Source organism: Pseudopipra pipra, chromosome 5, assembly GCF_036250125.1.
Source record: "Pseudopipra pipra isolate bDixPip1 chromosome 5, bDixPip1.hap1, whole genome shotgun sequence".
Taxonomy (NCBI): Eukaryota; Metazoa; Chordata; class Aves; order Passeriformes; family Pipridae; genus Pseudopipra; species Pseudopipra pipra.
Window position 1 is genome coordinate 29800595 of NC_087553.1, and position 62238 is coordinate 29862832.

Sequence of the window (62238 nt, forward strand, 5' to 3'; positions counted from 1 at the left end):
CACCTGAAAGGGCCCTCAATGGAAAATAAATAACAAACTAAAAATAAGCACCTCTAAAGCTAAAGCATGTAGGTAATTGTTTAGCGGAATTGCTGCCCTGCAGTTATGTGGCTCGGCAGAGACTGCTTAGATCCAGCCCTCATCTTCCCACTGAAGTGTGATGCTCCACTGGGATATCACCTCTGTTCCTTGCACAGAACTGAGTGGGCCACGCCCAATTAGTGGAGAAGAAGTGAATGCACTGGCAGGTGCACATGTGACGCCACCTAAAATAGTCAGGCATGTCTGAGGGACTACGTTGGCCCCAAGGGCCCCCTGTTAAACTGTAACAGGAGTTCTGCATACCTACACGGATGGCAATAGAAAAAATGGTGATCTTTGAACAAGCCTCTAGTTAAAAAGTAAGTTTGATCTTTTGAATTTTTGAGATTTTTTTATGACAGAAGTCTAAACCAGATGGTTCTGACTGGGTGCTAGGTGAGGTATTCCCCTTGTGATCTGCTTCTAAAATTAGCTTCATACATTGACTTGAAAATGTTACTCCCAGCTCATCCTTACCCTTGGCAGAAGGCTTGTGAGAAGAGATTCAGAGAGGATCCTCTCTCTTCACACGATTCAGGGGCCAGGATTTCACTCTGACAGATAAGGCTGAAAGGCTTCTGCTGCATCTCCCCAAGAACAGCATCACACCCTCTGCCAACGCAGGTCTTTCCTTCAGGTTACCTACTCAGCATCTCTGAGGAGGCAGAGGCCATCCTCCCAGGCCTTCCATCCCTACTAATTTCCTTGAAACTTACTGACATGTATATTCAGGGAACATCATCACTCTTTAAAGACTTAAGTGTAATTGAGAAATGCAGACACTAGACAGGTGATCTCCACATTTCTGGGCCTTTCCATCTACCTGGCTACCTACAACCATATTGCAGGAATCATAGAATCATAGAATACTTGGGTTGGAAGGGATGAATATCATCTAGTTTCAACCCCCCTGCTGTGGGCAGGGACACCTTCCACAAGCCCAGATTGTTCAAAGCCCCATCCAACCTGGCCTTGAACACTTCCAGGGATGGGGCTTCTACAACTTCTCTGGGCCACTCTTTTCCAGTGCCTCACCACCCTCACAGTGAAGGGTGATAATGAACTATTGAATGACAGCTGTAAACATCTCTTGCTCTTCTTTAACTAGTAGTACAGTATGAACCCAAAAGCTTATGATTCTGAGGAAAGTTTGGGGAGAGGAGAACACTCGCCTCCTCGTAACTATGGGATTTTTCTACTCTCACCTCAAGAGGCAACACTGACAGACAAAGAAAATAAAACTGTGCTGAAACACCTCTGCGCACTTCCTACCCTCTGCTGGACTCCCACCAGCCCTGCAAAGCAGCAGACAGCAACACCTGCCCTGGGAAGATGCCCTCAGTTTGTGGCCAAGCACAGGTCCACAGGGGGTATTCACCAAGCCACTGGCTTGGGTGCATTCACAGCTGCATGTTTGAGCAGGTCCCAGGGGGCCACCAAGAGCCAGGAAGGAGGTGTCACAAGGATATGAACTGCCCATGGCCAGAGTTGCAGACTGTGTAGCCTCCAACAAATAAAACAAATTCATCTAGGGAGAGCAGAGCTGCTAGGCGGGAAAGTGCAACTCAGTTATCTGGCTTGTGAGGACTGAGGCATGCAAGACAGGCAGCCCCTCAAAGGAGTGGGCTTATGCTACCAAGCTTTTAAATGTTTGGATATCAAGTTGACTTTTGGATGTCCTACATGAGGTTATCTGGAAATCGTCTCTCCAGTTTTCTATGGAATTAATCTGTTTCAGCAATATCAGGCCTCCTACCTCTGACAATGCTATATGTCCTTACCACATACTCTTTCTCTCTCCTATCCCTGCAATTGCATACCCACCGTGTAGCCTTTCCCCTCTCATTTCTCCTCACTGGCCACTGCTCTTCCATTTTCCAACTCAACCCCAAGCCTGGTTACACTCTTCCTCTCCAACTAATGATACCATTGTTCATCTCAATATTTTGTTCTGCAGTTTTTCAGTCCAGATCATCTCCTTTCCTCCCGCCTCAGGAATTTCTCCCGAGCCATCCTCTGCCCCCATCATCCCTTTCATCTCCTTTCAAGAAAATTACTTCTCCTGCTCATGGACCTCAACCTGCCCTATGCTCCTGATGCCAAATGGGTTGACACACTAGTGTGAGCTCTTGCTCAGGTCCACCCAGACTTATTATCCTACAGCAGACTTACCACTTGGCAGTGTTGACATAGGAGGAACTACAAGTTATGAATTAAAATGGAGATTAATTCCCCACCTGTGGCTTGCCCTTTTCCTTTCCCAGCCCTGCATAATGTGACTGCTGCAACCTGTCTGTAACACCACAAACCCCTGTATGATTCAGTGGCAACACATCACTGTTTTGAAAGATGCAAGACAGAAACTCTTCAGAACACCCTTTTCCTCCATGGCCACCACTGTCAGGAGGGTCAGAAATGTGGGAGCAGCCTTCCCTGTAACAGGCAGGCTTCAGGACAAGCCCCTGAGTAGCTCACAAGCAGCCATGAGGGCTCAACAAGTGCCTGGAGGCTAGAAGTCCCTGTCTAGACGCTCTCACCTGGAGGGCAGAGAAAATGACAGCGGCAACATGAGCAAAATGCTTCTCTGTGGTATGTAACTCAGCACTGAAAAATTAGAAAGATGACAACGATCAGCCTACCTGTACCTTTTAAGGTAAAAACATAGAGATAACACTGCTGTGTGAGTCAGATGTTTGACTGCTATCAGTAGATTATGGACTAATTACCTTTCAGGGAGCATTTTGGTGATGATATAACTGCAGCAGCACTTTTGAAATGCATTAGAGAAGGCAGCATGGCAGTCTTAAGACACTGTCATGCTGCTTTTTAAAACAGAATTGTTCTTAAGTTGTCCAAGTTCAAAGTGCAGAGAAAGACATAAGCAACATTTTGCAGCGCTTGCAACACGCCTCCCAGGTTAGATTCAGGTAAGTAAAAAATGTGACTACTCAGAAGAGCTCCACCCTAATGGCCCTCTGCTGAGACCTAAAAATGGTATGGTGGCAAAAAGAAGATGCAGCTGCATCCTCTCCTATTTTCAGTGCTTAAAACTGCCGTGTGCTATGATGACCAGTGCTATTGAACCCATTGGACCACATGGGGCTTTTTGGCCCTAAAATGTGTGAACTAAGCCACAGATTTCCAGTTCCCAGGAAAGAAGGGAAAACCTCTTATGGTGACATGGCTCCATCGGTGAGTTACCAGAAAAGAACCAATAAAACAAGAAATGTCTTCAAAGTTGTGAGCGATCCAGGGTTAGCTGCCGTCACTTAAGTCGCTCCTTTAAAACCGAGCCGGGACGGAGGAAGGCTGCGTTTCACAGTTTCACTTCAGCCTCTCCGCCCCGACAGCACGCCCGGGTTCGGGAGCCAGCGCCTGCGGGCGTTGGCGCAGGACAGCCCCCTCCCCGGGGCGCGGATCTCTGTCTCTCCGGGGACCAGCCCGCCCGCCTCAAGCCGCCGCGACAGAGCCTCCGGGGCTGCGGGAACGGGGTGTGCGTGGTGTGTGTGCGGGGGGTGCCCTCCGCTGCAGTACCGCGCCTGGCCGCGCACCGGCAACAGGCCCCGCGGCGGGGCGGCCCCGGCGGGCGGGGCGGGAGGGCAGAGCGGCGCGGGGCGGGGCGCGGCGCGGGCGCTGCGCGGCGGGCGGCGGGCGGCGCGGGGCGGTGCGGTGCGCGGCGGGCGGCGGGGCCGCGCGGGGCGCTGATGCCGCGCGGGGCCGGTCGCGCCGCGGGGCGGCGGGGCGCGCAGGGCGGGCGGCCGCGGGGCGCTCGGCCATGGGGCGCGGGATGTGGCTGCCGCTGCCGTCGCTGCTCCTGCTGCTGCTGCTGCTGCTGCGGGGCGCCGCCGCCGCTGCAGGTGGGTCGCGACCGGCCGCGCTCGGCGTTCTCCGTCCTCCGCGGGCGTGCGAGGCAGATACGGGCCGTGTGTGCGTATGTGTGTGCGCGCTGTGCGCGCCCGTGTGCGCGGGTGGACACGGGCGTGCGCACGGCTGTGTTCGCCCGTGTCCGTGCACACGCACACACGCGCGCACATACGCAGGTGTGCGCGCACAGGCTGTGCGCGCCCGCGTCCGCACATGCGGTGCGTCTCGGTGCGCCGCGTGCGCGGGTGTGTGTGGAAGGGCAGGGGCCGGGATGCGCATCCCACCCGCATCCCGCGCCGCAGACAAAGAGCGGTCCGGCCGCGGCGCATCGCGCTGTGCGGGGCCGCCCCTGCTCGAGGAGCCTCCGCGGGGCGGCGAGGCCGGGTGGGCTGGGGACGAGGCCTGAGTTCAGGGGATGCCGCGGGAGGGGGGCCCGTCTGCGGAGCGATGCGGGTGGCAGCGGCGGAGCGCTGCGGGTTCCGCAGGCGCTTTGGGCGGCGGTGCCCCGAGCCGTCGGGGTGCGGAGGGCGGCGGGCAGGGCGGGGAGGGTTTTCAAAGCCTCTTCCCGTAGCGTAAACACTTCGCGTTCAGAGCTGCCCGCAGCGGGGTCCCGCCGCCCCGCAGCAGACACTCGGGCATAAACAGTTTGCATAACGCTTCCTCGGCCGGTTACAAGCTGAGTGCCAGTTTCCTTCTTTAAAAAGAAGAAAAAACCCAGATGGGAAACAAACATTTAATCAGGCACAAGATATAAACGAAACATCACAAGCCATGTGTTGCTAAAATGCTTAAGCAGGAAGCATATGATTTTCCATGGATGTTTTACAGGTGAGTCATGGTATTCACTGCATGCTCTTACTCATTAGTGAAGATCCCAGTCCGATGGCATGTACAGTACATAGAATTGGATGATTTAGGTGGGCAGATGCATTAAGTGCAAGTAGGGAAAAGCACCTTTCCCAGCACTGCGGCAGAGTAGGGTTCCAGCATGGAACTCTCAATGCTCTGGATTTATCCTTTTACTGAGTTCCTGTGGCAGCCAGCGTTACACTAGAAAGCTGTCACTTTTCATAACATGCCGTGCTCTGCATCGGTCATGCAATTCTTTTCTAATTCAAGTGAAAACAAACACGCTTTCAAAGGGGGTTTCCTCTCCTCCCTTTCATCCCCTGGGACCCACGTCTATGTGCCAGCAGCATTTCTCAAATCCTGCTGAAGCCAAGGTCCCTTGCCCCAAATTTGACCCTGCGTGAGGAAGGGACCTTCTATGCCTGGCCTAAGGACAACTGCAGTCAGTGACCATGCATGACCAGGGCTGTAGCACAGCCGGAGCTTGGAGCAGTTAAATACTCTCAGCTCCCAGGGTCTCAGGTGGGATTTGGTAGCCAACTCCTCCTGGCCGGGCTCAGGCAGAGCCTTGTCCCTGCCCTGGGGACAGCTACGCCAGCCCTGCCAGGAACAGCAGTCACGGAAACGTCCCATTGACCAGGTCCTCCTCCACTGCATCCCCAGGGGCAGCAGTCAGTGTGCAGAAAACAATAATCTCTACCTGTCCCATGGTACTGACTGAGAGCCCTGCTCTCTTTCTGCCGCTTCCCAAATCTCTTTGCAATCTCACAACTGAGGGAACCACAGTAAATGTTCATCTATTTGTTTAGCGGCTAACTGCACTGTGTTACACGTAGCCAAAGAATCCAGGAAAGCAGCCAAAGACATAAATTAGGCCAACTACTGGCTAGCCTAACTGATAATATGATAATAGCACTTACTTACCTATCCCTCAGGAATGCTACATAGGTTAGTTAATGTTTATACAACACTTTGAAAAGGATGTTCGGGAGATGTAAGTGATGTTACATTAACCTTGCAGTTCTGTTTGTTTACTTTTCTAGAGGAAATATGTTCTGCACAGTTACGATAGGTCATCTCAGACACAGCTTTACCAGCACACCATAGGAAGCTAACTTGACTGAGCATTTCTTGTCCACTAAAAATTTCCCAAGACTGCTTACCCACTGAAATACAGAGACTGGATTCAGAAGTGTTTTCTACTGGGTTCATAGTGAGCATTCCACGTATGTTCTGAAGAATCGCTATTGAAAACCTGTATAGACCTTTGGTGGTAGATATGTTTTTTATCCAGGGTGTTTCTTGAGGAGCGGTAGAAGTGGAGAATGCTGTCAGTCTTGGAAGGCTTAGCAATGCTAGTGTGTAATATAGATTAATTGCAACTATGACACTGTAGACAAAAGCTGAATTAACCCCAGATAAAGGACTTACTGGATGCTAAACTGAAATGACCCTTGGACATAACAAAAATGCCAAGAAGACATTAATTGGTGCACAAAGCTGACTATGTATGACTGGCCTGGTGATAAAGAAGACATTATGCACCTCAGATGCTTTGGCCTGCACACATCAGAGTCATCAGAGATTTTTTTTTTGTGTCAAACAGTTATAGTTCATCAAATACAGCCTCGACCTACTTGTATCTATTAATAAAGAAGTGGAGAGCCCCTAATCAAACATTCCTGCACCAGGAGGGTTATATTGCCAATGGTTTCACATTAAACCCCATGGTGATTTTATTTTTCTTTGACACTTTAACTGTGGATTTTTAAATCAACAAGGCTTCCAGAAAAACTTGAACAAAAACCGCAGAGCCTCAGCTGCAAGGCAGATTGCCAGCATAATTTCAACCAAAGATTCTTTTTTCTCCCCCTTTACACACATCAGTGACAGCCTTTCCAAAATTGGGCAGTGCTTCAATTAAACACTGACATCGGCAGCAGTTTGGTTCTGTGGGGAGATTTGGGGTAGGGATGGAGTGGTGGGAAAGAGCGTGAAGGCTTGAGGTCATTACTGGCAGGAGATAGTCCTATCTAATCTTGCACCCCCAACACCTCATCTGCTGCATGGTGAGCTGGGTCACATCAGTGCCATCCCCCGTGGCCATCATGGCCATCTCCTGGCCTTGTGGTGGCATGCGGCCTTGGCAGCAGTCCGTCTTTCTTGTGCTTTTCTGCACTTCCCCAGGATCACCTGGATCCCCTTGGAGGCCTTGGGGCATGAGTGGCATGGCCACAATCATTGTCCCCAAAGCCTCAGCCCTGCTCTGGTCCCTTAGGGCAGGAGGGCAAGGTGGAGGCATCTCTCCTGCCTGCTGCCTGCTCTGCATCTCATGGTAGGGATTTTCCCAAGTTCAGGGAAAACCTGAGGGGGTTTGGGTTTTTTTTTTGCTTTCGTAGACACACTGAGTTCCATGGAGGGGAGAGCTGAGCAGCAGTACCACACTCTCCCACAGTCCCACCAGGGCTCAGCAGGTACCAGCATCACATGGTGTTGGCAGGAGCAGTGTCCCTGAAAAGCGTACTGCAGGCATGTCTGCTCTGAAAGGGTGGGGTGCTTCCACCTCAGGAGCCAGCTTCAGCCCCTCACTCTCTTGCAGGTCTGGGCGGTGTGGCAGGAGCGAGCAGCCCCTGTGAAAAGGCCTGCAACCCCCGCATGGGCAACCTGGCGCACGGGCGGGCGCTGCGCACGGAGACGTCCTGCGGGCATGATGCCACCGAGCCCTTCTGCACCTACACCGAGGACACCGAGCGCCGCTGCAAGCGCCCCACCTGCGGCCGGTGCAGCCGAGCCCACGCGGGGCTGGCACACCCCCCCGCCGCCATGGCTGACTCCCCCTTCCGCCTGCCCCGCACCTGGTGGCAGGCAGCCCAGGATGCCCCCAGCGAGACCATCCAGCTGGACCTGGAAGCCACCTTCTACTTCACTCACTTGATTATGGTCTTCAAGTCGCCCAGGCCAGCTGCCATGGTGCTGGAGCGCTCCCAGGACTTTGGTGAGACGTGGAAGCCTTACAAATACTTTGCTGCTAACTGCTCAGCCACCTTCGGGCTGGAGGATGATGTGAGGCAGAGAGGAGCCATTTGCACTTCCAGATATTCGAGTCCCTTCCCCTGCACTGGAGGAGAGGTAAGTCTGCCTGTGTTGGTACAAGAAAGCCCCTGCTCCAGCCTCCTTTCTATCTGCAATCTCTGCACTGGTGTTTATGCTCCATATTTTGTTACACCAGCATCCCTTGTCATCGCATGTATTTCACAAGGTGAATTATCGCAATTCTTTCCTAGGTGATATAGGCACCGCCCTGTCTCTTGCTTTACTGAGCTCATAATCCCCATCTTTTCCAAAAATTCCTCTCCTTTCACCTGGTTAACTCCCACACACAACTGCAACCTAGGCATATGCTGCTGATTCCTTGGGAACACCAAAGGGAACATCATTCTAGATGGCCTTCTCCAGATCTTGCAGTTGTGTGGTTTTGGGGTGATGCAAACCAGTCTGACTTTGACCAAAATGCAACTACGTTAAAATTAAAAGTCACCAGATTGATTTCTAATAGTGACTGCCTTCACTGAGAAGTAGGCTTGTAACCAGTGAAAATAGCTACTGACCACACACTGAAGTATGGTTCCCATAAACCAGGTTAGCCAAATAATTAAGGAACTTATATCTTGTCTGTTTTTTTCCCTGTGTGCACTTACATGAAAAGGACTTGAAAAAAGGAAAAACATCACATTTGCTTAGAAAAAAATAATGTAAAAGATGATTTTCAGTATCAAAAACAGCAGATAGTAACATACATTTTGAAGTGCTACCAATAACACTCTTCCCTTTAGTGCTTAAGCCTGTCCCACCGTGCTGGAGAGCCTCCCCTGGGAACCACGGCCATGGGGCTGCCCTCCTGAGTTCCCATTTGTCTGGACGCATCCCCGGTGACCAGCTCTAGATTTTAGAGGCTGCTCCCTCTAGTGGCCTGATTTAATGAACTTGCTTGCAAGTTTAATCAAACTTAAAATTCTCCTCTGACCTAACAAAAAAGAAAGGAGAAAGTCTGGTTGGTGAGTCAGGGAGTCACTTATATAATTGCAGTTTCTGCTGAGAACTGGTTTTGAGGTGGAAACCTGGTGCTTGAAGACCATTTTAAGAAAAATCATGTATTCAGACCCCTTTGCAATCATTTGGGGTCACCTCTAGCCATGCTCTGGCTAGGAAGCGATTCTGCAGAAATACTGAAAGCTGGTTTTTTTACCAAAGTGCATCTCTTAGCTGGGTCTTGGGAGGCAGACAGTGTCTTGCTCAGGAGAAGCTGCTCCATGCTCTCCTCAGCTCAGAGACAAGGATCTCCAGACCTGTCAGACAGACCCAGGATGATTATTTCATTAGACTTTATATCAGATGGCTGGTGAGAGCAAGTGCTATCTTTCTTCCTTCTGCTGCCACCCTTTGCTTGTGCTCCCAAAAAAGCTACCTAAACTTCCTTTCAGAGTGGATATATAAAGGGGCTTATGAGAAAAGCAAAGAAAGACCTTTAGCCATGGCCTGTTCTGACAGGACAAGAGGCAACAGTTTCAAACTGAAATTTATTTAGATTGGATGTAAGACATTTTTTGGTTATGAGGGTCATGAGGCACTGGTACAGGTTGCCCAGAGAAGCTGTGGATGCCCCATAACTAGAAGTGTCCAAGGTCAGTTTGGATGGGGCTTTGAGCAACCCAGTCTACTGAAATATGTCCCTGACCATGGCAATGGTGTTGGACTAGATGATCTGTAAAGGTCTCTTCCCATCCAAACCATTCTGTGGTTCTAAATCAGGGCTAGCTACAAAGTGCGACCTGCAAAAGATAGTATGTATGTACCCCACTGGGAATTTTTCTGGCCCTCAGCACTTGTGCCAGCCTCTGTGTCACACCACCCTGAATCATAAAGCTATGACAGCCTGTGAGGCAGGGAAGAGACTGTAAACCATAGCTCTTAGGCCAGCCAGTGGGACATGTCTTGGGTGTATAACTTACACACTTCTTGTTCATCTTTTGAAGGGATTGTGACTCAGGGATGAGAAACCCAGGGCATCATACAAGGCAGTATTTGCCTCATTTGTGTTAGGTCCCACGTAGCTAGCACCTGCAGTTTTCGTTGTGGTCACACCAGGATGGGGGCTGTACCCAGAGAGAACCTGTGCAAATCCCAGCCTCAGGCCAGCTCCTCTGTGGGTTGGGGCAATGTGTGAGGACAGTAGAATCAGGGTCTTGTGTGTAGAAAGCAATGCCCATCTCAAGAAGAAAAGTTTGGTAGTGTTTGATCCATCTGCAGTAGCATGCTGCAAAACCAGGCTATGTGCCAAGTTTGCTCCTGTGGAATCTCTTCTTTTGGCATCGCTTTAATCTGTGTTATCGCAAAGAAGCTATAAAAGTCAAGAGCGTTTAATTGGTCCAGTTTTTAAACAAATGTTGCATCCAAGGGGCTGGAGCTTAGAAGATTTTGCTTGTATGGCACACTTCAGTTCTCTGCACTTAAACACCACTTTTTACCTGCAAAGTAATAGCAGCAGCTCTCTGGTGAGCAGATGGCAAGCCTGCATGCTTAGCAAATATCACATTTAATTTATTACAGTGTGCTACATTCCAGCAATTACTTGTAGCTGCCAATAGCAACATGTATCTCACCTAAAGAAACATCCTAGTTTTGTGTTCCCTTTGGAGTTATGTTGTGCTTTACTCCCACTTCTGGTAGTACCTAATTTCAGACATATGGAAACAGTAATTTTCACTTGAAACAGTGGTTTCAAATATGCAATCATCTCAAATGTTCAGGTCTGAAGAGTACTATTCATTGCAACTCATTTACCACAGTTTTCTTTAAAGGACAGATACAAATTCTGTGTGTGCTACTGGATTTCTTTAACTTTTTAGATTTTCTTTAACTGCGATGTAACAACTGTAACCCGTGATCCAAACTGTCACCACTTTCTCACACTTCAAACATTTCAACGCCACATGTGCATTTCTGGGCACAGTGTAAGGGCTTGCAGGATTTTGGAGGAGGCTGGGATCTCTGCATGCAGCTGACGGCTTGCTCAGCCCCTTGGATGAGCAGTTTGCCTCAAGTGAGGCCTCAGGCGGTAGTGACTCACCCCAAATGGCACAGACTTGTGGCTTGTTGGGCTGGTGGTTTCTGGTTTTAGCCCTCTGCAAAGTGCAGGTGGTGCTGATCTGCCTGTGTTTCTGCCTATCATTACAGTGCCTGCAAGCCCCCATTCAAGGCAACAGTGTGCAGAATCCCATACTACTCAGGGGCTTATGGCCTCTTTTTGGTATATCACCTGTCTTAATTTGGGTCAAAGCTGTATCTGCCTAAGTTTTTATTGCAAAGAAAGATCAGATGTTTTGCATTCTGCCTTCATCATTATGAGTCATTCCTTAGATGCCTACTTCAACTTGTATGACAAAAATCCTCCCTCATCAGAGTTTGCCATGATGTTGATCTTGAGAGGATTTATGATAGTGCAGAAAGCAAGCTGCCAAGCTTCCAGGTTCATTTCAAAGATCAAGACCTCGGAAATGCTGAAATGGCTCTGGGAGAGGCCTTTCATCCTTCTTCTGTAGTAGTGCAGGTCTGGGCTTCCCTTTGCAGTGGTGGGACTGGAGTGGTGGAGAGCACTGGGAAAGCGATATGTTTGGAAGGTGGCACCACAGCGGTGGGAACCAGAAGAAGTAATTATGTCCCATGCCACGTGTGGCACTTGGAATGTCTACTGGCTTGGCAGATTTCTGCTCTTCTTTGCTGCCTGTCCCTAATGCTGCAAAACCACCAGACATGGTTCATCTGATCTGGATGCATCTGAGTACTCTACCCTGAAGCAGACAAAAGATGGAGGATCAACAGCCCCGTGGTGGGATTAGGAGGGAAAGGACAGATCTGGACAGAACTGCAGAGGAAAGAGGTTGAAGGCTGCATGGCACATACTGATGTCGAGAACACTGCACTAGTGCCCTGGGTTTGGTCTAGATGGCTTTCTCAGTGGAAATAAGCATGAGTTCACAGGCCAGATGTGCTCAGAGAGTCTGCTGAGCTGATCCCCGTGCTTGAGCAGCCTGGCTGTAGTCTGGCCTCATGCAAAGAAGAACCACTGTTTCAACAACCAGCAAAGCAGGGATTTCTCTGCAAGTATAGAGGAGCCAAACAAACCTACTGAGCCCCTCCTTAGTAGAGAACAGGAAAGGAGGGAGATGGTGGGTGCCCACCTCCTGCCCTGGCATCCCCAGACATTTACTGCATCCTGTTCAGCAGTCCACCTGTGGCTGGCACTGCTTTCAGGAGCTCTCACTGTTCAACATCTAGGGCCAGGCTGTCCCCCACTATGAGGCTCCTCTAGTGTGGGTGAAGGAGAAGCAGGAGGTAGGAGGAAGCCTTGCTACAATCAACTTGGGTTTCCAGCAAGCTTCAAGCGTCTGCCTATTGGAGGGGTTGGATTTGCAACACTGTGAAAGGGACAAGAAACTGCTTCCCTGTCAAGGAATAATTTCAGACCAGCTGCATATGAAGGGGTCATTACAGACTTTCCCTATGCTTAATTTAGTGAATTAATTGTTTCACAGCAGAGCTTGTTTAGCATAGGCAGAAACCACTAAATGCTGGCCTTATATCGTCAGTGTTTTAAGAGAAAGGCTGAGGTCAAGTTTTAGCCTGAATCACACAAATATGCTACTAATCCTGAACATTTTCATTGTTTTTTAGGGTGTAACCCTTCAGCCACATTGTTGCAAGGGCAATCAGAAGGGGATTCACCAGCCAAACTAGTCCGATCCAAGTAAACATGACGCAGAAATAAACTCTTTCAGCTTCATGCTCAGACAGGAATACTAATTTTACTAGTATGCATAAAAGGCTATCTTCCCTCCCATAGTTCAGATCATATTAATACTTCCTTTTTGACACTCTAATTTTAAAATTATCCTCGGCTAGAGATCACTGTTGAGGGCTTATCAACAAGGGGCCTTAACAGATGTTAATTCTTTTACTGTGAGTGAGAGTGACTGTCCACTCTGCAATGCAATTATCTCATTCACTTTACATTCCCATCTGTGGTCAATTCAGATTAGCTCGCCTGAGTGTCCCCATTTAGACAAGCTCCAGAATAAAAGGGCTTACTGAAGCAGAGTCTCCTTGACAAGATTTTAGTAAATTAGTAACTTATTTTAGTGTTCATCTATTCAGAATACTGCTAATAAATCACTTGGAGACCTCAGCTATTGTTGCTGTTTGCTATTAATAGGAGAGACATATTTGCAGCTTGACTATATTCCAGCAACAAATTCTAACGTGTTTTTAACTTGTGAAACATCACATGCCACTGTTTTGCTGTGGGATGTGTGTCTTACTGAGCATTTTATCGATCTCATGCCTTTTGTAGCAGAAAAACCTACATATGTTTTGCCTTGCACTGTTACTGCATGCAGCCTGTCTCTGTTCCTTTAGGATTTGGACACCAGTCCTACTGGTTCTACCTGAAACTTGCTGTGTAGAGCAGAAGTAAATTGTGTCTTTCTACTCACAACTCTGACCTGACAGACAATGAGGAGTTGTAACACTCGCTAACACAAATAGGAGTTAATGATAGTGAATTTTAAGTCCTGATTTTGGGTTGTAGAAATTTCTGCCTGTTTTTTTGTCTTTTAGGCCTGAATAATCTTAGTTTTCAAGCTTATCATTGTTGTCCTTAACTGAAGCTACATTTTCACTGTGCTGAGATCTTCCAAGGATCATGTGGATAGCAAGAGATTTGAGTTCAGTCACTTGCAGGACTTGGGAGTCCACAAAGAACCTGGGCAAATATGCAAGAATAACCTCAAAACAGATATCAACCCATTAGAGGGCTGCAAGCAGCTTTTTTAATTGCCCTGTGCCACTGATGTCTGCACAAAGGCCCAAACTGACAAGAAGGAAAGAAGGATCCTGCCTGGTGTTCAGCAGTGCTCAGGATATGCAAGGACATAGCTAGGGAAGTATGTTTTCAAATCCTATCTCTATACTTGAAGTACACTTTGTAGGAAAAAGACCTCTTTAACAGCGTCTTCCTGATGATCCCGTCTTTGGGAAAACATGAATTGTTCAGAAATGTCACATACAAAGGAGAGTCTGTCCATCTAGGAGTGATTGCAGTGATGGCCAAACCCAGTCCAGCTCTTTGCATTATATCAGTAAATCTAGCAAGATATGGAGACCGTTATTTCATAAGCACAAGATTTCTAGGGGAGTGGTTAATGAGATGAAGTAAATGAAGCTAGGCTGGAGTCAATTAAATTGTGTAGGAGCCTCAAAGCCCCAGGCTGTGGCAGCTGACCATTCAGCATGAGGTGACTGTGATGGCAGGAGCAGCACACCAGCAGGACACCATCTCACCACCGCCCACCTTGCTGATGGCTGGGGTGAAGTGCATATCTTGGCTTGGCCCTCAAGCTTTCTTTCCTGTCTTCCCAAGCACTGTGTGGGGTTACCACTAGCTTGGAAACCCCAATTTTCCAACAGTGGAGGAGAGGAGCTTCTCCTTTCAAATAATGGGGCAGCAAAAAGTGAATTCAGAGGAAAAGGGGAAACCCAAGCTTAGTTTTCACCTGTGCCCTGGAGGACAGGAGATGGGCCATTCTGGACACATGTGAAGAGGAACCTTTGGTCTCTGGCAAATTTTACCATGGAAGATACTTTAGAGTTCAGTCACCGACAAGGCTGAGCAACACAACTGTTGTTTTCTGAGCACCAGCACCTGCCTTTTTAGTTTTCCATATGTGGCATACCAAGCACGATACTGCCAGATCTGTGGACCGGGTTGTGACAAATCCCTCCCCCTCTTCCGCAGGCTGTCCAGGAGGAGTGACATGTCCCGTTACAAGGCCCTCTGGATGCTCAGCATCTCTGGAGGACCAGGGCACATGAAGAGCAAAGTGCTTCTCCAACCTGCCCCATGATCCTCTGCATGATTCCTCCCATTACAGCTAGCCCATAGGACTGTCTCCTTTTTTTCCTGGCTTTCCCTGTGCTTTTGGCACTTGGAGGTTGGCCCTCTGCTTGGCCAGCTCTTGAAGTGCAGCTGCCTCTGGGATGGAGCATAGCCAGTGTTTAACAGTGCATATCAGCAGTCCCCCATTTAGAACAGCGAGTTTTTAACTACTTCTGGATCAACCTCCAATTATGGCTAAAACAAATTATTCTTTGGAGAGAACTTGACCAGTCTATGAAAGGGGGTACATTGTAGGCTGCCAACAGCGGGAGGGAATGGGTCCCGGGGCTCCAGGAGACCCTTTCCAAACTTCTTATGTAGGACGTGAAGAGCACTGTACCCACATGAAACAAGAGGAGTTTGGGTAGGCAGAATTTAATTCTCTAAATTGGCATCTGGCCTTGTTAGCAGGACTATTGCTTCCCTTGAGAAAAGTGCCACAGGATTTTAACGGTGCCGGCGGAGCCTCTCTTCAGACACTGCACCCCACGGCTTCATTTCACAGTTCATTTTTGGCATGAAGAGAAGACTAGCTCACTTATTCAGCTCCCAGTTCTCTGGCTGGAAAGTAGGGCTGCCATGTTTCTCTTCAGGGTTCCTGGATGCAACTGGTTACATGGGAAGTGTGTAACCTAAACCAATGTATTGACATGTCTGAGAAGTTTTGGTTCAAAAGCTCATTTGAGATTAATCACCATGCAACAGTGGGTGTCAGTGTGAGATATCCAGTCTAACACTGGATATCCTGCATGAGTGGTGAAATCCTCAGATTCTTTCTGAGCAACATTTCCAGGAAGAAAATAAGTTAATGTCCAAAAGCAAACTTACTAAACACATATGCTATGAGCCTTTTATTACCACTCTGTCTGCAGCATCCCTCATTCCAGTGATCAAAACCTATAGCTACAGGTTGAAAGAGGGGTGCTGTTTCTTGTGACATTTTTGGCAGTGTGTATTTACATATAATTCAGACAGGTGTTCTTTTTCCTAAAATTAAGTGTAGCTCATGGTAACTGGGTGGTTTAAACAGCCAGTCCTATAGACACAAAGCCTTTTCATTATAAACAAGAGCGGCTGAAAAATATTCATGAAATTGTGCTACTCTTAGGCTGAAAGAAATCCCCTTGATCCTTAGTACCGTTGCAGTTACTGAAACACTAACCTGCTGCCTTCCAGGCTTTTGCAGTGATGTGTTGTGCTCAGAAGCTTTTAAAGGGGTTATTTTGCAGCTCTGGGGAGTGAGCCAGCTTTTCCTACAGCCCTGCCAATAAAGAAGCAAGTCCAGTTCTTTGTCTGGCTCTTTGGAGGTAGCTCCAGGTTTTCTTGGTCTTCCATATGCACAACAGGTACTACCGGCAGGCCAAGGCTCAGAACATAAATCTTTGTGGGGATAGGGAAAGGAGGGGAATTGCTGGAGGGAAGAGTATTTAAATACCATCTTTCTTGCTGATGGGTCAAAGGACTTCTTCATATTATCCACTGAAGTGTGCTGGTTCATTTTCCTATGCAGGATAGTGCAGCCTTGGAAACGGTGATTCTGAAGATGAGAAGAAAGCAGTAATTGTTTTCCTTGATAGTGTATAGCCAATGATATGCATCTGGAGGGTTTTGTGAGCCAAGAAACTGAGTGTTCCTATCTGTTTGAGTGAAAGTAGTGATTAGGCGAAATAAAGCCATGGTGGAATAAATTGTCAATTTTTAGAGAAGCACTGTTAACCAAAGAGATTTTTTCTGATATGAACATTACTTTTGTGGTCATCATGTGTGTGAAGACAGGAATGACCTAGGAGTCTTTCATTTTCATCTGATGGAATTGTGTAGTGGGATGCTGAAGAGAAGCTGAGAAGATGGCTCTCATCTGATTGATTATTACCAGAGATTTCAAGGATCCTGGCAAAATCCCAAGGCTCTTGCCTAGTTTCCCTTGTGCTTTTTCCAGCCCCTCACTGGCCAGCTGCTGCATGGGAGTAGGAGCTCTTCCCATACTGCTTTTCGCTTTTAAGAATGGCAGAAGAATGCCCTGAGTTTCCCAAAAGATAAAAGTTGCCTTGGTATAAATTAATTTGCAAGGGCCAATTATTTGAAATAGCTGGATTTTCCTCCTGAAGTCTTTGTAAGATTGCATAACTTTTGGATGGTGAGACAAGAGATTATTTGCCTTGGTTTACATGCTGTAAGAGACTGCAGAAGGGCCATAGGCATGGGCCAAATGCTGTCTTTTATCAAACTACATGAAACAACTCTGTTAAGGTTGCTGCAGGAGTGCCATTTCTCCAGTGTCTCAAGGAGCTCAGGGGCTGCAGTGAGTTTCTGTCATCATTTCTTGGGGATGTTGTTTGAGTGCTTAACACTGTGGCCTAGAAGACAGGCTCTGCTGCTCACTGCGATCTTGTCTCTGATGGTCTCCTCTCCGCAGCAGCAAGGCAGATTTTCCAATTTCTGTTGCTGTTTCCTCTGACTCAGGTGATGCTGAAATGTGCACTATGGGAGTGGTCGGACCACTCCACAAAAAAAGACAGGCTCTTCTTCCCTGAAGTCCACTTGGTCTGACAGGCAGAAAAACAAAGAAATGTATTAGAGGAACTGGTGGATAATACCTGCCCAGCTTATGCTGATAAACTTCCCACACCACGTGAATAATTTACAGCATCTGCAAAAAATTCTTTTTTTAGCCTACAGTCATTGCAGTGAACATAGCACATAGATGTATGTGGGCTTCTCTCCTACAGACTTGTTGCTTGGAGTGGTAATACATGAAATAAGTCTGTTTCGTTAGTAGAAGGTACCATTATTGTGGCTATGCAACCTTCATCACAGGGAGCAGTAGCCCACCAGGCTTGATTTTGTGAAGGAATGAGATTGTTTTCACATTATCTTTTCTTGTGTTCCTGTCAAATGCATTAAAAGGAATAAAAGTACCAGAAAAAATCAAATAAAGCAGTACTGAATTTATCAAATGCCATGAGCCAATTAGATGAATCACTGATATGGATAGGGCATTATTGTAGGGTACTTAATGACACATTTTCTTGCATCCAGGTCAGACAATACAGGATGGAGTTCATCAGTTTCTTTTGGAAAGAAATCACAGATCATTTCATGTGATGTTACCACCTTGGTTTTCACTTACAACCAAATGAAAATGTGGTCATGTTTTTAATATTTGTTTATTGCTTTTATTTCTACCATATTCCTGTTTATTGGCTTTTTCCCATGTGTATATGCTTCTTGAGTCTCCCATCCACTCATTATGTGTAATTTATTAATATTATTTATTAATATTTATTAATTTATTAATGTAAATTATTGACATTGTTATTTCCTGATGCCTTCCTGGCTGAGGCTAGGCTCCCAGTTGGAGGTTGGATGTGGCACCTCTGGCCAGGTGCAGGGACCCAGGAAACAGGCACATGCATGGCAGCTGCCAGTCCCTGTCCACAGCCTCTGTGACTGTGCCTAGTTCTGAAGGCCTGCGAGGAAGAAGCTTTTTGTGGATCGTGCGTGTCTCTTCAATGTCGTGGGCATTTGTGTCCCAAAGAGCCCCATTCTATCACTGTGGACACTTGAGTCTTGACAAAGGTCTGGGCCCTTGCAGCTGCATCCGGTGGAGGCTGCAGCAGTCTGAGATGGGCCCATGACTCATCGAAAAACCTTTGCTCCTGGCAAATCCTTCATTGGTTTTGTTGACTTCCTCAGGCAGCTTTGGCTTCAGAGCCTATTTTGCTCCTATTTTGCTGTCAGAATCATTCATTAGCATTTTCCTTCCCACTGTGGAGATATATATAAAGATGTTCTTTCATTGCCTCTTGCGTGTAAACATAGTAGGGTACTTTTTGCAAAGGGACTTTATGTATTTATATGTCAGGGTCATTGTGGTGCATGCAGTTACTTGAGTGCACCATGTTCATGGCTGATGCTTTATTTATATACAGGGCTACATTGTTGCATCTGCAGAATGGTAAGGAGCTCAGGCTTCTTCTGCCACTCAAACTTGTGAAGTAATCAACAGAGCAAGAGTTGCTCATGACAGCCCATAAGGAAATTTAAACTCTGTGGAAACTAATAGAGGGTATCTCTGTAATGATGTGCCCAGACTCCAGACAGCTGGCTGAAGAGCAGAATATTTTTACTCCATGGCGTTTGCGAGGCACTGTAGGACAGCGTATCCACTCCTGCTCCCCTGTGAGTGAAGTGGGCTTCCCCTGGGAGTGGAATGGCCCCCACCTGCTGCCACCAGGCATTATACCAAGAGGGTCAGGTGAACCCAACCCTCTTGAGGTATAGCAGTGGATTGCAGACTACAGTTCCTGTTTGGCTGTGTAGAAAGACCACCACCACACCAAAAAAAATCCCTGTGCAACTTGTAAATCACTCCTCTATTGATGTTGCTTCATGCAGACATTGCATTTATAGGACATGGGATCCAACAGCATAATTCTGTGTGATGTTGGAGGAACATTACCCCAAATACTAGAAAATTTCTTTTATAAAGACAGTGGTTCTTTTTGTTTGCCTCCTGGTTTGTGACATTTGTGCTCAGATGTGAGATATTGCCAGATGCTTAATTTTAAATGGAAGCTGAGATAAAGATTCAATTCCTGGTACTGCATTTAAGAAGAATCCCAAATATCGTAAGATTTATGGTGAGCTAGCAACACTGTAAATTAAAATAACTTTCTGATAGGATATAATGTGGCATGTAAAGTATAGAAATGCTGTGGGGTTTCAATGTATTACTTCTGACTTGTTTTTAAAAATATAAATTTTTTTCAATTAGTATGTACATTTCAGAGCTGCTGATATAAAGATCCAGGCTTCCCAGCTTTTGCTATCATATGTGGTGCTGACTACCATGTAAGTCACATTGCCTACCTAATGTTGTAGTGATGGGTTTTGACATTTTGTTGGTAAGCCTCATAGACAGAGACAGATTTGAGTGGAAAGGTCTGGTCACCATGGGGTGCTTCCTGTTGAGGCTTGCTTCATGCAGATGGCTGGATTCTGATGCCATTGCACCACCACCAAAGGGTTGTGTTCCCCTGTGCGTGGCAGAGCTATGTCCTGGCAAAGGCCTTGCTCTGTGAAAACAAGCAATAACTTCTCCAGGGGACAAGAGGGAACTAAAAAGTAGACATGACATGTCTGCACACCAGCCAAGACCACAACTGTGGTGACAGAGCCACTGAGGAGTTGAGCCTGGCACACCTGTGTGGTGTTAGCAGGATAAACCAGCAGGGCTTTGGAAAGCTGTTGAAAAGAGGAAATTATGGCTGTGTCTGAGACACCTCATCATGAGTGTCCCAGAGCAGCTGGTGAGCACTGGCCCAACAGAATCATAGATGGGCAGTGGGACCAAAGTCCTACCCAGTAGCACCACAAAGATGCATCATCAGATGCACATACATGTTGACACAGTGTTCTTTTCAAATCGTTCCTACACACTTCCCCTGCACTCTTAAAACTAAACAGTATTTTGGTTGACCTCTGACTGTGGTAGCTAGAAGAACCAGAGGTGTGAAAACCCAGTCAGGTCTGCTGTGCAAACCATGGTTCATTCACAGAGAGGATACCACATCCCTGTGCCTATCCTGTTCTTGGGACAATTGCACAGAAAAGCCCAAGAAGAGGTAAAAGCAGGAAATTTGGCACTGCCCATGTGTGTACCTGGGGCTGGGGTGCTGGGCAGCATAGGGGTGCAAACCCATAACAGCTGTATGAGGGCAGTGTAGCCCCAGCAGTGTGCTGACTCCTGAGATGGGCTAGGCAAAATTAGTGATGTTAATGACTGAATAGGGAAATCCTGCTGGGAAACATGTCCTTGACCTTATTATGCAGTGTCTGGGGGCTTGTAGAATTCCAGCTTAATCTGCTGGGTCAGAGCAGAGCACTGCTATTTGTATGGTGTCCTACATGTTATAATGACCAGTTTGTATTTTATTAAAGCAGAGCTTCTAGTGTCTGGGATGGAGGGATGAGGATGTTTTACTGTCTTGGCAGCAGTGACGCTAGACTTACCCCATTAGGTTACACTGCTGCAGGGTGTAGTGTGGCTCTGAAGCCAGGGTCGGGGCTGCTGGGCACAGCTGGAGCAATACAGGACAGCCACAGGGAAGTGGCTGAGAGCCCACAGCCCTTGGGAATTACAGATAGGGCTCATGTTTAGCATCACTGTTTTCGCGTAGCCATAAAAAGAAATGTTTGTAGCATTTAGGGATCTGAGCTGGAATACTGGCTCCATTGAAATCAGCAGCAAAACTCCCCCTGAATTCCACACAGACAAGATTTAACTCTCTCAGTGCAGAGGCACTCGGGGTTATTGATTTCCGTGCTGCGATTGTCTTTGCTAGAACCACAAGCATCAGTCACATTAAACAGGGATAGATAAACAAGGAAAACCAAAAACATGAGAGGAAAGTCTGCAGCTCCATCTAGCATAAATTGTTCTTATTTGTGTATTTCCTTCCCTGCTTTCATCTGAACAAGGACAAACAAAGAACTCTCTGAGATGCAATTTATGTAATAGCAAGAAACCCAAAATGCTAGTTTTTACTGAAAATCCTTGACCTATCATTTTCTATCATCTTCACTAAACGGAAATCAATGTCACCAGTTTGGATGTATCCCAAGGAATTTTCTTTCCATATCTGAAAGCATTGTGTATTCACAAAGCCAGTAGCAAGTAAATGTGATCAGAATGATGTTGATTTAAATTTGAGTGAATAAGAAGCCTTGGGAAGAGGTGCAAGACTTGATAGTTGGGTTTGCTTGCATTTCTATTCATACCTGCTCTATATTTTTATTTTAGGAAAGCAGAAAAAACTCTGTATATTCCTGGAAGAGAGGAGAAACAAAAAAATCTTTTGAAGTGTGTTACTGTTTATTAATACCCCTCATCAGACTCAACACTTCTGCACAAGGGATGTGCTGCTCCCCAGCCTTGTCCTCTGACCACCTCTCCTGGTTAACCTTCTCCCATATCTGAGTCTTTCTGGCAGAAGATGCTCAAATACCTTTTGGAGGGAGGGTTTGAAGGATGTCAGTGCAGAACTGCTGCTGTGATGTCTTTGCCAGCATGTGACACCCAGCTCCAGCACGCCTGAGCCCCGCTGTCACCACCATGCTGGTCGCAACTGTACTTGACAGGCTGACGGGGCACGCAAAAGCATGCTGCCACCATTTAGCTCCAAAACAAGGGCTAAATCTCCTTCCAGGCTGAGACAAAGCTTCCTCCAGTTGGATTCTGGCAGCTCTGGAGAAAAGCCAGGTCCTGGCCAGGAGCGGTGCCAGCAGTGGTGGTGCTGATGGAGGCAGCAGCCGGTAGGCAAAGCACGCGGGCAGGCCAGCTGGCAGCACTGTGGTCATTATTTCCAGGATCTGTGAATCCTGGTCAAATAAAATAGAAGCCTTTATCAGCTGAAGCATATCAGCCACTTCTTTTGGGAGGAGTGGATTTAGGAGTTGTGATCTCTGACAGTGATAGCAGCAGGTTTGTGCCCTGCCTCTCACCAGGCAAGAAACAGTGGTCACCCTTCGATGCCACACACCTCCTTGCTGTCTGTAAGAGGCTGACTGACATTTTGGGTGGCATGGGTGGCTACCAGCAGGGCAGTGGGGTAGTTTGAGGTGGTTTGAAGTCATTGCTGGGAGTGGTGCATCGAGTCATTAGGCTGCATCACACCCTCAAACCCTCAAATGACTTGACTGAATGTTGTTTATCAACACTGTAGTTCATCAAGCCTTCAGTGGCTGTTCAGTGAAGAGCAATTTAACTAATCTGAAAGTGTCCCTGTAAGTTAAATGTACCGGTAACTAATTACATGTGTTATAAATGTGTTGTTTTATGTCAGTCGTAGTCATATGAAGTATATACTGTTTCTGATTTCTCACTGTAGGCAGCTAGACCAACAACTTTAAAATAAACCTTTTCAAGAAAATTGGTTATTTTTATCTAGTGCTCTCAATTTTCACCTTGAGCCAATATTTACCTATTCAATCAGACTGAAGTTAAAGAATGACTGATAAGTATTTGTTTAAACTTTGGAAGCCCCCCACTTTTCTTTCTTTCTTATCTCAGTTTTCTTGACTATCAGCTTGCTGTACTAATTGCCATACCTAATCACTTTTCCACTAGGAAATAGCCTGGGACTGATAGGAACCAAATATTTGGAAATCTGAGCTGTATTTGTTAAAAAATACACCCATTCTGGTGAAGGGAGTGTTAATGTAGAGTACCCCATCTGAGCATCACCTGCAGGAGAGCTGGTCCCTGTGCTGGGCCATACCACATAGCATTGGCACCCACTTCTGATTAAAGTTAATGGTGAAACGTAACTGCACACCCATAGAGTCCGTACTTCTTGTGGAGAGGGACATATGGGGTCACAGGGGATCATCTGGTGCACACTGGGTTGGGAGTGGATTTGCTGCTCCCACTGCTTGTGGAGGGGGAAGAGCATCATGAGAACCTGGTGTATGCTCCCAGAGGATGCTCTCATTACCATTACACTCCATGGCCCACTGTGAGGCGGGCTGACATTCTCCTTTCTGCTTCACCTGCTGTGTTTCTCTGCCCAGGTGATATTCCGAGCCCTGTCACCGCCTTATGCCGCAGAGGACCCTTACAGTGCGGAAGCCCAGGCACAGCTGAAGATCACCAACCTGCGAGTGCGGCTGCTGGAGCGGCAGGGCTGCCCCTGCCTCCCGGCCCCCCAGGCCCCCCAGCCCACGCCATCCCTGCACTTTGCCATCTATGACTTCATCGTCAAGGGCAGCTGCTTCTGCAATGGCCATGCTGACCACTGCATCCCTGTTGCTGGATTCAAGCCCATCAAGGCAGCTGGTGTTTTCCATGTGGTATGTACCTGCACCCAACAATGTCTGAACTGCAGGAAAGCAGAGTTTTAAAAATAGCAAGGGATAGTAGAGGTCCAAGTATGCGATATTTGACAGGAGATGCCTTGAATTCCAAGCACAGTGGGCAGAAATGGTCTTTACAAAGGAGGTGGTCTCCATATGGGGCTGAAGCACTGAACTTCCTTTGTGCCTTGGTGTGGGACTCTCATCCTTCAAAGGTGCTCCTCTATAATTTGTTTATTTTAGGTAGATCCTTAAAAAAATTAAATTGCTGACTCCCATCTTCCCCCAAATGCTAACTTGCAATAACACAATATCTAAAAGATAATAAATGCAAGGCATTTTGCTGACAAAGTAGGAGGAGAGCTTCTCTGAAGGTACTAGGCATCATGTGACTGCCATTGCTTTTGGAGGATCCTCAGATATTAGATTGGGTCCTGAACCAAGGGGACAGAGAGCTTGGTTTTGACTCTCACTCCCAGGCTTTCTATTGCACTTTGTAATACCTTTCTCTGGATGAACACCCTGTGTTCTGGTTTCAAGGGGACTTCATCCCAAGAGCTCTGAGCTCAAATGCCTTGGGACCCACCAAGACCTAAACCCCAGTCCGCCCATGTCCCAAGGAAGCAAGAGCCACTAACCCGTTGGGGAGGCGATGGGCACAGCAGCAGCTGACATATGCCTGTGGCATGGCATGCCTGCACCCAGCCAGTTCAGGGACACTTGCTACCCCCAGAACATCTTGTCCTTTTTGCCCATCTACATTGGCTCAGAAAACCCTGGATTTGCTGGCAGAGGAGCAGTAAGGAAAGCTGGGGCAGCCAAACATATTGTGCTGAATAATGTTAGAAAGGGAACAGATCATAAAAAAAAAAAAAAAGGCAGTTACTCAAGCTAAGGAGTCCAGCTCTTTGGGGAACTCTCATTTCACTTAAATTACTATCTCAGACATGAAGCCAACAGCATGTTTCCCTTCTAAGTGCTAGTCTTGCAACGTCTTGAGAATACACCAATTTGAAAGCATACAGCGCTGTGCTCAGGATTATTTTGGTGGGATACAATTGCATGGGAGCATGCCCTGGAGCACCAGTGAGAGTTGTAACAGAGCCTGCAGCCAAATAGGCTTCCAGTATGGCTATAGTGTATGGAAAGGATAGTGAGCAGGTAACAGGCAGTGCTGTGGGAAGGAAGTAAGTGCCAAAATCACACTGAAAACCAAAGCAAGAAATAGCAACAAGCCCCTGCGCTGGCCCCAAGGGGGAAATTCAACTCTGATTATAAATGTTTATGTGGCAGGAGTCCCAAAGATGATGTTTCTACAGTAAGGCTGACTCATTTACTGTGTCATACAGCTTATTCTGCATGTCCCATGAGATATGTGTTAGTGTAGGGGTGGCATAGCCCCATGGTTTGCAGGGAGGGTGAAGGAGTGGTAAGAGGTTTCCTCTCCCAATACCACTGTTTCCATCATAGGACTGAGGTAGTTTTGACTGAGCCTTGCCCATGCCAGGCTCCTGCTTGGCACGAGGTTACTGCTATTCGGGAACTGCAGTGGCAACCCACTCGTGCATACCAGGCTGCAGTTTGCCAGTGCATTGCTTCAGGACTGGAAGAGAAGATTATTTGCAAGATGATAGGAAGACGTGTGTGTGAATGAACAGAAAAGGGATGAAAGATTGTGGTGTTCGTGGCTGTTTAGCTGGGAGAAGTCAGAAAACTACTGAAAAAAGGTTAGGATTTCAGAGAGGGAGCATATTTGTACATTTCACCTGAAAAACTCAGGGAAAATATAATTCTGAAGCGTTATGGTCAGTCATTCAAGAGAGAGATGGGGACTTCAATCTAGTCTTTATGTAACTGTTTCTATCTGGGGTTTTAGCAGAACCTTCACTATAAAACCAAGGACAAACAAAAAAACCAAACCCAACAAAAGCTGGGAAGCACATTATTATTTCACAGTATGATTATAAAATCTGGTTCTGTTTTTATGCTTGTTTAGACCGGAGCACTCATGAAGAATATCCCCTAAGACAAAGAGTTAACATCAAAATTTAAGCAAGTTTAAAATCCTTTTAAAAATCCCCCGAGTTTTAAAAAAAATATATGTGTAAGTTTTCTTAACCCTCTACTTGGTCTCAGTGTACAGGCAAAATCCTAACTGCAGGCTTAGTTTCAGCCCCTGCTTGCCTAGTGGAAGACCCAGACATGATATATTTGTTTTTCTTTTGGGCTGCTCTGGGCAGTAAGTCACAGTGTCATGGCAGCACTGGGCATAGCTGCCAGGTCTTGGCCAGATCTTGTGAAGTAACCAGAAGCATTTCAGCCATCTCACCCAGAGAGAATCTGACAAAACAGCGTGAGGATGTGGGGATGCTGTGGGCTGCTGTTCAGTCAAGTTTGGTGTAGGGTCCTGACACAAGAGGCCAGAATGCTCCACTCAGCTTGGGACATTGGCCCAGCTTACTGCTGCAGGATTTCTCCCATTGGATGCATTTTTTTCTTGAGGTCTGGGCATCCATGAGTTGAGAAACTGACAGTTTTGAAGGTAAATATTGTGCATGGCTGAAGCGAGGCTAGAAGTCCACTTGCCCATGAGATAATACTGACCCGGGACATTGTTAGGGTAAGGAGTTGGGATGCAGACAGTGGCTTTATGGACAAAGAGGGCCTCCTTCCACTCCAGCAGAAGCAGCTCTAGCTCCATTCACTGGGGTAGGACTCCTTTGCAATCCGAGTCAAGTCAAAGCAAAGTTGGACTTTACAGAGTCCAAACGTTCACTGTGAGAATATTTCACATTAACCCAAACAGCAAAAAACAGTAGCCAAGAACTAATAAGAAAAGAGATTTGTTTCTCTGCCCTCACCACCACCCAGCTGCAAAACCCTCTGTGGTGCTCCTCTCCTGCTGGCAATTCCCCTGTTCACTCTTTCTCCTAAAAGAGAATGGAATTTATGTGGGAAAGCTCTGGTTTTGTTTGAGTATCAGGAATGCCATGTCAGCCTTTAGGTGAATTCTGCTCAAAATACAGGTGGGACTTCTGCTCTGCGGGAGGGTATATCTCCATGAGCTCCCCAGGAAGACTACAGAGAAGCCCTGGCTGCCTTCCAAGGATGGCAAGGGCTGCTCCTCATGAGTAGTATGATCCTGACTGTCCCTTGCTGTACACTTGTGTGCCACAGACAGCTGTCGGGTTGATACAGATATACTTTCTCTCTTTCCTACGTCTCCCAAATTTATTCTAAGGGTCACTACCCAAAACTCATCAGCAACAGCCCAATGCGTACCCAGAAAAAACTGTGCATGGACAAACAGACCGCATACCATACTTTGCAAAGCAGTTGATCAGTTTGTGAGCTACATTACATGGCAAACCACAAACATGAGTAGAGAAATGAATTCACACACATAGGAGATCCCTCCTGATCTTCAGTGGCCATGAGAAGTCTGTTTTTATCTCTGATCTGTGGTGCAGGATCTTCTCACCCTTTGCTTGTGCTCGTGGAGCCATTGCAGTGCCTGCTTGGCCCCTTACCTGCTAAAGCATCCCCATGGCCTGCTCACAACTGTAGCAAGTGTCATACAAAAGGAGATGCGAGTGTCGTGCAAGCCTGGAGATAAGTAGGATCTTGAAATTTAGGACTCCAAAATGGGGAAAGCAAACCAAGAGATACCTCACCTCGGCCGTGCAGTTCTGTCTCAAAGTGAGAGCTGGAGTTCATCCATCTCAGAGACTCCGTGGCCCTCCCTGATTGCAAAGTCCTGCCAACAGCTTAGTGGTTTTCACGGGTGGCATGAATTATCAGTCTTAAAGGGCTGTGTCATTGCTAGTGCAATGCTTTTACCTCCATGAGATCCACTATCAATTGATGACTTCATTATATCATTGATAATCCACTATTATTAACTGTACAATGTTTCCCACTCTGTCCTTCCTTTCCCCTCATCCATTACCTCTAGTGGAATGCTGTCTGCACATCTTTCACCTGCACTGAACTCAATGGGAACAAATGAAGCTGTCCAGTTTTCTTCATCCTCTTGTTCTCTTGTTTTCTCTGTGATAGTTTTAATAACATGATACAGCAGCCATCTTTTCTTGGAAGAAAGGAAATGGGGAACTAGAACTTAGAGATGAAGAAGCTTCAGTGGATTTAAAACATGTGCCCAAAGCATGGTTTGGTGTGGTGCCGAAACAGCACTGCTGAAATTACGCTTATATGCTTCTTTAGTAGTCCAAGGTGCTGTGTCAGTGTAAATCAAGGACTTTTCCAGGAACTGTGCTTTATTTTCTAGGCTGAACAGAGAGACCCATTTGGGAACCTGATCCGTAAATACATCTGAATTTGATTTCTGGCAGCTGCCCTACAGTTAGGCACCAAATCCCAGCTATGCTTCACCTAGTTTTAGGTATGCATTTGATGTACCCAAGTTAGCCAGCTGATCTCCCCAGGCTCCTTCTATAGTTTTGAAGGGGTGGGATGATAAAGTATGGTTGGGATCCTGGGAGGACTGAGGTACTGTGCTAAAGCACTTCTGTGTAGTCAGGCAGGGTGAATATTCCTCCCCCTTCCTGTGTGGTAGCCCAGTGGCTGTTATAAATTGTTATCGTGCTACTGACATCAAAAGATGCTCAAGGTCTTCTACAGCAACACTGACAGAAGCCTATTGTACAAGGAATTAAAAAAACCCCACCAGACAGCCCCCACACCCTGGACAACAGGCTTTGTATTCTTTCACAAGAACGAGGTAGGATATGAGAATTTTCTCATGCATAAATTTGGTTGTCTGGTGCTTTGGGAAAAGAATACCTCCCCATGTGCTGACAGCAGCCAGTAGGCATTGGTTCTAAAACTGGCACAGTGGTTGGAGCGCAACACAGTTTAAAAGATGTGGTTAGAAACTCAGTGTGAATGCTATGATTTTCCCTTAGGCTGATATCATGCCCATTTTCCAAGAAAGTGAAAAAAAATACAGTTTTATCAGTTCCAACAAAGAAATGCTCTTCAAAGCAGTTGCCCCTCCCAGCCATTTAGGCTATTTACGCTATCAGGTCTTTGGTTGATTTTGTTTTAGTGTGCATTTGTGTTGGATTCTATATAGTGAGTGAGTTCTTGCAATATGAATCAGTTCATAACAGGATATTGAAAGCATTTTCCCCTCAATGCAGCATTTCTTTGTCACTGCTCAACATTTTGGAACATGATAAATGCACGGAAAAGTAATCTATAGGATTTGACTAAAGAAAAAAACCCATGTATTTGCAATCTGAAAGGAAGCGCTAGAAGGTTATAATTCAGCAACAAAAGGCTCTGGAAGGAAGCATGCCCTAGCAACTGTCTTTGTATAGAGAAATCAGACACTCGTTTATCTTACAGAAGGCAACTTTTGTAACACTGTTTGCATTGTGCCCTCTAATGACTGACATTGCGACGGGGCTGTCAAGCTAAGAAGGGAAACAGTGTGAAAGTGAACTGGGATATAAAGACCCCGTGACAAAATGAAAAATGGTATAAGAAGGCTTTGCTGCTTAAATGAGTCAAGAGCCGTGTGAATGCTTAAAGGGATGAGACATACTGGGAATTGTGTTTGTGTACTTAGCAATGCTCCATAATGACCCTGGTGGGTACGCCTTACAGTTAACTAATAGTCAAGGTGAATGAAAAGGGAGGAAAAAATGTCCTCTTTTCCCTGTCAGTGCATAGGGATCACATTCTGCTTTCAGGAATGTGCTGAGATGCTGGAGAAATCCTGGAGGCCAAGTACATCATTTCCCCACTCTACCTTGAGTCCCAGAAGAGCTGCTGGGCTGGCTTCTTAGCTCCGTCTCCCAGCTGCTCTGTGGCATGACAGGGTGTTTACATGGCAGAGCAGTCTTGCAACTGGCCCTCCTACAGTTCTTACAGGCATTAATTTACTCACTGTAGACAACCTGTTGGCTGTTTTTCATCTGCCACCACTTCACATTTCCTTGTATTACCCCTTCTTGTCCTGTCTTTCTCCTATTTCCAGCTATCAGAGTATTTCTTTATAACTAAAAGAAATAATGTCTGCCTACGGGCTGCAACAAAGGGTTTGCTAATTTTCACCTTCTTTTGTTGCTTTCAACATGTAAAAATGTTTCTGTCATGCTGGAATTATGCAAAAGAAAAAAGATATTTTCTTCAATGGGATAAAGCTAGGATGGAGATTTTTTTTTTTTAAAGCAGAGCTCTTTTGGGGGGTAGTCATTATAATGCTATAATGTAAGAGAAAAAATACATCAGCCTGAGGCAAGGTTTTTGAAGCACCGGGGTCCAACTTTCATTAAACATCTACAAAAAAGGAATAGGGAAAAGAAGGCACTAACTAAATGGTTGCACTGAAAAACAAGCAGTTAAAGACCCTGTTTCCCTCCCCTCGCTGGTTTGACTGCCCATTTAGCTGTTCAGCTTGTTCGTTAGTGGGTCTGCATTCCATGCTCTGCCTGGCTGAGAGGGGTTGGGACCACTGTGAGACTTGGGGGGACCCTGGAGAGGCAAAGTTTTCTCAGTGTCAAGCCCATTTAAGTAGCACCACTATAAAGGCACAGCACCATTGGAATTGGAAACCCTACTGCCTTTTTCAAAGCTTACTCCCAAAGATTGGAGTCTGGGTAGCTGCATGTGGTACAGAAGCAGGATCAGCTGGGCCATTGCATCCAGTGCCTCTGTGTGTGTTCACCCAAACATGAATCCCACTGAGATGGGAGCAGTGAGCAGGGTTGCACAGGTTTGCAAAGCGTACATGGCAGGCTGGGCTACTGAACAGTCATGCTGGGCCATGCCCAGGCGAGCAAAGGGGGTGCAGGATCCACAGTGGGATCTGTGTTTGGGAGGGAGCAGCCGAGGAAGGCACTGACACATCTGGTTGCGATAAACCCTGAGGAAAAGAAACTGCAAAGGAGCACCCTTTTGATAAGGACTGGTAACATGTGGTTCCTCCTGACCCAGCTGCGCCAGCATCCACCGAGTCAGCTGGGGAGCCCAAGCCTTCAGGCCTCTGTGCTGGTCCTACAGTTGCCTTTACACGGACATGAGAATCATGCTATTAGGGTATTTTTTTAAGCTTTTCAGGAGATCATTTGTTTCCTTGAGCCGAGGTGCATCAGAGCTTTACAAGCAATCAATACCAGGAGCATCATGCCGTGCTCTGCTGCTATCTAAACACCAGCTGGCTTGATTTCCATCATCTCCAAATTGGCTCTTTTGCAGCTCTCCTTGCCACAGCATCTGAGAGCCCACAAGCCTTCCATTGCTGCAACAGCTTTTAAATTTTATAAAACCTTTTTCTTTAGAGTTCGCATACAGATTAATATTAATATGTTGGTGCACAGCTATTCAATGGCTTACATATTAGCTCTGCATGCCAAATTAATGGTGGCACAGCAGGTTCTTGGGATACCCATCCTCTTCTGTTTTATTTTCACCCACCTCCCTTTATTCCAGCAATGTGGCATGCTCTATTATACAGTACTTGGGCTTTCAGAAAATGTGAGCTCTTACTCTTTGGAACTGTGAATGTTCCTCAGCGGGGAATTTTGCATCTCTCTGTGCTGATGTCTTAGGATGCTTAACCTTTTGAGAGTTTCTTGGGTGCTGCTGAGTTTCAGATGAGTTTTTGGATTATTAATGCTGAGCAGCCTCTGGCTGATTGATTGGGTCCCACTGATTCTTTGTATGGTTTTGGCAAGGAGGAGGCTGCATTTGGGGGGTGAGGCTACAGGCTATGGGCTTTGGCAGGGGGAGCCGTAATTCCAAGTGTCCCAGTGTCTGAGAGATACCCCTGTTTGCAATTCTTCTCCCATGTCCTTCTCACTTTGTCATCATGATTTTCAAAGCCCCAAAGGGGACCATCTGGTTCTGGCCATGGCACCCTCCGACTCACTCAGGTCAGCTTTCCTTCCTGATCACATATGTCCTGGGTCTGATGGGGCCCTCTATCCTAATGGCTGGGACACTCCTTTGAGGAAGGATTTCTGAAGGGTTTCTCTGCCACAGATGTGGTTCAGGGTAGTACAACCTGTTTAGCCCTAACTACTCAATGGCCAAAGGGCTTGCAAGAAACTCCTACCAGAAGTGGCATCAAAGAGTTAGAACTCCATCAAAACCACCAGATGATGACCTTATGACCAATACAGGTTTAGCCATTTTCTGTTTGCATGCAGGTGTATGCTTTTAAATATGAATGAAGTAACATCAATCTGTGTGTAGAGCTTGCTTAAAAAATATGAGAGAGAGAAATTTATGGAAGAGTTGTAATTTAAGAAAGTGAGGCATCTTAGAGTTTGAAGAACATTTTGTAGGTGGTAGCAAAAATAAAAATATGAAAACACAAGACACACTTTGAGAACTAAATATTCCCCCCACAAATTTGTTGTTTCTTTTCTTTTTTTCTTCTCATTCTTTTCAAACATTAGCACAGATTTAGGCATATATAAATACAATAAGCCAGACAGTGAGACCAACAGATACCTGCAATGAGGCCAAATAGCATAGAAAACAATGTATTTTCACTTTAGCTTAGATGCTTGTGCATTCTGATTCCATCTGTATCTATCCATTGCTTACACAGCCCAGTTGTTGTTCTGTATTTTCCTTTGATGATCTAGACATTTTGATAAGGCAGGAATGAAAGGTTTTGCTATTTTCATTGCTGCTGAACAGTCTTTGAAGGACTTTCAAGGTACATTTTGAAATTTTGTCTGTACGGAGGGGTTACATCTGACCGCTGTGAGATACCAGCCGAAATCTATTCATTAAAAGTGAATAAATCAGAGAGTTATCATCAGCCAGGTGTGTGTGTGGTGCGTGTCTGTGTGTCTGTGTACCAACATAACAAGCAGGAGCCGTTTACAACATGTTCAAGGTCCTCTTCTGTTTTGTTTCCTGTTCAGGTTTTTCACAGGAACCTTTTTTGTGGCAATCCCAGCAGCAAGTCATGCAGTTAGGAACAGCACACTTGTAAAACTGCAAGTTAAATACTGTGGAAGGCAGAGTTTTCCAGTAGTAGTTAAAGCCTTGCCCAGCTCCACGCCGGATCACCAGGCACCTCAACTGCCCTCTGTTCCTCTCAATGCCAAAAGCAGATGGCAGCTGGTGTAGCTCCACTGGTTTTATGGCCAACATGTGGCATGAGCACAGGGCCATGCTAGCAGGGCAGACTGAGGCCTCTGGCTCATTGCTGAGCAGCAGGAGAAGCTGAACTGTATATTTAAAAGCAAAATGTCGAGCAGAGTAAAGCTGCAAGCACAGGCACACACCAAAATAGCTACAGTAGCTAGTTACCTGTCCTGCTCCATGGGAAAAGGCAGGGCCGTCAGCCTTGCCAGCAGAGCCATGCTGCTGCAGAGCTCCATTTCACTGCATCCAGGCACTGCTGAGCTGGTTGTGCCCTCTGGCTACATCCTGTTTTCTTTGCGTTTGCCAACAGGGTGAGTAATGCCAGCGACTGACAGGGCAGCTGGCACCAAGCGTGCTACGCTGGCCTTTCATCTCTAATTACCTCCTTACACTGGGCTGTCTAGCTGTTAAATTATCTGTCATGAACATGTCCGAGAAGAGTCAGTCATGGTCCTTGTGTTATACTTGGTTCTTCCTTTGTGGGGCAAAAATTCTGCCTAGGATGAGTAGATATTTATGTTTCAGGGGGTTGAATTTCTTTTTTCTTGTACTTATTTGTGTTGGTGATGGCTGGGCACACAGAGCTAGGTGCTGAGGTTGTGGGTGCTATTCCTGCAGTACTGCAAAGGTGTATTCATGTTTGGGAGGGAGAAAAAGAGAAAGGTTTTACAGTGTTTCCAAGGATGTTTTGAATCTTGGCTTTTTTTAATCTCTTCTGGAAATTCATGCTGCACCTGGAAACTTCTAAAGATCCTTTTAGATCCCAAAAAGAAAAAAAAAGTATGATTATACAATACCATGACATGCAGATCCACAAATACTAATCTAATTGAAAGTGTAACTGCAGAATATTTGTCCTTGGCTGCACTGGGCATCGAGGCAGACATTATGCTATCCCTCTTTCTCGTGTATGTGATAGCATCTAGCTGGCCTGTATGTGGGCATTGCTTGTGCCCTGGAAACTCTTTGGGCTTTTCTGTGGGTGATCCTTGCTCTCTTTTCTGTGCTAGGTCCATGGGAAATGCATGTGCAAGCACAACACAGCAGGGTCCCACTGCCAGCACTGTGCCCCGCTCTACAATGACCAGCCTTGGCAGGCTGCTGACGGCAAAACTGGAGCCCCCAAAGAGTGTCAGTGTAAGTAGCTGGTCAGGAACAGTGTCTCCAGAGCCTCTGCCAGAGCAAAATGCTTCCTCCATGTGTGCTTTTCTCGCATGTTTCCAAGAGGCAGCAGATACTGGGGTGGTGGGTAGGTGCTTGCAAAGCATCTCAGTGCGTGAAGAGCCAATGCCACGCTTCTGCCCAGCACCCACTGCGTGTTTGTGTGGCAGGAATGGCTCTCTTTGCAATGTTTTTGTCTCCCTGCACTGGCCTGACCATCTATGGCTGTCCTTGTACTGGGAAACCTGTACTGGAAATAAAAGAGTTAAAGAAAATACTTTTTCTTAAATGTCACTTCTAGAGGCTGGGAAGTGGGGATGAAAATTTAATGATACTCCATGCCTACGAGTGAATAACAGGTTCATAGGTCAAGTCCCCATTCCAAAACATGGCTTGGGCTTTTGTGTCTCTCTTCTACAAATCAATATCTTTCACTGCCTTAATGAGTCTTTCTATTCCCTTTGGCTTCATCTCAGCGTGCAAGTGTAACGGGCATGCCGACACTTGTCATTTTGACATGGATGCATGGCTGGCATCAGGCAATCGCAGCGGCGGTGTCTGTGACAACTGTCAGCACAACACAGAAGGGCAGCACTGCCAGCGCTGCAAGCTGGGCTTCTACCGGGACCTCAGGAAGCCCTTCTCTGCCCCAGATGCCTGCAAACGTAAGTCAGAAACCTTTTACTAGTGAAGTGCTTCTCAAGTGGGAAAGTGTCAAATGAAAGGTGAGATCTTCCTGCCCCTCCTTGGAGCAATCTTCTGGCTTCAGTGAAGGACAGAGAGCTCTTTGAATTCCCTTTGTGATGCTATTTGCAAAAGCAGTGGTGATATTTGCAGGGTGAAAGTCTGCAGATGCTGTTGACAAATCTGTCTTGATGATCTCTGTAGCTTGAGGGCAGAGGAAGAGAGGTGATTAATTTACTTTCTCCTATTGCTATTTTTGGAGAGCAAAAGCTGCATCATGTTTTCATGTTCACCTTGTTTGGTGATTGCTGCAACCTCAGAATCAGGCGCCTAAGCCAAGAGGGGTGCAGCTGACAAATAGCATTGCCCACCAGTTCGTGTTCGCAGCAGCAACAGGTGGGTATGGAGGGACAGACGGGAACAAGTAACTGATACTTCGGAAAGTGGGACACCAAGGCCACCAGACCAAAGGCAATGACTCAGCCACATGTGAAATTAAATATTTCCCAAACAAAAGCAGCAATCCAAAAGCCACAGGGACCACTGTGAGCATAGTGACTTACCATGGGGGACTCCGGATCCCCAAATCATGCCAATCACATTACACTGGTCAGCCAAATATGGAATGTAGACATGCTCTCTGAGCCTGCTGCCGCCCATTGGCTTCACCAAATTTCACCTCACTGACCCAAATCTGAAGGAGAACCTTCGTAAGTGACAGAAAAAAATCTGACACCCTGCCCATGTTATTTGAAGAGACACTGAGCACAACTCCTTCCTCCCAAGGAGAAGTACCTGCATTTAAATGAAGAGGAAATCCTTCTGTGGTGGGGAGCTGCACCCCAGGCTGGGAGGGTGTGTGCAGTTTCACCTTATTCTTCAATGTTGGGTGGGGAACAATTGCTTTTATCCCACTCCCTCACTGCATATCATCTTCATGAAATTCCCAGCAGCCCACCAGTCTGTCACAGAGGTCTTCCTCCTGTCTACCCTTCACTCATTGCAAGGAGGAGCAACAACAGCTGAACCACCTGTTTTACAACCCTAGTTCTCTTTAAGAAAACAGAATTGACCACAGTTCTCTATTACTTGTGTAAATAATTACTTCACTGCTGTAGTATGTAAACAATTTTTTTAACAGTGAATTTAATGACTTTTTAAAGTTCCTTTACCTACTTGTGTACATCAAAGTTCCAAGTCTCCTTCTCTGAAACATCAGATACTTTCCCTCCTTAATTATTTCCAGAAGTTAGGCAATTAACTTTGGTTTTGGAGTCTCATTAGCAGAAAAGCAGGTTTAAGTCTTGCATTTAGACCATAAGCAGAGGCTTGGTGGTTTTTTCTGACTCAGGGATTCATCCTTGCTGATGAAAAAAAGAACCAGTTGGATTAATTGACACCTGATAGATAATGCAAGACAGAAGACTGAAATTAATTCTATATGTGACTCTCAAGCTCTGAAACATGCTTTTACTGTGGTTCTGGTACCTTTGTTAGGGTTGTAATTCCTGATGGAATTATGTGCCAGCTCCCATGAAGGAAGAACACGCAGTTTTCCGAGGCCATTGAGGCCAAGTGAAGCTTTGGCACTGAGTTGAATATGGTGTTCTGGACACCTAAAAACACCACCCTTCACCTTGGAAGGGGTAGGAGTGGCCTCCTGTGTCATCTCATGCAGTCCATTGAGGAGATGGAGTTTCACGAGGGACTCATCGTAGGGTTTTCCAGGTGCCAGAATGCCCAGTTCAAAATCTGTGGCTGTTTGGAGGGTCAAAGAGAAAGTCAAATGGCACCTCCTGAGCTGGCCAGCACAGAGCCTCCTTCCTTACAAAGCCAGATGGAAACAAGAGGTCTTGAAACATATCACTGCAGAACAGCCACAGCTCACAGGGAAGGCTGCCAACAGTGTGTGTGTGTGTGTGTGTGCCTGTGCCTGTGTGCAAGTTAAACCGTCGCTAACGAAGTCAGGCATTAGATCACATCATTAGCTATATGTTAGCCAAATTCCAGGGTTCTTGATTAAAAAGTTTCTCCCAGTCTTTCTGGGCCAGAGGAAGTTATGGAGATTAGATGATTAATGAGTATTCTTGTTGACATATGCCAGTGCTTGGTTCTCTTGGCTTTCTGCATTAATCTCTGAGTCACTGGCCCATGGCATTCCACTTTCCACATTTAAAAAAAAAGAAAAAACACGTGTGCCCCCATTACCCTTTAATGCAACAATCCAACCTCTTTATGGATCACTAGGTATCACTTGAACTCTGGTATTTAAAAGCCAAAGATAATATACATTTGACAAAAACTGTAAGATACTCTTGAGTACAGTAAGAAAAAGTCTACATTTATTTACCTTCTGCATAAAATACATCTACTTTGTTGCACCATTTTTTTCCTGTATTTATGAATTACGGAGCATGAAGTACTAAAGTATCCGAGGAAGACAACTTTTCCAAGCACAAACTGGGTTCCACAAATGTAGGGATTATCTGAGTTCTTTCTTTTCAGAGAGCCTATTACTACAAACTCACACACAATTTCTCTCTGGGCTTTTCAAACCCTCACGGATGTACTCCTCCCTGAGACCCCTCCATCTCTTCACTTCTGGTCTCCTGCTGCTGGGAATTCTCCCTGCACCCAGGGACCCAGCATCTTGGGGGAGATGGCAGCTGCAGGGCCGTAGAAAATGACTAATGACTGTTAAATTAAATTATATAAGATCAATTACAGCCTATGCCTGGAATGTTTCCAAGGACCATGCCATGGTTTGCAATAACAAGAGACGTGCATGGAGCCCTATTATTCTTTCTGGGAAGGCCATGGCATTGCTTTGACTCAAGGCACCGTTATTGTTCAACCATTGAAAATTTAAAAATACCTAGGTCAAAGTAAATAAAGGAGTTGTTAAGCCATAATCTTTAAGGATACTTTAAAGATTCTTGTAGGCAAAGAGTGTATATAATATTTGCTCAGGAGAAGGTGTGTACCTGATAAAATGAGACATTCTGATGTTTAAAACACCAATCTGATGACTCTTTCCCCCCGCCATACCTATCAGTCCTTTTTTTTACATCCACATGAATTTTTAAGCCTCAGCTACAGTAGAATTGCAGACAATAAAATCAAATTTTATAATTGCCTAGTTTATTTTTGCTTTTCAGATGTAGGTTTTTCAGGGCAAATATTTGTCATTTTGAAAGGTTAGCTGGCAGCTGAAGAAACCACAACAGTATCACCAATCCAGGGTGGAGAAATCGAGCTTTGCTGGCATCTTACTCACTGGTTTTCCATCCCAGTCAGCACATGCCATGCCAGGACAGGCAGCTGTTAATTCATATGTGCATGGAAGTCACGTGCAAAATACTGCTATGTATACAGGGTGGTAAATCAGCATTTTTAGCAATTCTGCTTACAGATCAAAAAGCAAGCAAAAGATCAAGCTTGTGGAATGTTTCTTTTGGTCCAAGGCTGGTGCCCAGCCAGCCCTTCTCTCGTGAGAGCTCCCTTGGCTGTGGAAACCCCCAGCCTCCCTGGTGAGGTGGCCACAGCTCATGAGACAGGTACTGTCAGAAGCCTTGCACTGAGAGTCTTGCACTTTGCACCTGTGTATCCACCATGAAATGCCATTCAACACTGTCTGTAGCTGCTTTACCTGCTGCTCAGCTGCTCTTCTCACCTTCCTGGACATGGGTCTCCTACAATCTGTGCAGATTGTGTGGAAGGAGGAAAATGGGGTCTAAAACCAACACAGCACAGCTGCCCGTGAGGGAGCACTAGCTCCAGCTTCCAAACATCATATAATCAGTCCTGCAGTCTTTTTCTTCCTGCTCTTGCCATAGTATGGAAGCATTCCATCCTGGTTTCATGCATTTCTTTCAAATGGGATACAATGTGCTCTCATTTGAGCTTTAGAGTCTCATTTCTGTGCTCGGTGCGTAGTGATGGGCTTCACTTTATATCTGCATTGCCCAGCATGTTCCCACTGCGGCCCATCACAAACATTTACAATGTTGAAAATTTGCCACCCAACCATTCAGATTAATGCCATTTAGTGTCATCTTGGGCCTCCACCCAAGATGCAAGAGGAAAAAGCTTCAATTTGCTGGTCACCATTGGAAAGCAGATTGGCACCTTGGTGGATCATAGAGGAGCAGCCAGGAAGGATGGGGTCCATGGAGTGGGTATGCAGGCCTGTTAGAAATTACCAACCTTTACAACACATCTCTTTGTGGCTTTTATTAAAATTATAGCCAATACATTCTCATTTTTGGTTACCTTTTTACTTACCTGTGAGCTTACTGCTCTATTTTTCATAGCAGCCTTTGTAAATTTAATATTCTTCCTTCATCATGGTGTTGCTACCGATGTTAAATTTTCTATTAGGAAAAGAACTGTGTGAAAGAATTTTTTAAAACATAAAAAGCTCCAATCCCAATAGGGTTGTCTGTAAAACTCAGCTGAAACCCAAACGAAACAGGACCAAGTCTCTCACTGAGCAGTGGGTTTATCTCCCTGGCTACAGGAGAATAGAAGAGCCTTAAGTGCTTGATATTTCCCCTGAAGGGGCTGAGGAATGCCAGAAATACCCACCACATCTAGTAGGACAAGAGAGCATTTGGCTATATGTATCAGGTGTAAAACACTTCACAGACTTCAGGAGAAAGGTATGCAAGTCTCAGTGAGTGCTGTTGAAAACTATGCTATTAAAGGTACTGGAGTTCACTGCCTGCAGCTAGTTATGCAGTTTGCAGAGAGGCCTTCTAATCTTTTAATTTTATATAATTATATTTGTTTGGGAATGGAAAGAGTGGGGAAAATTTGGGGATTACTTTGGCAAAGATGTTGGAATAGTAGTCACCTCTAAGTTAACTGCCAATATTAATCTATCCTTTAATATTTTGAAACAATACTCCAGGTATGTCAGATTCCTGAAACCACAAAAATGTTGTCAGAGCAAAATTAAATATATGTGTGCAGCAATAAGTATTTTAAGAGAAAGAAAGGCTGTGTTGCCTGCAGTGGCTTTTCTGCTTTATTGTCTTTGCAGCTGCAAAATAAAAAGATTGGTATTAGGATTTAGTGAAAATTTTCCCTCCAGACGAAATTTTCTCAGGAAATACAGTTTTTATGTAAATGAAGTTTTGGGCAACAGTTTTTCGGCAGGGAATTTTTTGCCATAATGCACAAGACTCATCATACTATGGTCTCCTGGTCAGAGAGCCAAACCCTGAGGGAAGGAGAGCACAAGTCACCACATTGCCTGCTGGCCTGGCCAGATGGTCAGAGGTTTGGCTTATGCTTTTGATATCTGTATTTCTGGTCTTTGAAAATATTAATATCTTTGGGGGAAAGTAGTCTTGCAAAAGACATAAATTGCATTTATGCAAAAGAAAAATCCTAAGCAGCAGGCAAGGAAAACTTCACACCACCTGTTTTAGGGCATCCTAAACCCTGTGTGTCCCAGTACACTTCTAATGTATTGTTCTGCTGCAAGGGGCTGTGGGGGAGGAGGGAGAGCAACTGGCATTTCTGACATGCACCCTGCAAACCCATGTTCTGGAGTATATGCAAAAGCATATCTCTGAACTTTTAGTATCCTCATTCTTTTTTTCCAATGTTTTTAAATGATGGGTTTAAAAATCAGACAGAGACAGAGGGGTACTTTATGCTCAGCCTCCACTTTAATTAAAATGACTGTTCTGAGGGGGTTTTTTAACCTCCTGGATGCAAGACAGTTGTTATTACTTGAAAAAGCAATTACGCTCTGATTCATTTTTGCAATGAAGCACCCACAGCTGCTTAAATTTCACAGTGAGCCAGGCACATCCACGGGTAGTTGGCTGGACTAGAGTCCAGATGCTGTAAGGAAAGTAATAAAGGCCTGTTTGGCAAAACATAACATGACACCAGGGTAGGTTGATTAATTAAAATAGCTCTCAGAAGTTAAAATAATACAGATTCCAAAGTGAGACTCTGCGCAGGTTTGTATGGGTGAGGGGGAAAAAAAGCACAGAAACCCCACCAGTGTCCTTAGGCAGAGTGGTGGTTTGTCAGGCATCTCCTGTGCCTTTTCCTGCAGAGCTCGTGCACTCACAGATGCTCTGTCCCTCACGGTGTCCCCTGCAGCTTGTTCCTGTCACCCCCTGGGATCGGCTGTGCTTCCCCTGGGCCCCCGCACCTTCTGCGACCCCAGCACCGGTGACTGCCCCTGCAAGCCAGGTGTGGCGGGGCCCCGCTGTGACCACTGCCTCCCCGGCTACTGGGGCTTTGGAGCCTATGGCTGCCGCCCCTGTGACTGCGCCCGCAGCTGCGACCCCCACACCGGCGACTGCCACAGCAGCAGGTGAGTTGGAGGGTCTTGCCCCCCTCTCCCAGCCTCACCATACCTCCATGATCTTCCTTCCAGGGAAGGCACTATTTATGCATGGCCCACAGGCTGAAAAATATCCATTATGAAAAATATTTTGGGTTTGGTATGGTCAAGAACTGGGGATAGAATCACCTGGGTGCCTGGCACACCACGGCAGGGACCAGTGATGTTGGACTTTTTGCTCTCAATGGTGTTGTTAATGTATCGGGTGTTTTGCATAACCTTCACAGTTGTTTCTCTCCACAAGCAAAATATAGGTCTCAGCGATATCTGAGTTAGCGGACACCAAAGGCTTAATATTGTTGCTGTTGTAACTCAGCTTAGGTTGACTGGGTTGGACTTGGAGTCAAGTTCTGACTTTTAGAAGACAGCAGATTTTAATAATACCCCACACTCCAAATCTTATATGTTGCTTCTTTTTACCACATTGGGGATATTTATGGTATATAAATCCCTATAACATATTTTAAACCCAAAATGGATTCATAACCCACTTTGGCAACACTCAAACTGTTCACTTTCCAAAACTGCCTCTTGAGTTTAACATCATCGAGACATGCCGTCACACTGTGTGTGGAGGACGGGTTGGTAGTGGCCCTGCTTTCCGCTGGCTCCAGGAGGAAGGTTGACCGTCTCCCTTTCCCCTCAACAGCTCAGATGTGACCTGGCACAACGAAGCACCTCCTTTCCAGGCAGCGCTCAACGAGAGCGAGCCCACCTGGGGCTGGGAGGATGAGCAGGGCTTCTCAGCACTCCGACACTCCGGTAGGACTATAGTTTTGCATGTGTTTCACCTGCCCAATTCCTCTCACCATTCTTTTGCACTGGCATGTAGCTAGCACCCTGGCAGTTGCAGGAAGGGATGGACATCCGCCCACTAACATGTGAGGGAATGTCCTTGTGACCATCTCCTTCCCCTCCAAGAGCCAGAGGAGCCTTACAGCTCATCCCATCTGTGCGAGGACATGCAAACCCATGAGGCAGATGCTGCATGCCGAATGCCTGCACTTAGCATTGTTGGTAAGGCAAGAATTTGCAGTCCCAGCTCTGATTTTCAAGGCTGAATACCCTCAGTTTTTTACTTGACCATCATGTTTTAAAGGTATCTTTATATTCACTAGAACTATTACATGTTGGACAAACCAGCAACTTTATTTAAAGGGTGGGGTTTACTTTGCTGGCAGGTAATTAGGAAATTTCTAAATCGAAATTTATTTCCATGATACCCACAACAATTTTGGCATCAGTTGCAGCTTATGATGCAATTTGAAATGGTCTAGCATTTCAGCTTCAGCCGGGGAGGTTATTTACCTCCTGTGTCCCTAGCCTGCAGGAGGTGGGTGCTGTGTGAGGTTGGTGCAAGGCAGGTTGTCCCCACAGCACAGCATCAAGCTGTCCTGCCTTGCAATCACTGCATGCAAGCAGGCAAGCGTCATTTCCTCCATTTTCAGAGAGCGGCATGATAAAATCTCAAAGATACAATAATTGAGTTAATTGAGGGGAAAGCTCCATCATTTGTCTGGGCGACTTCATTTTAAACGTAAATAAGTATATCATGTTATTCTTTGTTCTAAGATCACGGAAGTCATTAATCTGCCTTAACCTCTGCAACATTTCCTTTTAAAATTTTGTCTGGTACATTACGGTGTGGAAAATACCGCGTGTTATTTGCATCCCCAGGCAAAATAATAAGGCCTTTGTTTCCCTTCTCTTCTAATTGTAAACAAGGAATAATTGTCCCTGGACTAAGACTGTATATTCACTCGGGATCTGAAAATAGTTGCGAATTGCTTTTTTTTTGCATGGGGCTTGTGGGCCACTTGAAAAACCTCTGACAAGTCCTGGGCCCTGCTTGTGAATGCTCCTGTCTTTTAAGTACAATCCACAGCCATTTGCTTTCTTGTCTTTCCTCAGGTAAATGCGAATGTAAAGAGCAAGTTTTAGGGGATCCCAAGGTCTTCTGTGGGATGAAGTACACCTATGGTGAGTTGCGGGTGAGGGGGCTGTAAAGAGAAGTGCTGCAAGGCAGTGCAAGAGTGCATGTAAAGCATGAGAGATGCCACTGCATGAACTGCTCCATCCTGGCAAACCCAAGGGCTACTTAGTCTAAGGGCATGTCTTTGACCTTTCCAAAATATATAGACATCATGGTGCCAAGTCAAGATGGGCGAAGCATCTTGCTCTGTTCCCCATCTCTCTTGCTACCGAAATACCCTTGTACCAAAATCATGTGAGGACAAGAGCCAGAATTGTCCCTGGGAGATTGTCTGGGTCCAAGACAGACTATAAAGCATTGTTACCAAAAACAGATCACTGAAACACTGTCTGTAGACCAGGTGCCTCAATCATAGTCTAGAAATCACCATGTCTGAATGACACCAAATGTAAGGAGGGATGGTTATCACCACAGAAGGCACTACATGGAGAAAACAATTCAGGCAGCCACCGAGAACTTCCCTCTGTCAACAAAGTTCAGCTATTGCAATGGAGTAATCTATGTCATCTGTGTGTCTCTTGGATTCAAATGAACGAGAGGAGGAACTTTGTTTCCCAAGACCTCTCTGGTATGTGCCAGCGAACCGTCTCCTTCATACCGTAGCAGAGCAAGGAATGCTCTGTGCAGCACTCCATTCCTTCAGTATTGTAGGGGTCTCTCGCACCTGTTTTATCTCATACCGAAGTTGAAAATGCACAGAGATAACCCATACCTCTGCAGGCTGCAGAGCAACTGACAAAGGGGAGTTCAAGGGGCTGCCAGTTGTTGAAATATTGCCCTGGCTTAGTGATATTAGGAGAAAATCTGATTCTGCTTTACTTTGCTTCCTGGCCACAATAATGACTGTGTTTAGTCTTGCAAAAGATACAAAATAAAAAAAAAGGCACAAAACCCCTAAGTTCATAAATCACACCTAAAGTGCACTCAGGATTCCCTCCCTTTCATCACTCAACATGCATAGGTGTCAGCTAAACTGGAGAGACAGATGAAATACAGGGCCAATCACGAGCTCCAGGAGGCCATTCTGTGAGAGGTTGCCCTGAGCTTCCTAATGTGTGGTGCTGAATAAAGCACCACCATATGGGGATGTCTTCCAGTGTTGGCATCAGCACGGTCAGGTGGAGGAACTGAGCCCTGCACCTCCACCACATGGGCTCAGCAGTAGAATGCCACATGGTGGGAGTGTGCCTGTGGGTATCTGTGAGCTCAAGGTACTCCATGTTTTACCCCAGTCTCCACCAACATCTCGTTCTCCTCCACTGTATTTGGATTTGGCAGTTCTGCAAAGTGGGAAGACCGGCACCAGAGTGGAATGACAGCAGGTCCTCACACCCCTGCCTGATGCCTTGGCTGCTCAGGCCAAGGCCAGCAAAGCCTCCAGGTCCATCCCTAAATCCAGCTGATTTCCGAAAGTGCTAAGAAACCCAAAGTTTTTGCTGAGCTCAGGGAGGAAATGGGACCTTCACAAGCTTTGAAAATCAGGTCATTGTACCTCTCCTGCTGCCCATGTGGCAGGTCCGCGGGCCATGGCCAAACCAACTGTCAGCATTTCTGCCCTTGGGTATGAGGCTGTATGTGTTCTGTTGGAAGGTTAACTGATCTCAGGCTCCCCAGCAAAGAGTACTGGGCTAACTCCGTTGTAATGAAGCAATTGTCCTCACTGCTTCACCCAGACACCTGCATTAGACCAGGAAAAAAGAAAAAAAAAAAAGAGGGAGCACTGTAAATAATTTGTATATACCTGTTTTGAATTCCTGACTTTCCAGTGATCAAAACAAAGATCTTGTCAGCTCATGACAAAGGCTCCCATGCAGAAGTTAATGTGAAGATCAAGAAAGTCTTGAAATCTACAAAGCTGAAGATCCTCCGGGGCAAGAGGACACTCTACCCTGAATCATGGACTAACAGAGGCTGCACTTGTCCCATCCTCAATCCCGGTAGGTTTTACTCCCTGAGCAGTACATCTCCACCACATTTACACAAATTTCATTCCCACACCAAACATGCAGGGCAGCCCTATGCCTAACATCCAGCTTTGCCACTCCACTAACTTTAGAGGAGCTTCACTGATTTTCCCCAACAGATGAAAAGACAGCAGTAATCACAGAATCAATTAAGATCTCTTAGACAGCAGGAGAAGGGTGGATATGCAACTGTCTTTAGGGATAATTCAGGTGTATGACACATCAGGTGTTACTCCCTTGTTACTCTCTTGACAGCTGTCATGATTTACACTGCAAAGCTTGGTATTGTATTGAAATGCAGCTGCTGGTCCTGTGAGTATAAATTAATCTCAGCCTTCACATTGAAAAGAAGCCGTGAAGTTCAGTGCTAATAGGAAACTTGAAAACATAAATTGAGTGCATCTTTAAGATTCAATAATTTCAAAGGGGGGGAAAAGATCTCAGGTATTTTTTTTAAAACTCGGTATTTTCTTTAGCTACCACAGTAATTTCTGAGTGGTTGGCAATGCAATATTAGCAGATTTAACCCTCTATCAGAGTAAGAGCTTATGACCTCCAGATGAATAAACCAACAATAGCTGGATGAAAAGTCAAGCTGATATTAAACAATTCTCTGACATATAACTATAGTGGAAATCACATCTCCCAAAAACATAAAGGAGACCAAAGATAAACATAAAAGTAAGACAGATGTGGTTTTATTTCTTCGTGGGCTGTTTTCAGATGATAAACATGCTTAAGTTCCTACAAGGTGAGTCTCTTCACCACCCTTGCACACCTTTCCCTCCACACACACCCATAGAGGCAGATTGGACTTCTGTGGGGACACTGAGCTGAAAGGTTTAAAGGTCTCAGCTGTTTGCAAGGGAAAAGGAGACCTTCCCCTCCTTGGCTCTACCAAGCACAGACACAGGTAGGCAGAGAGTTGCCTGCCATTTGACTCATTTTAATTTTACTCTTCTGTAGCACTGGATTGCAAATCTAGAAAGCCCTACAACAGTCAGCAACCGTGGCAATATTTGCTTGCTCTCTGACTGTGAATACCGCATTTCTCTCTCATGGGAGGTAAATTTAGGATCCCTTGAAAAGTGATGTCTTATAAAAGCTAGATTGACATGGCCAAAACTAATGTCTTGCAAAGGGTGATGCTGCCATACACATATCCTGTGTTTACTTGGCAGAAGAGAGGATGTGTGTGCCCAAAAACTCAGATGAAGTAGATAACAAATTGTACTGAATTAAAGCAAAACATCCTTGATTTTTAACTAGGAGTTAAAAGTCTTTATTCTGAACTGCAGAATGAAAACTCAAGAAAACACGAGCAGACTCCCTGCCAGGATGGAGCAGGATGACTGAGAGCACATGGGGAGACTCATCTCCCCATGCTAGTTCCTACTGCCACATTGTGCTCCCTAGACTGGGGTAAGAAGGATTTGGTACAGAAGAAGTCTGATGCTGGCTGCACCCTAAGTGTACTGCAGCAGAATGCTGACCCTGGCAGGGAGCTTCTCCTACCATGGAAGGGATTATCCTCCTTGTTATCCCCATTTATGCCACATTTGCGGCTCATTAGGCTGTTTGGATATGTAGCAGTGTTTATTTAACTAATTTAAGTCAAAGTCTTTGCTCTGTCCCTCTGCTTAGCAGTTATTACCTGACTCCAAGTGCTCTATGAGTCATGCCCTGAAAGTTAAGCGCAGACCTGGATGCCTGGGGCGAGCAGCAGGGCACTGTTGGGACACACTCCAGCCCTTTCTGGCTGCTTCTGGACACCACATAAGGCTTCATCAGACCCTCCTGTCATATCTCTAAAACATCTAGCAGAAGCAGAAATTAGCAGGTCTTTTCAGCGTGACTGCCACCCCTTCAGGCTCTTCTAGGGTGCTCGTGCCAGCAAATTTAGTGTTACCTCTCATTGGGGTCTGGTGTGCCTTTGCCTCCAAGGGACCACTGGCCACTTTGAGCAAGACACCAGGCACTGGGCCATCCTGCACTGTTCCATTACTGGAATTTGCTGAACTTACCAATTTCCAGGCCCAGGTGTATCCAGGGAGATGTGAGGCTGCCAATGAAGGTAATAGCAGTTCCCAAAAAAGGTGTAAAAATTTGTAGTACAGCCCCCAGAGTTCAGTTTCCATTTAGAAGCTAACAAAGTCGCACTTTGGATACTGCATCTCACTGACAGATAGCCACAAGGGTCATTTTTCCATAGTTACTGATAGAGCTATAGATATACAGATATATATGAGAAACAATATGTATATACATTTCTTTGTATAAGTGCTTTTTTACATGGGACTAGATATCCAGGCTGACTTTGCAGTTCAATAGGCCTCTTAAGCATAGTACTGTGCAGTCCTTGACAGCTTTGCTGCTTTGCAGGCTTGGAGTATCTCGTGGCAGGACATGAGGACGTCCGAACAGGCAGACTCATCGTCAACATGAAAAGTTTTGTCCATCAGTGGAAGTCGGCTCTTGGAAGAAAGGTCTTGGAGATTTTGAAAAGAGACTGCAACTAGATGTGTGCAACAGTCTAGGGCATTTCTTTATGCACAAAATGCAACACCCTTCACAGAGAGAAGACCTCTAGGATGAAAACTGGAATGTAAGAAAATAGTGCCAAAATGTGTAGTGAGGCATTCAGAGTTGTAGGCGCTGTCTAATTTAACCCTTTCTAGCAATGTTCATTCACTTGCCTGTAGCTTCCTTGTCAGGGGCTCACCTGAGCCCAGCTCATCATTATGTTGAGAGAAATGGAAGGGCAGATGCTTGTCTTGCTCCAATGCAATGTTGGAGTAACTCCTATGAAGCCACTGATCACCCAAGACTAAATTGCCACCCTGGAAGAGCTACAGATGAGAAGTAAAACACCACTTTCAGTGCCCACCAGTGTGGATCTTGAGTGACTTCCAGAGGCTCCCAAAGAATGCTGTGGGGAAGGCGATGGCCACAGCGGCAGACAGGCGCTGGCAGCAGCATGGCAATGATGACCACTCTTTAGAAACACCCCCTTACAGGTTAGGACATGGCACTCTTCAAAGAGCATTGGATGCCACTTGCTTTTGACCTCTTCGCCCTGCTGAAGATTTCAGGGGCTAGATTTTCTGCTGATGCTGTTGAGGACGGAGTTGCTGCACTGGATTGAATCCCTCTGCCTTGGCACAAGTGTGACGTAGGGCAGAGGCCAGCTCTCGGCCCACTGCCTGGCTGCAGAGAAGAGCCAGCTCCAGAGGGTGCAGCATCTCTGAGCTTTTGTCCTTGAAGTGTTAAAAAATGAACCTAGCCCTAGTGTAAATATTTCATTGTATAAAGCACTTTACTACCTGCCACTTCACAGTGCGGGAAGTCTAATTGTATTGGGGAAAGAAGAGTTTGAAGGTAGCATGTGAAAAAGTCCCTGAAACAGAAGCACTCCTGAAGACCCCTCTCAGTTGGATGGTGGTATAAAGGGAACGGCCAGCATGGCACTGGCCACTCAGAATATCTGAGGATGCAATCTGAAAGATAAAGTATTTGCACTGAAGTCCCAGCTTCAGACCAGCACTTGGACCCTGTGGGCAGGACTCCAGCAAGACTTTGTAAACAGTGTGAGAAGAAGAGACTTTGAGATAAAAATGCAATTGCCAGAGGAGTAAAACTCTTATTGCAGGCAAAGGATTGGATGCAGAGAATGGAAAGGACTTGCATTCACATATCACAACCCAGCGATTCATGGTGGGCCTGGATTTTATTTTATTTTTATGTTAGTATTTAAAACTGAACATTTTATTTGTTTTCTTCTGTGTTATTGTTTGCAATATATATGGCCATTATACTTCCTCATTAACACCAGTATGAAATATAGCACAGTTTACTGCAGTTTTCAGCACTAAAATATATCCTTTCTGTAAAGCATCTTTAAATCACATTGCAAAGTGTATTTTGTTCATGAGTGTGAGGGGAAAGAAAAGGAAGACATACAACACCAGAAAAGTCACAAGTCTACCAATCTACTTTATGTGTGTATTTTTCTTTCAAGGTCCTGTGGACTCACAAAAAAAATGATACTATTTTCTTAATTTGTTTTTATATCTCATGTATGTAATAAATATAAAATGATTTAAATATCTTCTCCTGTTACTGCTTATGCCACTGGCAGTGAGGTCTTCATGCTTGTACTAAAGAGCACAACAGAGATAGGACTGTGTGAGGAAAAGTCACTGTGGGGGATATTTTCCTCTCTGGAGGTGGGTAATAATCAGAATGTGGTAAAAAGCCAAGCAGCATGAATGGCTCACAAAAATCCTATTTCACCTCTTATTTTGGGATATTTATAAGCTCTTCTCATAAGGCCAGATCCTTGCCTCACACAGGCTTGATGGCTGAGCTGCAGAGCAGATACTTAAAAAAAGCAAGTCGAGGATGGCAGAAATAAAGCTTGCTCCCTTATATTTGAAACATTTGAAACTATAAAGGGAAAACAAAAGGCTGTGGGAAACAAGTGCTATGGCAAAAGGTCTATAAAAATATTTCAGAGTGAAGTCAAGCATCAGAAATTAGTGGCCAGGGGGTCAAGACGTAATCTGCAGCGTGGGCAGCAACCCCCCATGTGGGTGGTTAATCAGTGACTGCCAGGGCACCCCGCTGTGGCAGCACCCATCTCCCTGGTGGAAGAGAGAGCAAGGAAAGGCTCCTCCTATGGTGGCATTTGGAGACTAAGAGCATCCAATATCTCTTTTGATTTGAAACTGGGGGTTTACCTGCTTGACATATTTTTAGCTTCATTTTATTGCTATTAAAAATACATTTGCAATGGCTAGTTAATTAATGTGACTTTGTGAAAGCTGGAGGGTGTGAGCCCTCAGTTCCAGCCAGCTTGGGCACATAGGAAACCAGGAAACCAGGATGGCTCCGGGAGCTGATGCTGCTTATGGCACCTTGTTTGACTCCTGTCTTAGCCTTGGAGCTGGGCACTGATGGTTTTATGGAGGAAAGGGGTTAGCTTCCATAGGCAAATCTGCCCATGAGAGATTTCTGTAAGGGGATTTTGGCTGGAAGGGTAAGTGTCCCATTACCAAGAGCAGATAAGCTGCATATCACAGTATCACAGAATGAAGTAGGTTGGAAAGACCTCTGAGGTCATTGAGTCCAAGCTTTGACCAATCACCACCTTACCAACAAGACCATGGCAGTAAGTGCCACATCCAATCGATTCTTGAACACCTCCAGGAATGATGATTCTATCACCTACTTGGGCAGTCCATTCCTATGTTTAACAATCCTTTCTGTGAAGAATTTCCTCTGATATCCAACCTGAACCTTCCCTGGCACAGCTTGAGACCATTTCCTCTTGTCCTGTCACTAGTTGCTTGGGAGAGGCTGAGCCCCACCTCTCTACAGCCTCCTTTTGGGTAGTTGTAGAGAGCAACAAGGTCTCTCCTGAGCATCCTTTTCTCCAGGTTAAACAACCTCAGCTCCCTCAGCTGCTCGCCATAGGACTTACCGTCCAGACCTTTCATATCCCTCTATCCATACGAGATCACTTCACAGTGATGGTTAGCCAAGACCTTCTCAGCAAGAAAATCTTATTTAGACGGGAAATCTTTGCAACTCAGTGAATTAATGGAAGCAGCCTGCCTGGTTTGTCTGTGAAATCCCATCTGTTATGTGTATAAGAAGAGGATATCTCTGTCTGCCCACCCAAAAAGTAGATGTATTGCTTACTGACTCCAGGAGTAGCAATGCCTTGACCAGTCCTTTTGCATGAGAAAAATCAGTGGCGGGAAAATCAACCCAGTGGCAGCAGCACCCACAGAAGAATCTTTTCTTCCAGAATTGCCCCTCTGGCCTTACAGGCAAGAATTGCTGGTACAGGCAAAGCTGGCAGCTTCCCAGAGGGCAGACTGTCCTCTCTGGATCGTGCTGTTCCTGTCAAGAGGGAAGCAGAGGTGGGTGCCAGGTTTTAAGGGACCAAAGATGGGAGTTGCAACAGTTCTCCCTAGAACATCCTCGTGCTGTCCTTATGCTTCACCTGCACTTAAGAGCTAGTACCTCCCTGCTGCTGAAGGAAGCATGATGGAGTCTTCAACAATCCCTGTTTCCAGTGCTGGAGATGAGATGTAAGCAGTGGCCAAGTGTCAGAGCTGCCTGAGCCCCAGTGCTTCTGATTGTCTGACAGCATTGCAGGAACGACTCTCAGTTGGTGACATGCTTGGGTTGGCAGAGGTAAAGCAGATGTGTTAGAACTAGCTGACACCCCAACACAGACCCTAACTATACGCAGCAATACAACCCCTCCAGTATAGCAACATGTGGTCTTGAACCTATATTCCCCTAAGGTACTCACAGGACACCTCTTTCACTCTTTCTGGTGGACAGGAGCATTCCACTCTCTGGCACACGAGCTCTCAGCAGATGCTTTGGCACAGAGAAGGGAACACCCGGCCCCAACTAGCTTTCAATGCCTCCTTGCCAATGTTTGCACTCTCCAAGGCAAATCCTGTGACATAAGTATTGTCAGGACCAAATGCATACTCCTACACTGTGTGAGTGAAGCTTTCTCCACTGTCCTCTGCCACCACTGCTATCGGTGGAAGAAAGCAGGATAAGCCACCCATATCTGTCCATTAATTTTCAGTAACCTGAAGCTGGGTGCTTGGAGGAGGCTGTATTCAGAGATGTCCCAGAGAGGTGGCCTTACACACCCTGCTCACCAGTAAACATCTGGGTGAGTAAACAACAGGGTGAGTGCCACCAGCTGTGCAGGGCCTGTAAGATGGGTACCTCTGTCAAGCCTATTCATCAAGAAGCAGGAGGTGACCAGACAGAGGTGTTTAAGTGAAACCTCTGCTTTTATTCTGTTAAAGACCACTTTTTTCTTTGAACCACCTCAACAGACATTACCCATGCCTACAGACTCTGAGTGCAAGCAGGGATGGTGGAGAAGCTGCCTGCAGCCCCAGCCACACCTGCCCCTGCAGCCACAGCTGGCCATGGATCCCCAGCAGCACATCCCCCATCTCACAGGAGGTGCTACTGACAAGGCCTCCTCCATCCCAGACCAAGCCCTTTTGGGCTGCAGAAGCCATCTACCCTTCTTGGTCTACCCCAGAGAGGACTTGAGGCTGTGCCACCTGTGTGTGCATGGGGACTGTCCGGTCAGCCGTCGCTCACCCCAGAGAAATGCAATCTTCCAGTTCCAGTGGAAAATTACAGGCATGTTTAATATAGTTGCTCCGTCAGGCTAAATCTACTGGGATATGACCATGTTGTTGAAAATGACTGAACATCTGGGACTACAGGCCTGCCTAAATGGAAAGCCGAGCTGGTATGGGTAAACATAACAACTTGGGAACAAATAGCTGCAGTGTATTTTTTTTTAATCTTTATTTTTAGTTATTGTATTTACTTCAATATCAACACTGGATAGAATAAACATCTCAACAATGTCCAGTGGCTGCTGCCCCAGTATCCAGAGGAGCTATCTTTCTGATAAGGCAGGAGGAGATCGGCTGCCTGTGGGCCTTCTGGGCTGATATGTTGATTTTTCGATGACGGTGTTTCCAAAGCATGCCCTTGCCGTGGGGTCACAGCTTCTTGCTGTTCTTTTCCCACAGTTCAGCATAGAAACTTCATGAATGCCTTTTATTGCTTCAAGGGGAGGCAATGAGCCCTCAGCAAGTGCTCAATCCTGCAGCCTGGGGACATAAACAGACTGGGAGATATACTATATATGGGAAACTTGCTGGCATATTGAAAATGTTAGCATGGCCAAGAGGCCAGCGTGCTGCAGCAGGCATCAGGACAACCATTCTCTGTGTCCAGTCCATCTCCTCACTTCTCCATCACTCTGATGTGTCCTTTGGAATAAAAACAATACTGGGTTGCTTGCATATTTATTTATGTACTCATAGGTGTGATGTGTTCACAGGAGCTATGTGCTCATGAGAACACTTAAGCCCAACTGATGCATGTAGCCCACAAAAATTTCATCATACCCAAGCCTTGTTCCCTGCAATGCAGTATGTAGTTTAAGGTATCTCCAAGCTCTACCTGGACATGTTCTCAGCTGCAGATGTGTAAAAGAAGTTTACCAGGCTCCTGAGAGGTCTTGCGGGGGTTGTGGGTGCAAGTGTGTGTATGTGCATCCCCATAGGACTGCTCGCTGCTTCATTTTCCAGATGGTGTTTGCTCATGTCTCTGAGCTTTCCCTGACCAGGCAGTTTGCTCATACGGACAACATTTCTTTATTTGACATCTTCTCTCAGACTTATTCATAGAAATTAAATACATTTTTTGAGCATACGACATGGATTTTAAGCCATTTGGAATTCGGGGTTGGCAAAAGGCCCTCAGATCTGTATGAAAATTGCTGAGAAGAATAAAGTTGCTTCCTAAATCAAACAGTGAAATTTTCCTGAACTGACTTGCTGTAGACATAGATATGCACCCCTTTCAGCAGGTGAAAAACACAGTCCAGCTCCAGATTTGGGACACACACTGAGGTACAGAAACATGGGAAAAACAGATTAAACCCAACCAACCATCCATTAGGCTGGTGTTAACCTGGAGGAAAGAGCAATCCTCACTGTATTTCCCATGGCTGATTCACACGTATGATCTTTACCTGGAGCAGTAGTAGATATTTCTACCATTATAACCTTAAGATACATACCTGTAAAAAATACGGTTGTTCTCTGCCTCTGCTCCTCGTCAGAGCTTTCCTTCATTTGCATCAGATGCAACTCACTTTGGACCTCAAGCATTTGTGAAGCCTCCGTGTGGTCAAATGTTCTGCATGACCTCTCCTTGGGCTTTATCTGAGTAACATCTGTAGGAGATAAGAAAACATTATTTCAGGTACAGAAACAAGGACTGGAGATTTGCCTTACCTAAAGTTACCACCAGTAAGAGGTGGCAGTAATGACAGGACCCCCTGATCCCCTCAGGGTTGTAGAAGAGACCTAGGAGCAGCCTGAGGGAGCCATTACAGACACCCAACTGCTCCGCAGGGGCAGATCAGGGAGCAGGAAGATACACAGGTACTTCTGTAGCTTGAGGACCAGCACCAAGATGCTCTTGGCAGAAGAGCAGGCCATTAAACCCATGCTCCATAGGGGCAGGGAAGTTAAACAGAACAAAGGTCCAAGCATGGACACTGCCACCTCTGCAGCTGTAGGTACATACAGGGACAAGGGAACCCAGCCATGGGAGACAAGGAAGCCTCAGTATTCACCCCTTCCTGGGCACAGCTGCCCAGACCTGATCAGCCCCTTCCCCCAGAGAGTTGCAACAAGAGGTTGTTTCTTGACCTGCAAAGCAGGTCATTGAAAAGGTCCCCAGAGCTGCTGGTGAGACTGGAACAGGGAGGCTGATTTGAGGGAGCCTGAGCCTAGTCATGGCAACACATGCAGCCTGCAGTTGCCTAAGGGGGTAGAAAACACTAACATGGAGCTCTGTGTGCAAAATAAACGTTCCCAGAGCTGCTGGAGTGTAAACAACTCTGCAGTGTGAACAACACCTGTCTGTGCCATCAAACACCTCTGTCACAGACATTTTGGGAGGGACACTGGCCCTCAACAGCCCCCAGGTCAGGAGAGGATGAAGCGGTGCAGGGCAGGGCTGTGCCAGGTGCCATGCTAACAACTCGGCGGTACAGATTACCACCTTTCAGTGCCCGGCAAAGTTCCTGAAAACTGTGTAATTTATTCGCATGTCTGTACCTCCGGGGAAGCAGCACATCCTGCCCCGTGACTTGGCCCTGGCCGCAGCCAACAGCTACAACAGCAGGAGGAAAAAAACAACAACAAGAAAACAGAAGCCAAGTTATGCAGTAGAGGGGGAATAAAAATATTTCCCTGGTCGCGGCTGGTGACCGGCAGAAACCCCGAAAGGCACTGTAAATACAATGTCATGCAGATCGGACGAACAGCCTGGCCTCGGCGCTCCGAGGAGCCCGATGGCAGCGCCCCAGGGACCAGGGACAGTGGTGGTGCCGATGGGACGGGCCAGCACTCCCAGTTCTGCAGCCTGGGGACGTAAACAGGACGCCCCACCTCGGGCTGATACCGATCAGCTGGACAGGGCAGAAGAGGGAAGAGGCCGGGCCCCGCTGCACCCCGGTCACCTCTGAAATGACAAAGCACTACTGCAAATGACAAAATACAAGCAATTTTGCAAAGAGCTTTGAGACTGCAGGACACGAGGAGGAGATGATCCCCAAGTCTTCTGCCGCAGACTGCAGTGGGCTCTGCTCCCTTGCAGTATCCAACACACTAAAAGCAATAATGACTGAATTCTTCTGAGCAAAAAAGCACTTTTAATTGGATAATGGCCACTGAGCATCAGTAGCTGAGTTGCCTTAAGCCTGAAGGAAACCATGAGAATTTTTTTCCACCCACAGAACTATTACGAAGCTGACAAGGTCCTGCTCTCTGCAATGCCCGATAATTTTACTGCCTGCACTTCATGATTTATGACAGCTTTGCCTGACATTCATGGGGCAGACAGGTATTGTTACATGCCGACATAACCCAAGTAGCAGCCACAGGTTGTTCTCCACAAATGACTGCACTCCAGTCAGCTTTGAAAAACTCCCAGCTTTTGTATAGGGAAATACTAAATAAATGAGAACTGCTTTAAATTTCAGTTTCCCTTTCCACCCTCAGGGAAACCCAACATATACCAGAGAACAGGGATCACTGCTCGTTCTGTATTCGAAGAACAGATAAGCTTAAATCCTTAGAAATCCTTGAATACCTGGCAGATGATTACATACACTGAGGCCATACTATACCTATCATTTAAACCCTCTGTGACTTGGAAAAAATCAAATACACAGCAGTTATACTAGCCAGGAGCAAAGGAGAAGTGACCAGCTGGCATCCTCATTCTTCTCCTTCCAGGACTCTGATTTGTCTAGCTGTGCAGGGTCTCTTTTTTTCCTCTATGTAACATCCAAAATAGAGAGAAATAAAATAGAACTAAAATAGCAACAGTACAAGAGAAAACACCATCAGAAGTTCCTGTTCACAAGGCTATCCTGGCATCTGGGGCTGTTGACATATTTAATAGCCACCCGATCTCTGCCAGCTGGATGCCAGCTTCAAACTCAAATCCACAACTGTGATAACTTCTTGCTTCATGTTACAGTTTCCGCACTGTTATTTTTCCTGCAGTGTGAGTCAGCAGCTTAGCTTATTCTGGTGAACAGCTTATCTGAAGGCATCCTGAAAAATATACCTACATGAGTTATCTCTGAGTTCCCTCACCTGGGCAAGCAAGGATTTTGCTTTCATGTTATATTAAGGATGAGATTTTTCTATGAGTGACTTGCAATGAAGAAAACCTATTACTTTGTTGTCAAAGGACTGTCAGTGTTACTATGATTTTAGTATAGTTTCTGAACTGTTGTGAATTTTAATTATCTGTAGTCCATGCAGTTTTGTGTCTTCCCAATTCCTCCTTCCCAGTTGCTGCAGAATTGTACCCAGCGAATTGGTGGATGCTGGTGCTGGGTTATACTAAGTGCTGCCCAAAGGAGTTTTCCCCCAGAAGACTGCAGTGTCTGAGGGCTCCAGGTGTCACTGAAAACTGGGAAATAAATGCTCCAACTAGTTTGTTAGCTTAGAAAGCCAACATTACTTTATTCAGCACTGAGGTACATGGGATCACTCCACTTGACACGTATACACCCTTTAAAAATTTGACACTATTTATACATTTTACCAAGTAAATTAATGTTCATTGGCTATATACTACATAATTCTTTTTATTAATTAGTATTCTATCTTCTGTTGATTATCGATTTCTCACTTCTCATGCTAATTAGTCCACATTTTTAGTCTTTTTATTTTCTTTTTCCCAGACAGAGAGTGTTTCAGCACAATTGCTGAGTTGTCTTAGTTAGTTTCGTCCTTATCTTCTGAGTACAGCCAAATGTCCTTGTTGCCCATAAATTCTGCATTCTTTGTGTCCTTCATCAGTGGTACATCCTTCTTCCCAAGCCATGTTAACTTCCTCCCCCAGGTCTGAGATCACTGTAGCACAGAGAGACCAGAGCTTGGGGGAGAAGTGTTGTGCCCTTTGTCTTGCTTGGAGGATTTTGATTTCCTTCCCTGGAATTACTCAGGAATGGCACAGGGATGGACTTTCACAACCAGCAGTGCTCACACGGTAAGACCACAACAAGTCTCACTTGGCCCAGTCCTGAGACAGATTTTGCAGCCCCTCTCCTCCACCAGCATCCTCCACCAAGCAGCAGACACCACAAGGACAGAGGCAGAACCCACCATCTGGTTGCAGGAATCCAGGTCCCAGGGAACATGTGCTAGCACCCAGCCTGCTGGTGACAGCTTAGCTGCTGTGAAACAAGCCTGCTGAGAACCAGTATTATATGGAACTTCAAACTCTATCGTTTGAATCCACCCACTTTCCCATACCTGGAAATGTTCAAGGCCAGGTTGGATGGGGCTTTGAGCAATCTGGTCTAGTGAGATGTGTCCCTGCCCATGGTGGGGGGCTTGGAACTAGACAATCTTTAAGGTCCCTTCCAACCCAAACCATTATGTAATTCTGTTTTCCAGAACACACAAAAGATGTGACAAAACATAAGGTGTGGATTTGGAGTCTACCACAGGCCACATCTTGTAGGCTTGGGGCAGAGGGGATCCCTTGCTGAAAGCAAAGAGGTCTGAGAGCCAGCAAGGGTCACCTATTGCAAACCAGAGGTGCTACAGGTCTCACTGCAACCAACTGGGTTTATTCTAATGACTCAGAAGCTGCTAAGTGCTGAGCTTCATTTCAATTCTCTCCCTGCTGCTCACTGATTAAACACTATTTTGATAATAATGATCTATTAAGGTTACTGACTCATCCTTTCTCTTCCAGTTAAGGAAATGGTCAATTGGCCAATTACAAATGGCATGACAAAACTCAAAAAAGCAGACATTACTGTTAGGGGATCCACTGTTCTGTCAGTTATAAACTGAGAAACAACCTCCAGGTATCAGTTTCCAGCCAACACATTTGTATGTGTTGTAATTAGATATTGGTCTTATTGCTGCTCAGGCTTGTAGTTATGGTGCTTTCCACTGCAAAACCCACTCGAGCTGTGTAACTTGGCCAATGATTCTGACCTTTTCTCATCCATGAAAAACAGTATAAGTTATTTTTGAGAAAGCCTCTATGTGCCTTTTTTTCCCTTTATGCTGTCATGCAAACATGAAAACTTTATTAAGCTGAGAGGGAAATAATGACGACCTATTGCAGTATATACTGGGAAGGAATTTTTTTAAAAAATACAAGCAGTACACAATAAAATTCATTTTGACTCATCACATTATGTGACAAGAGAGTGAACAAACAGATAGCTACCCTGCTGAGCAAACAGACAGAAAATAAAACAGTTAATGAAATTTTTCCTTGACTCTGCCTCCCTCACATTCACAGCCTTGGAGCCCTCTGGTATCTTTAGCTGACTCTGATCGATACGACAGTAAACTGCAGGTCCCTGTACTCTGCCTCTCCCTTCAACACTTGCTGCCCTGGGAAGGTTCTTCCTGGCACTGGCTGCTGTTACATCTTTCTCATGGGACCAGCACAGTGGGCCATGAGAGTTGGTTATCGGCCACTTTCGCAGCATTTTGGCACATGTTTTAGGGCATCCTTGCATGGGCAGCAGCCATGCTGGGGGAACACCCCTGAAGGCAGCAGAGGCTGCTGGTTGCCATGGTTCTCATGCCATGCATGGGCATTGCGAGCTTCTCAGAAGAGAGCATCTAAAAATATCTTTTTAAAATAGAAGTGGCAGACATTGGTTGGTAGGAGGGAGGAACCTACAGGAAGACATCAGGCATGGCAAAATCCTGGAAGTGAGCAAAAAAAACAACCACTCAAAATAAAAATAGCCACCTCTAATACACTAGCAGGTACTCAAGGGTTTGAACACAAAAGAGCTGAATATCTGTATGTCTTGTTTTGTTTCCCAGTACAAATCATCCAGTCACATTACAAAACAGTGAAAGCTTGCAGTTCATGTTTAGCAAGAACTTTCATTGGCAGGTATAGAAATGTATGTAGGGGAATTTCTGAGCATAAGTCCTGGTACAGGTGCCCAAAGACTTGCCTTTTTTCAGCTATACCTCTTGGTTTAGTAAGAAGTGTCACTCCTTGATGAGTACCTTCTTTCACTTCTTCCCTAAGACCATCACAGATGGAACACTGACATGAAAGCCCTCCAAAACACAGCTCCCTGAAGGTAGAAATGTTTTTGCCCCCACGAACACCTGACCCCACTTAGGCCAGGGGCTGGCTCTTGCCCACAGTCAGCCAGGCGCCAGCTGGGAGCAGTGCCCACGCTGGGAACAGCTGCCTGGCTGGCACCTCGCCAGCCTCATTCGCAGGCAGCTGAGGGCAGAGTTCAGTTCCTCGGGTTGAGTGCCGCACCAAAGGTCTGCAGGGCAAATTGCACAGCAATACCTGGCGCTCTGCGGGAGGCATGGATGTGCAGCCGTGGGCCTGCAATTTACATTTAAAGAATTAATAAAAATTCCAGGAGTTTATAACCTTGACTTTTTTTATCACCCCCTGGCTTGTTTCTTTTTCCCTTTTTAACCAAACAAACCCATACAAATTAGTATTTGAAAGTATGCAATTAGCAAGCTGCTCCTGCAGCTATGCAGTTCTGCCACCCAGTCTCTCAATGAGGGGAAATCAACAAAAAAGAACAAAGAAAAGAATTTGCTGCCTCATATTAATGACTGTTGTTTGAGGACAGCATTTGTATTTTAAATGAATAGCTTGCTGAGGACAAAGAGGTCAGAACTGCATTTTATGGTAGCAATAGAATAGCAGGAGGACAGAAGAAAGGCAAAAGCTACGAGCAGACAGGCGGAACAACACGCTCTGCTTGCTGGAGAGGCTGGGATCAGTGCCCAGCAACAATGAGGCCACACGTTCTGGAGTCAAAATACAGGCACAGTCCTGCAAGGTGGTGAGGACAGCGGTGGGAGAGGAGAACACTCACATCCCAGCCAAGTCAGTGAGATCTGTGGCACACAGCATGGTTTGGGAACGATCAGCTCAGCCCTGAGATTCCCCCCAAAATCCTTCCCTTCTGCAAAGCGATATGGACTCATCTCCTTGCAAATGGAAATTTTTTCATCAGCTCTTATGCCTTGATTGTGCATTGTCCCTCAAGACACTGCCTGTGGATACGCAATAAGACCCTGCCAACATCCAGCAAGAAGTCCTATGCCTACATATTTAGCGCAGCTACCTGGGAATGTGCCCTTTGCTACCTTAACATCTTCAAATTGCCTAAAGTTAAATCTAAATCAAGAAACCTAAATGAAACCTGATGCTGATTCAAGTTATACTGCAAAACTCCAGCCCTTATACGTAGATATTGAACGACACCTTCCTGAGAACCAGCTTAATTGGCTTTTTGAGGCTTCAGGATAAAGATGAGCCAGTATGGGACTATCTTAACCAGTAATATGCAATAAGAATGCAATGGTCACACCACAACTGATGACAAAGCTAGCCAAAAAGGAAAGCCAAAGTCTACAAAGCCACCCAGGGAACCCTGAGATGGACGCCCCACTGGGGTATTAGCTGAGCAGCCATCTTATAGTCAACTTCTGCAAAGTTGTTGAGAGGAGTAAGAAGCTCCTCCAAGCACAAGGGCTTGTGCCATTAACCTCTCCTGGTGTGAAGCACCACACAGTCCCCCTGGGTCACAGGCACTGGCTGGATTCCCACAGGCTGTGTCTGGGAGGTATGGCTCCATGCCAAGGTGCCAGACCCCTGGGTGAGAGATGCCACACTCGGCACCCACAGGATATCTGCCCTTACTTTGCCCAGGAACATCCCCAGGCTCATGGGGATCCTACTTGCTGCTTTGAACTGTGGCACTGTGTCTGTGCAGCTCTAGTGAGGACCAGGCTAACAGTGAAATCATGCTGGTAAACCACCAGAGAGAGTGCAAAATCTGATGCCTTGCCCCCACCGTCCCTTTCTATTTCCAGAGGTTTTATTCCAGGCACTCTACAGTGCCCACTCCTCCTCCTCCTTCGTGGGCTTCTTTCCACTGATGCCATCACCTCCCACTCACTGCACATCTCCTGGCTGCTTTACCAGGTGTCCACAGTGGCCAGACAGGTGAAGGTTTGCATCCATTTAGGGCCTTTCTCAGAGAACAGATGAACCTCTAATGCCTCAGCCTCACTGCAACTCTGACTCCAGGGCAAAGCTTTTGAGGAAAAAGTAGGGTATGTTAAAGCTGAATGACTGTTGAACTCTCTTATTGACTATAATAGGATGGTGAATAACTTTTCATTAAGTGCATGTTTCTGCCACTGTAGCAAGCCCTTACCTGCAATCATGTGTGAAGCACAAATGGCCTAAAGACATCACACCTGAAGGAAAAATTCCAAGCCCTTCAATAATGTATTAACATTTTTAGCATACATTCCAAATGTTTAGTACATTTTAAAAAAAGGAAAAACATGTGTTCTGGTCTCTGGTCTCTTGGTAATCCTTAGGAGACAAGAAGGAAGGCTGCAGCTTTCCAGCAGTGACTTCCCAGCATGCATCCTTTTTTGAAATGTTCGAGCCAGGACAGAAATCAGAAAATGAGCTGGGAAACAAGGATGGCTGAGCAAAAAAGGAATCTTTTGAACCAGAGTAGTTCTGAATGTGTTCCTGGAAAGAGTGACTGTAAATCTGTGAGCCAGATAAAACTGGTCCTCTGCCACCCTGACCCCCTTACCCCAGTGCTTCTGCTATAGCTGAATTGCCCAACAGCTCAGAGATGCCTGAGAATCACTCTTGGCTTTTTTCCAGGCACTTCGGCTATGAAAAGAAATAGCTAAAAAAAGTATCTCTTTAAATAGGTCTTCCCATGGTGCAGGTTAGTCCTTGTGTTGAGTAGAGCTGGCAAATAACACTGTTCCAGGCAGGGAGGGGTGGGAAAAAGTGTTATTTCAGGAACCCTCATCCACTAGGACTGGCAGGCTGTTAATAGGGTACTTTTGGCTGTGGGGGAGCTGGAGGGAAAGGGGTGCTGGTGTTGGACAGGGTACAGAAGCAGGAAGGGCGACAGTGCTTTACTGATTTGTCCTCCTCTGGTGGCACGCAAAGTGCTGTGCAGAGCCCTGTCTCAAGGGACCATAGTGACAGTGGCCGAGCATGACTGGAGTGCCTTGCTCTGGGCCTCTGTGTGGACCAGCACTGGCTGTGTGGAGCACCAAATGCACCTGCAAGAGCACCTGAGAGGCTGTCACAGCTTCATCAGCATTTGCTGGATGTCCCC

General features: G+C 46.1%; 1 protein-coding gene and 1 long non-coding RNA gene across 3 annotated transcripts; one reads left to right on the forward strand and one right to left on the reverse strand.

Annotated features, from left to right (window-relative positions):
* The first annotated feature begins 3806 nt into the window (after positions 1 to 3806).
* NTN4 (netrin 4) lies at positions 3807 to 49049 on the forward strand. Of its 2 annotated transcripts, none has more exons than XM_064655436.1 (10): positions 3807 to 3938; positions 7394 to 7923; positions 23360 to 23638; positions 33784 to 33910; positions 34411 to 34599; positions 40742 to 40958; positions 41638 to 41750; positions 42900 to 42968; positions 44748 to 44918; positions 47328 to 49049. In XM_064655436.1, the coding sequence occupies exons 1-10, from the start codon at positions 3857 to 3859 to the stop codon at positions 47462 to 47464; spliced, it is 1914 nt and encodes a 637-aa protein (XP_064511506.1). In that variant the 5' UTR covers positions 3807 to 3856; the 3' UTR covers positions 47465 to 49049. The 2 variants fall into 2 exon arrangements, with proteins under 2 accessions (XP_064511506.1, XP_064511507.1); XM_064655437.1 differs by lacking the exon at positions 3807 to 3938 and adding an exon at positions 4492 to 4773.
* LOC135414558 (uncharacterized) lies at positions 21642 to 23448 on the reverse strand. The gene is made up of 2 exons (XR_010430720.1): positions 23339 to 23448; positions 21642 to 21795 (listed from the first exon to the last, which is right to left on the reverse strand). It is a non-coding gene; the product is annotated as an uncharacterized LOC135414558 (long non-coding RNA).
* Positions 49050 to 62238: the final 13189 nt, after the last annotated feature.

Excerpts from the sequence above, each read along its gene's own strand:
- NTN4 (XM_064655436.1), top strand. The coding sequence starts at position 3,857 with ATGGGGCGCGGGATGTGGCTGCCGCTGCCGTCGCTGCTCCTGCTGCTG. Across the intron at positions 3,939-7,393 it reads GGGCGCCGCCGCCGCTGCAG|GTCTGGGCGGTGTGGCAGGA; the intron begins GTGGGTCGCGAC and ends ACTCTCTTGCAG. Across the intron at positions 23,639-33,783 it reads CAGCTGGTGTTTTCCATGTG|GTCCATGGGAAATGCATGTG; the intron begins GTATGTACCTGC and ends TTTCTGTGCTAG.